Source organism: Leptidea sinapis, chromosome 9 (assembly GCF_905404315.1).
Source record: "Leptidea sinapis chromosome 9, ilLepSina1.1, whole genome shotgun sequence".
NCBI classification, from domain to species: domain Eukaryota; kingdom Metazoa; phylum Arthropoda; class Insecta; order Lepidoptera; family Pieridae; genus Leptidea; species Leptidea sinapis.
In genome coordinates, this window is record NC_066273.1 from 2050290 (window position 1) to 2119483 (window position 69194).

At 35.0% G+C, this 69194-nt stretch overlaps 7 protein-coding genes across 14 annotated transcripts; 4 read left to right on the plus strand and 3 right to left on the minus strand.

The window, feature by feature from the left end:
- Positions 1 to 7269: 7269 nt before the first annotated feature.
- LOC126965845 (protein HBS1) lies at positions 7270 to 9726 on the minus strand. The gene has a single exon (XM_050809607.1). It carries the CDS (start codon positions 9566 to 9568, stop codon positions 7514 to 7516), a length of 2055 nt encoding a protein of 684 aa, XP_050665564.1. The 5' UTR covers positions 9569 to 9726; the 3' UTR covers positions 7270 to 7513.
- A 972-nt stretch (positions 9727 to 10698) lies between these two features.
- Positions 10699 to 22757, plus strand: LOC126965865 (ras-related GTP-binding protein A). Of its 3 annotated transcripts, none has more exons than XM_050809636.1 (8): positions 10699 to 10882; positions 10956 to 11055; positions 11747 to 11964; positions 14206 to 14372; positions 16570 to 16663; positions 18757 to 18909; positions 19683 to 19905; positions 21932 to 22757. In XM_050809636.1, the coding sequence occupies exons 1-7, from the start codon at positions 10871 to 10873 to the stop codon at positions 19860 to 19862; spliced, it is 924 nt and encodes a 307-aa protein (XP_050665593.1). In that variant the 5' UTR covers positions 10699 to 10870; the 3' UTR covers positions 19863 to 19905; positions 21932 to 22757. The 3 variants fall into 3 exon arrangements, with proteins under 3 accessions (XP_050665593.1, XP_050665592.1, XP_050665591.1); XM_050809635.1 differs by lacking the exon at positions 21932 to 22757 and adding an exon at positions 20566 to 21103; XM_050809634.1 differs by lacking the exon at positions 21932 to 22757 and having other exon boundaries at positions 19683 to 21103.
- A 4135-nt stretch (positions 22758 to 26892) lies between these two features.
- LOC126965887 (HIG1 domain family member 1A, mitochondrial-like) lies at positions 26893 to 31544 on the plus strand. 2 transcript variants are annotated; one of them, XM_050809663.1, is made up of 4 exons: positions 26893 to 27066; positions 27524 to 27549; positions 29200 to 29299; positions 30672 to 31544. In XM_050809663.1, the coding sequence occupies exons 3-4, from the start codon at positions 29206 to 29208 to the stop codon at positions 30890 to 30892; spliced, it is 315 nt and encodes a 104-aa protein (XP_050665620.1). In that variant the 5' UTR covers positions 26893 to 27066; positions 27524 to 27549; positions 29200 to 29205; the 3' UTR covers positions 30893 to 31544. The 2 variants fall into 2 exon arrangements, with proteins under 2 accessions (XP_050665620.1, XP_050665618.1); XM_050809661.1 differs by lacking the exon at positions 27524 to 27549.
- Positions 31545 to 38853: 7309 nt separating this feature from the next.
- On the minus strand, positions 38854 to 40776 carry LOC126965864 (serine/threonine-protein phosphatase 2A activator-like). Its single transcript, XM_050809633.1, has 2 exons — positions 40609 to 40776; positions 38854 to 40092 (listed from the first exon to the last, which is right to left on the minus strand). Exon 2 carries the CDS (start codon positions 40090 to 40092, stop codon positions 39103 to 39105), a length of 990 nt encoding a protein of 329 aa, XP_050665590.1. The 5' UTR covers positions 40609 to 40776; the 3' UTR covers positions 38854 to 39102.
- Positions 40383 to 45700, plus strand: LOC126965871 (beta carbonic anhydrase 1). The gene is made up of 5 exons (XM_050809641.1): positions 40383 to 40595; positions 42559 to 42643; positions 42801 to 42988; positions 43922 to 44110; positions 44192 to 45700. Exons 1-5 carry the CDS (start codon positions 40503 to 40505, stop codon positions 44399 to 44401), a joined length of 765 nt encoding a protein of 254 aa, XP_050665598.1. The 5' UTR covers positions 40383 to 40502; the 3' UTR covers positions 44402 to 45700.
- A 3163-nt stretch (positions 45701 to 48863) lies between these two features.
- LOC126965888 (HIG1 domain family member 1C-like) lies at positions 48864 to 51427 on the plus strand. Its single transcript, XM_050809664.1, has 3 exons — positions 48864 to 49024; positions 49127 to 49236; positions 50915 to 51427. The coding sequence occupies exons 2-3, from the start codon at positions 49146 to 49148 to the stop codon at positions 51106 to 51108; spliced, it is 285 nt and encodes a 94-aa protein (XP_050665621.1). The 5' UTR covers positions 48864 to 49024; positions 49127 to 49145; the 3' UTR covers positions 51109 to 51427.
- Positions 51428 to 53545: 2118 nt separating this feature from the next.
- LOC126965837 (centrosomal protein of 295 kDa-like) lies at positions 53546 to 67933 on the minus strand. 5 transcript variants are annotated; one of them, XM_050809593.1, is made up of 13 exons: positions 67859 to 67933; positions 67350 to 67434; positions 66265 to 66475; positions 65562 to 65685; positions 64705 to 65477; positions 62252 to 62568; positions 60910 to 61023; positions 59855 to 60410; positions 59754 to 59778; positions 59446 to 59523; positions 57644 to 57753; positions 57499 to 57535; positions 53546 to 57328 (listed from the first exon to the last, which is right to left on the minus strand). In XM_050809593.1, the coding sequence occupies exons 2-13, from the start codon at positions 67416 to 67418 to the stop codon at positions 53680 to 53682; spliced, it is 6063 nt and encodes a 2020-aa protein (XP_050665550.1). In that variant the 5' UTR covers positions 67419 to 67434; positions 67859 to 67933; the 3' UTR covers positions 53546 to 53679. The 5 variants fall into 5 exon arrangements, with proteins under 5 accessions (XP_050665550.1, XP_050665549.1, XP_050665552.1 ...); XM_050809592.1 differs by lacking the exon at positions 67859 to 67933 and adding an exon at positions 67521 to 67652; XM_050809595.1 differs by lacking the exon at positions 67859 to 67933 and adding an exon at positions 67521 to 67651 and having other exon boundaries at positions 64939 to 65477.
- Positions 67934 to 69194: the final 1261 nt, after the last annotated feature.

Here is a 69194-nt window from a genome sequence, read left to right on the forward strand (position 1 = left end):
TAAATAATTAATGAAATAAGGAGTGCCAAATAAGATTACTATTGTATCTATTAAGAAAACCACAAATAGGAATCAATAATATATTGTGGTACCTAACCTTAAAAACCGTGCAAAACCGGACCACTTCAAATTATTATGTGGATTTACCCAAAAGATAAAAAATTCTAATTTTACAAACGCATGCCATTATTGAAAGGCACGCCTTACCAATTCATTATATTTAGTAATGAACTACTGCATTCCTGACTTCGTTATTTTAATAAAATTATATTCTTTTTGTTTTTATTGACACTAATTTTTCGACAGTTCCCTACTCTATGTTCTCGAGATACAAGGAATTGTTTAAAAATAATAGAAATCCATTTAATAGTATTAAATAGATTTCTACTTTCTGTTGACAAACGTTGCTCTGTACATAATAATTAAAATACTGTTATTTTATGAATTTATCAATACAATTCATAACATCAAGAATTATTTCGTAAAATATTATGCTCCCTGTTGTTATAATAAAATTGTTTCACAGCCGTGCGTCAATAAATTCTCTTATAGAACATATGTCCATACAAAACAGATAAGTCAATACTTATAATTATTTTTAATTCCAATGAATTAAAAAAAATGGGTCCCAAATCGAAATAAAAACTATCTCTCAAGTTGGACTAAACTGCACTCCATGAAGTAGGTAATCCTCATTAAAATCCGTTCATTAGTTTAGGAATTCACTGGAAACAAACATTATTACAAGAAGTTATAGTAGAATCAACATTAAGAACATTTTTTTTTAAATAAACATGTTAACTGTTGCCTCTCAATATATCATTCTTGATAATATTATATATATAAGTGAATTTGTTAGAAACTGTCATTACCATAATGTTACCACTAGGAACAAACATAAAATTATGACTACTAAACTCAGGTTAGTCGATTTAGTAAGTTTTTTGTGGGGGGATAAGATTTTACAACAAGATCTCAAAAATGTATAAAACAAATCTATTACGAAATTCAAAAGAATTTTGAATGTTCAAAGCCACAAATTTGGAATGGAGCGACCGCCCTCAGGCTTTTAAATAATAAAATTTATTATACGATACTACATTGTAACCGTATTGTTATGAAAAAAAAAGCATACTTTTTTGAATGGGTGGTAGATTTAAACTTCCAATAAGTCAATAATATTATATCCAATTTCAAATAAAAATATTTAGATTTGAAAAGAATTAGGTAATAGCATATCTGGTCAGCTACCATACATTGTATCTTTTATGCAAAGAGAGTAGCGAGAGATGTCCCCCATAAACCATTTTTTGTTTACTCATATGAATCCTATTAATACTAAATCACGGTTCATGGTCGGTCTGTCCAGTACCTTATAATTAGATTTCTATGCTTAAAATAATGCCAATTTCACATTGATACATGACATTTGAAGCAAACATAATTGTGTTTACTCATTTGTAATGGACTAGTCAACCATTAGGTACCCTGCTCATTATTGTATATAGTCGTGGTTAGCCACATTCGTAGAGCTAGTAGGTAATTCAGGATATACCAGGCAACCTGGGAATACATAAGGGTTAGTTAGATCTTCCTATAATAAAACAAAAGTATTACGTTATTCAAAAGAATTGTTAAAAAACGTTTGTGTGGTAAAGGTTACTACAACATAAATGACTTTCTTAATGATACCACAGATTGGGAATGGAGCAACCGCCCTCAGGCTATTAAATAATAAGTTTAGTTGTACAATGTTACTTTGTAAATGTTACTTTAATTATTGTAAAACATACAAATGATTTAAGTTTTCTTTAGTGTTAATTCCGCCAATATTTGTTTTTAAAAAACAACAAACGAAAATTTAAATCATTTGTATAATTATGGATTTCCGCAAAGTAACGCCTGATTCAATAAATTGGAAAACATATTTTTGATGGAAAAAAGCCCGCTGAGTTTGTTGCGCCCATTCTTCTCAGGCCTGAGGCATTCCATTTTGGAATGGGTGGTAGTTTTTTGACTTTCTATAAGTGATGTCACATCCTATTTTGAATAAAAATATTTGAATTTGAATTTGAACGTGCCAACAATGGAAGGAGATACGTCACTAGTAAATGATGGAATATGTTTGAGCTCCGAAACGGAAGTAGAGTTACTTATTGTCAAATTCAAACAAACTTTATTAAATTAGGCCCAAACTAAGCGCTTTTGAATCGTCACTACAAATATTACTTTTGAATTACAGACTCCACTTTATTATGTTCGGAAAAAGTAGAGCTCTTGAGAAACACATCCAAAAATTCAACGGCTACTATATTTTACAATGGCTGTAATATACATAACAAACTAGTTTTTAAGGTATCCAATATATATCGATCGTGTTCAAAGAATACCAAATATTTCATAAAAAGTAATAAAGAATAAACTGTGCCATCATCATCATCATATCAGCTGGAAGACGTCCACTGCTGGACAAAGGCCTCCCCCAAAGATCTCCACGACGATCGGTCCTGCGCTGCCCTCATCTAACCTATTCCGGCGATCTTGACCAGATCGTCGATCCATCTAAATAAATAATAATAATCCACCAATAAACTGTATAAATATAAAATATCGTAAATCTTAAGAGCTTGAATTCATTGTTTATGTAAGTACCTATGCTTCGTGAACATGATGGTCGTGATTACTGTCATAATTAGAATCGCAACAAACAAATACAATGATTTATAACAGGACAACCTGACACCACAAGCAGCTCCCGTTCACGAGATGACGCATAGAGAAATAAAAACAGCTAAAAGCTTTACAATTTAATTCAAATTTTAAATTTCTTTCGCGCCAACGCGGGCGAGACAGAGTTCATTGCGAGTACTTAACAACTGCAACGCCGCCCACATTCTCTTGCAACACCAGAGGAATCACAGGAGCGTTGCTGGTCTTTAATGTAGGTTTACGCGCTTTTTTTGTCCTGGAAACACCGCAAAATAAAGCTCATTCCATAGCTTTGTTGTATGTGGAAGAACATCGCACTGTGTGATATTCTAATTTGTGGCGTGTCGTGCGAAGGTGGAATTCGGCCGCAGGAATCAGGTAAAACAGCTCATCGGAACACTACCCGTGATAACTGCGATAGAAGACACAAAATGCAACGAAGTCTCTTAGCAACGCCAAGTGATCATTCATAGAGAACATGTACACAGTACCTTTACGTACATACGTGTATGCGAGTATATATCACTTAGTTGAGTTTACAAGTAATTTGAAGCCATAATAATTCAATTCAATTTGTTGTAGATCTGTTCACACCTTAGATAATTAATTCGTCTAGAATCTAGGATAGAGCCTCGTGCTGGTAGACAACCGATGAAAAAAGACCAGGTTTATTAGTATCTATAGTGTGCGTGACAATCTACTTCTTACACTCGCGATTTGTATGTCACTAAGTATTAGTGTGCGTACATTGCTTAAAATAGAGGTTAACTGCCAACCTCAATTTTTTTCGATGTTTTCACAGCTGTCACAGTTTATCTAGATGTATAGGTGATCTTAGGACTAAATTTCACCGGAACACCATGGTGGCGTAACCAGTCGCCGCTACCAACAAAATGTATACAGCTCTATAGAGAGTTACTCACCTGGTGTCCATTTGGTTGCGCAACCAATTTGGTGGCGTGACCAGCTCGGACGCGATGATTCTGGTGTCTGTATGGTTTCACACCACGGAAGCGCGACTGGTTGCGCCACCGTGAAATATAGCCCTTAGTTTCACACATTATGTGTTCACACGATTCAAATTGAGATAATCGACTACTAAATCGCTATTCTATAGATATGTGTTAAATACCAGATGGACGGGTATTGTTAACGACTCCTCCTCAATTCCTGTGTGAACGGAATCACATTTGAAACAACACGGATATGCGGGTTGAACACACATTGGTTTGGTATGTTTGCCACTACCGTCCGGTCCGGTACAATTAATGTTGAGTATTGCAGAAGTGCTTCAAAAATTTTGAATTAATGCTTGTTTACAAACAGCTTTTTATTATGAACTAATTGCTGGGAAGATGAGACTTAACATGTTATGTCTCAAAGTGATGAGCGCAAATGTAGTGCCGCTCAGAATTTTTAGCTTTTTCATGCATCCTGAGTAAGGTGATGGGCAAGGCGTATCAATTACCATCAGCTGAACGTCCTACTCGTCTTGTCCCTTATTTAAAAAAAAGGAGAATCGATAAGTTATCAGTTCCCGTCGTACCTTCTTGTACTCTGTCACCGCTCCCACTGAATTAGGTCTGCTGTGACTCTTGCTTTGACTCTCTTCTCACTCTAAAGCATTCGTTACGGATGGCACGGATGTCATTGTTCCCACATCGGGCGTTTTTTGAAAGTCGCACGCGCCTATGGACAGACGTAGGTACGGTCAGCGTATTACATTTATGTAAAACTGTTTATTATAATAATTTGAAAAGTATTTATTTATGTGTTTATTGAGTGCGAAAATAATCGTGAGCAACGATGTCGAATTAAACGGCCCTATTTTTTTATGTTAAGTTAGAAGTTAGATTTTTTACAGCGACTGTAGACTTGAGTATGTCGTTTTGATTTCAGCTGGATACCTCCACGCGTTCCCGATGTAAGCGGTCTTGACAGACAGATAGGTGGATGGACAGTCGAACGTACTGACAAGAGATCCTTTAAGGGTTCCGTTTTATGTTATCATTTTATGTAGGTTCAATTATTAATGTTTCTTCCATTTTGTTTTGTAAGCTTTGTTCAATAACGGTTCATTTTTTATTTTGTGGCAGACAGACTTGCATTCATGGTTATATGATAAATAAAAAAGTGAAAGGAAATATTTGTCTCGTGCATCAAACACAGTCCTAGTAATAATAATATATCAAAAAGTCCTGAGTAAACTTAGGTCAACACAATTTTCTTGGCAAACATTGAGTAGCGTGTAACGTCTGTTGGGAAATGAGAAGGAAATTAAATTTCTCACTGTAACAGCAAGGAACTTCGCATTTGATCATAAAAATAATAGATTTAATAGAAATCTTTCTGAAAATAATTTTTATTATAGTATTGTCTTTGATTAACGCGAGTGTTACACATTTACTACAGTCCCCCTGAAAACGAGATCTGGAAAGGTCTTGAAACGTCGGGTTAACTAAAATAAAAATGTAACTTTTACGCAAACATCTAATGTAAAACCGTTACAATTACACGCGTTTTAATCCTTTAAAAGTGTTTTATTTAAATTTTTACTATAGCAAAATAAATCTTTATCTACCATGTTGTGCCCATAACTCGTCTGCGTGGACTTGGAACTATAAAATGTTTAGATGACAGTGTCACCACTTATATAAAATATTGCATTACTTTATATTCGCGACTCGCCGCCACGTCTGTGTTCTTAAGTTTGATGGAGCTTAGTGTGAGAGGAAGGATTTGTCATCAGATGACAATAACTGTATCAGCTCGATCCATTTGACCGAGTGCAACGCAGTGCAGCTCGAATTCTCGGGGACCCAGTGCTCTGTGAACGGCTGGATCACTTGGCGTTGCGTAGAGACGTCCGCGTCACTTCATTGTGTGTCTTCTGCCACATTTACCGCGGGGAGTGTTCCGAAGAGCTGTTTCACTTGATTCCTGCCGCCGGATTCCACTTTCGCACGACACGCCACAAGTAAGGATATCATCCCCACCATCTGGATGTGTGGCGGTCCTCCACAGTGCGGTTTTCAAGGAGCTTTACAACTACTACAAAGCTGTGGAATGCTTGGAGCTTCCTTGTGCGGTGTTTCTTGGAGGATACGACATGGGTACCTTCAAAAAAAGCGCGTACACCATCCTTAAAGGCCAGCAACGCTCTTGTTTTTTTATGAAAATAAGGGACAAGACGAGCAGGACGTTCAGCTGATGGTAACTGATACGCCCTACCATATAAAATGCAGTGCCACTCAGGATTCTATAAAACCCAAAAATTCTGAACGGCACTACAGTTGCGCTCGTCACCTTGAGACATAAGATGTTAAGTCTCATTTGCCCAGTAATTCACTAGCTACAGCGCCCTTCAGACCGAAACACAGTAATGTTTACACATTACTGCTTCACGGTGCTTGTGATTCCTCTGGTGTTGCAAGAGAATGAGGGCGGCGGTGATCACTTAACACCAGGTACAGACCCGTACGCCCGTTTGTCCCCCTTTTCCATATTTCTTTTTTTTTTATAGTTGGCCTTCAAAGGAGCATGGCCCTCCATGGTGCACCCACCTTAGTAGTTTTAGGTAGTACGTAGAAGTCCTTTGGAATCCTTTGTGAAAAAACGCAACACATCAAGCCTTAAGTTTGTAGCGATAATGGAACTCGGAGACCTGAACATTTCGGTTTTCTGTATAGGTTCTTCCAAAGATAAATGTGGTAGAAAGCACACAATGAGACGAGCTCCCTGCGCAACTTCACATTGAATACTACAAATTAGATTCTCGATGATTCGAGCAGCTCTGCTTTATACGCGGATATATAGAACTGATACTGGAGTGCACCAGATCAGAGATGAGAGCAATACTACAATTGGCCGGACCTGCACCTTTTAGAGCGCTGGAATGTAGCTTTGGACCGGATTGGAGTAATGTGGCACTTTCTCCGAAGCCAAGCTGAATTTGCCTTTCAAATGACCACTGAATTGTCTTTCACTCAGGAACCAATATTTTGATACCTAAGCTAGGTACTAAGCGAGGCGTTAAGATGATTCTTGATAAAAGAACTTCTTAAGCAATCGCAAGTCAATAAAAATGTTATTTTCTTACAATCCACCAACCTTTTAACAATCACAGTGGCCGCATTCTCAAAGATTTAAAGTAGCATCTCATTTAGTCATCATGCAGAGTATAACATGGACATAATACAACTTCGAAGGTTTATGGTAGGTACCTAAATCTGTAGACCTGAAGTTAAATGTCTTGTTTCTTGCAAAAACAAGATCTAACAGCTAACCTACATAACATACCGATAACCTAACAGGGGTTAATCTTGTAATTGAGTATATTGAAAAATGATTAAAATATTCTTCTTTTAATGTATTTTAGTTTGAGCTGATGGTATTGTTACCAGTGCTCTAAATAAATAAAACAAACAACAGTAAAATCTGTAAAAGTTTATCTTACCTACATGCAAAGCACATGAAATTTTTTTATTATAAACACATCAACACACCTTTTGTTATTTCCACCAAATCCATCAAACCAGAAATCATAAATAAAATACCAACTATGGCCATATTTGTTTATTAACATCTTCATATTCATATTTTCACAATAAAAATAAATATTTTAATAACATTTAGTATCATAATAAAATATTTAACATGTTCAATTTATTATTATCATCATGATTCTCTATATTTAACAAAAATGTACACAATTTTTTGTCTCAAAACGTCTAAGTCTTAATTGGCTTTATCGTGAAGGTAAAGGACTGCTAAGCTAGCGTCTTATTAGTTAGTGTGAAAGTAATTATGTATAATAAATATCTGTGATCAGTCCTGCAGCTATTGTTACTCCAGATACACGCAACATTACTCGACCAAGTTCTTTTACATCCTTGTAACGTTCAATGCAAATTGGGCGGCTAACTTCAATATTAACTACAGCAACTGAATTGTTACCTAAGCACCGTGGGTTCTTTTTAATTAATTCCCCTGTGCTTTTATTTAGAAGCGCCTTTAATTTAATGATGTGAGCATACTCAACTAAAGATTGGTGATGTAATAGCACAGGAAACCCTTTTGTTATGGGCACCTTTACGTTAAAAACAACAAGTCTTGCTTCAAACCGAGAACTGATGGGTATCTGTTGTACCGGATCACTTAATATATAACCAATAGCAACATTCTGTATATCTACACCCGATAAAGTAACAGCAACTTGGTCACCAGCAAAAGCAATATTATTTGATAAATCATTGATGGCAATACTTCGTACTTCAGCTATTTCTTTTGTTGGACACACCATAACCTTATCACCTTTATTAATAACACCATTCTCTATTCTCCCAGCGACACAAAAGCCTGAGCCTGTTGCCTTAAATACATCATTGATAGACATACGTAGAGGTTTAGATACTGGTCTTTGTGGTACATTAAATTTGTCTATCACATCAAGTAAACATGGTCCGTTATACCACTGCAACAATTTAGGTTCTTCTGGTGCTTTTATAAGATTCTCCCCAGTTAGACCAGAGCATGGTACAAAAGTAACATCAGAATCTTTATATCCAGCTTGTTTTAGAAAAATCTTAAGTTTTTTGGAAATTTCATTAAATCTCTCCTCAGACCAGTTTGTAGTATCTAATTTATTAATGGCTACTGCAAGCTGACTAACCCCCAGAGATCTCACAAGTAAAGCATGTTCTCGAGTTTGTCCCCCAAAGTCAAACCCGGACTCAAACTCTCCTCTGGTTGCATCTACCACTAACAGAGCTACATCTGCTTGTCCAGCACCGGTTATCATATTAGGGATAAAATCTGCATGCCCTGGTGCATCTAATATTATTACTTTCTTTGTCTTAGTTTCAAACTGTGCTCTACCAACATCCATTGTGATACCTCTAACTCGCTCCTCTCCTGTTTCATCCAAAACCCAGGCATACATAAAACTCTGTTTACCAATCTTCTTACTTTCTTGTTCATACTTATGTAATGTTCTTTGACTCACCTCACCAAGTTTACATAATAGATGCCCCATTAGAGTAGATTTGCCAGCATCAACATGTCCCACAACAACAATGTACAAATGTTCTTTTTCAGATCCCCTCTCATTTGAATACTGACTTTCGGGATCTAATTTGTTTTCTTTAATTTTGTTTATCTTATCCTCTATGATATTACAATCACTTTTAAATGGTCTTTCTGTGGCTGGGGACTGATCACGGGGTGTACTTGAACAGCTATTACCAGCACTAGCTTGATTGAGCTTAAAACCTTTGATAATCTCTACATCACTACCTTCAAATTTTGGTGCAATAACTTTAGGAATATTACTTCTTGTTGTGATAATTGGTGCTTTATCAACAAGTGGAATTGCTGAAACCTGGTCAATTACCAACTTGGGTTTAGTATTTTTACTATTCTCTTGTGCAGGTTTAACATCTTTACTGTTGTTATTAAGAATTTCATCTAGAGCCTTGTTATAATCAAAATTATGATTAAGTATAGCTTGTACAAGGTTATTTTCTGGAATAGTATCACCTAATATATTTCGTAGCTCATCTAGGCACGACATAAGCTTTGCTTCATTTTCTTCATTCAAGTTTAAGGATCGTATATCAATAGACTCACGACGTTCTAAACCAGGTCGTGTGTTGACTACCTCTTCTTCAGTCTCTTCTTGGATGTCATCAGACTCCAAAAATTGTGATATAGCTTGCTGGTTTTTTGAACGATCATACAGCCATTGGCTTGCATCACTTGGTGATAAACAGGAATCTTCTTCGACTGAATGTCCGTACACATCATCGTAGTCATAATCGTCCGAGTAACTTCTATTCCTAATGTTCCGGTGACGAGCCATCAGAAATTTAATTTTAAATATTATTATATTAACCAAAACATCTCATATCTGGACGTTCTAAGCACCATCTTATTTTGCTTTGAGCATTTGTCATAATTTTAAGTTTTGACTTGAGTTTAAGTTTGAACAATTTTGCTTTTTTCAAACAATCATGACAAATGAGTAATGACAATTGACAAACACGAGGCACGATAGTCGATAAGACCACAGACCTTTTTTTTTTTGGTTCTGTTCGTCCATCTGGACAGGCAAAGGGGTCAAAAGCCCATACAGCCAAAGAACACAGTCCACAAATCGTTAGGTGCTTAGGTTAGTTGTTAATGGCTAAGCACGCACTGCGATTAAAAGGCGAGCGGTTTAGAAAAAGCTGAAAACGCAAAACCGCATACAACCTCGTACTGCGGTTGGCGTTTTGCTTAATTTTATTCCAGCATCACAATGGATTTCTGGCGATAAGCATGTGTTGCGGCTTTGGTTATCAAAATAGAAAAAAGAAAACGAAAACAGCGCCGCCATACGTACTGGGTACCATATGTATATTTGAAAGGATAGTTTTGCAACGACGTGCGGCAGCATCCTGATAAGTTTATTAATTACTACAGAAGGTCCATTGGTACTATTGACAAATTATTACAATCTGTGAGCCAGTATCTACAATATAAAGCCACTGCACTTTGTAAGGCAATATCCCCTAAAGATCTATCCTCTGCGCTCGCCCAGTCGAGCGAGACTGAATAGACCACCACCACGAGAATTAACCGCCATGCATGCGCCACCATACTAATACTATGGGGCACAAAAACAACGCGCTTTTCAATTTGCCATCAAAATGTAGCAAGTTGCGTTTTTAGAATCACGTCACTGAAAAAACTCATGTTATTTTTTTTCGTTTTTAGACTTACGTTTAATCGCAGTGCGTGCTAAGCCATAAGGCTCACTATCTAGAACTTGAACGGCTAAGTTTTTTATCAGTTTAAATCTTACTAAAATCTAATTTGGCTTATACCGGTATTATCTTACCGACTCTCTTTGTATTCTGATTTCTGTGCCCTCTGTGGTGTGGACGCTAACAGCTGAGTCTGACAGTGACAGCTGACTTGGACTAAATTATCAATCAATTTCAAGAAAGAAAAAAAGTGTTAACTTTTACAAAACATACTCCAATCTCTCAATTAAATTTCATAAATAAGTTAAATCTATTCCAACAAGCCAAGCTGGATAAATTTTAAGATCCTCCAATAAGAATAAATAAAAAGTAATTAATTTTTGTAACAGCGCAATTTATAAGGCCAACTTAGCATCATGAAGAAGAAGGTAATATTCAAATTTACACATTTTAGCGACATTTTTTCAAGGAGAAGATATTAAATAATATACATGTTAACAGGTATTGTTGATGGGGAAAAGTGGGTCTGGAAAAACAAGTATGAGATCCATTATATTTGCTAATTACATCGCAAGGGATACAAGACGTTTAGGAGCTACAAGTATGTTTTGACTTATATAAATAATAACATTTTAATAAATAAATACTTAAGTTCTATTTGATTTAATTAATAGAATCATAATGTGTCTAGTGTAATTGTAATGTAATAAAAAGTGTAAAATAAAGGTACCTGGTGTGACATCACTTACTCACATCACATTACTTTATTTAATTATAGTGGAGACACTAAAATATAATGGATAATGAAAACTGGTGTTATACCAGCCACACAAACATTGGCTATGTGTAATTTGTTTTTTATATTTTGAGAATGAGAATCTTATTTTAAGTGTGTTTTTTTTTGTGAAAAACTTACAAAACAATCAAGATTTGCATCTGCTGGTAAGTGATACACCCCACCAAATTGAGTGGCACTGTGATTGCCCTTGTCACTTTTAGATAAAATATATTAACCCCCTTATTCATAATAGTCTGCTGTTCTCACTCTGTCTTCTTCTATTGACCTAAGTCAGAATGTAAAATAACACTCTGTAGCAGCTGTTTTAAGTTAGCAGACCATTATGAATAAGGGGGTAAGTCTTTGATGGCACCCAAATCCAAAAAAGCATGCACACTTTTGCTTAACAGCAGAGAAAGACATAGTTGTGGTATCCATCGAGTAGGTATCTTAAGATGAGAAGCCTCCCATTTGTAGCAGTAGATAAATAATTATCATTATTGATGAATTTCAGTTGATGTTGAACATTCACATGTTAGATTTCTTGGGAACCTCGTTCTCAATCTTTGGGACTGTGGGGGCCAGGAGGCCTTTATGGAGAATTACTTTGCATCACAAAGAGATAACATATTCCGGAATGTAGAAGTCTTAATATATGTGTTTGATGTTGAAAGTAGAGAAAGAGAAAAGGACATCCACTACTACCAGTCATGCCTAGAAGCTATTCTGCAGGTGCTAAAAATAAATTTTATCTGTTCAATATATTTTTTTTTAAGGAATGGGAGGACAAACGAGCGTACGGGTCACCTGTTGTTAGGTGATCACCGCCACCCACAATTTCTTGCAACACCAGAGGAATCATAGGAGTGTTGCTGGCCTTTAAGGAAGTTGTACACGCTTTTTTTGAAGGTACCCATGTTGTATCGTCCCGGAAACACTGCACAAGGAAGTTCATTCCATAGCTTTGTAGTAGTTGGAAGAAAGCTCCTTGAAAACCGCACTGTGGAGGAACACCACACATCCAGATGATGGGGATGATATCCTAACTTGTGGCATGTCGTGCGAAGGAGGAATCATCTGATCAGGTTAAACAGCTCTTCGGAACACTCCCTGTGATAAATGCGGTAGAAGACACACAATGAAGTGACTTCTCTACGCAATGCCATGTGATCCAGCCGTTCACAGAGCACTGGGTCGAGCTAGATCAAGCTGATACTGGGGTGCGCCAGACCAGAGATGATAGCAATACTCCATATGTGGCCGGACCTGCGCTTTGTAGAGCGCTAGAATGTGGGCCGGATTAAATTATTGCCGTGCTCTATTAATGACGACCAGTTTCTTTGAAGCCAATTTGGCTTTGCCCTCCAGATTTTTTTTTTTTTATGAAAATAAGGGACAAGACGAGCAGGACGTTCAGCTGATGGCAATTGATACGCCCTGCCCATTACAATACAGTGCCGCTCAGGATTCTTGAAACCCCCAAAAATTCTGAGCGGCACTACAACTGCGCTCGTCACCTTGAGACAAGATGTTAAGTCTCATTTGCCCAGTAATTTCACTAGCTACGGCGCCCTTCAGACCGTAACACAGTAATGCTTACACATTACTGCTTCACGGCAGAAATAGGCGCCGTTGTGGTACCCATAATCTAGCCGGCATCCTGTGCAAAGGAGCCTCCCACTGATGACCACCAAATTGGCAATCTCTCGAGATTTCGAGACCCAGTATTCTGATACTAGGCGAGGCTTTAAGGGTAGTGTTGTTGAACAGTGGTGATACTACAAATGGGGTTTTTTTTAGTGGTAAACGCGCAATTTTATATAAGATATATAAGACTGGATCTTAATACAATATAAAGATCTTTACACAAACATTAATAAGTCTAATCTGCATTAAAATGATCAATATTGACATTTATTATATAATAGGTGAGATCCATCTACCAAAATTAAATTATGAGAGTATGTTTATTATATTATTATGTAATTTGTTTTTTAATAAATGAAAATTATACATATTTTCATATTTATTTATTTAATAAATTCTGCCAAGGTATACACTAATATAAGCTCAGTATAATACAAAGACAATAACATTCATACGGTCAGTGATGCCTCAATTATAGGCGAAAATGACATGCTATTCAATCAATTAAGCCACAAAATAAATGAAGAACTATAATATATATTACATATCTAAGAATATAATCTTAATATAAATTAACACAAAAATTGATCAAGGTCATCACCCTTGAAAGATCTTTTTTTATATTTTTTTTCAATAACTTATAATCAGATTAGAACATCAAAAAACCACATCAAAATCGGTTGATTAGTGAGTTATCGTTGACGAAAGAAAACCAAAAATATAATTTTTTCGGATATACTTCGAAATTCCGAGTTTGGTCAGTATTGAAACTCAAAAATAAAGAATTTATGAGGCTCAAAAAATCGCATCGAATGCCGCCGCGTGAAAATCGGTTCATTCATTCAAAAATAATTTTGGTTTAAAAATTGATAAAATAGAGTTTAATTTAACTTTTATCAGACTTTTGAGCTTGAAGAGCTCAAAATCATCATAAGTACGATTTGAAGTGGTGAATTGGGTATGGAATTAGTGGGAAGTTGCAGGGATGGCCCTTAGGGTCAACAGTATTCCTAAATTCTTAAAAACTTTAGCTTACAACCTAAAATTAGTCATTATTTTATATTATCTTTAAGGTGACATCACCAAATGGCCCAACGGAAGACCAGTGCTGGTTTTCAAACCAGCAAACATGCTGAGTTGGGACCACTTTGTGACATATAGAAAATAATATTCATATTCATAAAATATATATAAATAATATTCCTCAAATTTGTGTATGTTTATTTTTTTATGTCTTGTATTTAAATGTAGGGATATAATCACAAATAAACATTTTTCTTTCAATAATTGGCCTATAATATAAAATTTTATCCAATACCATTTTAGAACTCTCCAGAAGCAAGAATATTTTGCTTGGTTCACAAAATGGATCTGCTGAGTGAGGAAAGAAGGGATGAGGTGTATCAAGACCTAGAAGAAGATTTGAAACGACTCTCTAAACCGCTTGAATGTACCTGCTTTAGAACTAGTATATGGGATGAAACACTATACAAGTATGTTTTACATTTATGTGTCATAAATTTTTTAATTGTCTGAGGTTCCAATCGAAATAATGTTCTTTATTTTTTACAAAATTTTAAAAATTTTGTTGTTTTTCAGATTTTATTTGTGTAATCCTGCTTAATGTTTAATCCTAGAAGTGAGGGTTATCACTTTAAAAACATAACAAATTGTTTAGATTTACAAGAGCGACATCTCATGTCAAATTCCTAATATGCAAATATTGGGGTTGAGCAGGCTATCAATTGTAAAGTAGATCCTGTAGATGAAGCCACAACCTGAGAGTTGAACAAAGCATACACGATTTTATAACGAGACATCACTCGAACGGTTAGCTCGGTTGGTTAGAGCACTGGCACGGAACGCTGGAGGTCGTGGGTTCGAGTCCCGAATCGTTCATAAAATTTTGTTCTTTTTCAAATTTTATTTGTGTATTAATCCTAGAAGTGAGGGTTATCACTTTAAAAACATAACAAATTGTTTTGACTTAATCAAGAGTATGTTTCCTCACCATGTTAATTTGAATAACAATCAACAAAGTTGACCTACACAAAATGCAAAATGCATATTATATTCTGATAAAACAACAATTACTAAGAAACATAAACTTGCTAATCCTACTTCTTCGTCAATTTGAGCTAGTATCTAAGTATTTTGTTTGGTGTTGTATAATATGCTTTTACAACATGATCCCAGAAAATTTACAAAACAAATATGTTACAAAAAACATGGACATTGGGAACCGAAGCGGAGACGTCAAACTACAAAGTAGGTACAGCAAACCGCGAAGCGAAGCGAAAGCGAAGCGTTGTGGGACGCTATTCGTGTCACAGTTTTGTTAAAAAAACACAACCGTCGCGCTTCGCTCTTACTTGCGTCTGGGATTCGCTCTGTTTGGCGTGATGCATACAAAGCCAGCTAATACAATCTCGCTTCGCGCGGTTGCGTTTGATTCGCCACGTATTCGGTTTGCTTTCGCTTCTCTATGTGACTAGATTCAAACGATACTATGTAACAAAATTAATTCGCTTCGCCACGCTTTCGGTTCGCTGTCTGTTTGACAATAGCTTTACGGCCGTTCCCAATATTCAGTCTATCTTACTTGAGATAAAAATCGTATTTATCGCTGACTTTTCTGTCCCAATAAACTTATCGACAGTAACCTTATCCCTGATAGCTGTCTGTCAATGGGACGTACGTATAGCTTACCAGCGATATAAAGTTTGTATGGTAATTGCAATTCACGCGTCCCAATATCACGCGATAAGAATTACCTATCGGGTATATTGGGACAGCTGCAGATTATTGACAGCTAATTACTGACAGTAGAAGGTAGTAATTTATCTCTACCTGTAGATAGTATATTGGAAACGGCCGTATGTCACATTACGAAATTTAAACGGACTTTCCATATAAGATTGACTTGTTTGCTTGCTCACTGATGAGTTCAAAATTGGGGTAGTTGGTATATGTTCTGAAAATATTATTAACTAGTAAAGTAGGTACAGTTCATAGTTATTCTAAGATTTATGTTTATATAAGATAATTTCAATTTAAATCAAACCTGTGTATAGGTTTCTCTGTAAGGATAGGGGCTTTTTTAGTTAACAGCGTAATTTTCAATAACGTATCTTATCTATCTCTAGTTATGTTCAATATAGTTTAGTCCAATGCTTTATGTCGATAGGTTATTGAAATGTAAGTAAACGTAAAAGGATAGATTTGTATTACCTCTAGTAAGTTAAACTATGGCTATCCTTAGTTTACCTATATAGATAGGTTATTGAAAACGGCCGTAAATAAATAAATAAAACCTTAGGTATAATTTATTTATTAAATTATTACTTATTTATAAAAAAATGGCTCTGTCGTAAATCCTATTACTCCACCTATCTAAATGATCGGACAGCCTGGGACTAGATTGTGATTATTTTATAGCGATAGAAATTACTGTACAATATTGTATATTTTTATGGAAAAGAGCGCAAAAAAAAAGAATGCTGGGAGAGTTTCTTGCGCCGCTTCTTCTCTCTCAGAGCGCCATTTGTTTCCGAAGCGGTAGTAGTATCTAGTATTTATCAGAAATGACATCAAAAAGAATTCTAAAGGGATCAATTTTGAGAATGTAAATGCTTTTTATGCCTTTTAATAGATGTCGTTATAATAAAAAAAATGAATGTATACTTTCAGGGCATGGTCGAGCATAGTGTACAAGTTAATACCAAATGTAAAGGCTTTAGAATCTTCATTGAAACAGTTCGCAGCTATCGTGGATGCTGATGAGGTATGTCTGTTTATAAGTGTATCATTAACAGTCTGTCTGTGTGTACAAACACATAATATCAATACAAAAGCTTAGATTGTGTAGGTATGTATTCAATACTTTATAAGTACCTGCACTCATAGTCAAAGTCAAATAAACGCGCCTATTTCTGCCGTGAAGCAGTAATGTGTAAGCATTACTGTGTTTCGGTCGGAAGGGCGCCGTACCTAGTGAAATTACTGGGCAAATGAGGCTTAACATCTTATGACTCAAGGTGACGAGCGCAATTGTAGTGCCGCTCAGAATTTTTGAGTTTTTTGAGAATCCTGAGCGGCACTGCATTGTAATGAGCATGGCGTATCAATTACCATCAGCTGAACGTCCAGCTCGTCTCGTCCCTTATTATTATTAAAAAAAAAACTTTATTAAATTAGGCTTAAACTAAGCGCTTTTGAAACGTCACTACAAATGTTTCTTTTAAATTACTAACTCTACCATATGTTCGTAAAAAGTTGAGCTCGTGAGAAGAACATACAAGAAACTCAACGGCCACTCTTTTCAATCAAATAGAGTGTTTTACAATGGCTGTAATATACATGACAAATTAGTTTGTAAGGTGCTATATGGTCGTGTTTAAATAATCAAATTTTTAAATCAAAAATTCTGAGAATCGGCCAACATCTATTTTTCATACCCCATGAATGTTAAGGGTGGTCCACACGATTTTTTTTTTTATTTTTTTTTACATTTTTTTTAAATTTGTTTGATTATGAGTCAGCATTAAATAATACATACAACTTCAAATTTTCACCTATCTACGATCAACAGTTACTTTTGTATCGCGATTTTAATATCGGCAATACAACGTTTGCTGGGTCAGCTAGTAATATATAAATAACACCTAATCAAAAACTCATAATATTATATTTTAAATTAAAATAATATAATTTTCTACAGACTATCAACAAAAAATGTGTTTGTAGGACAATAGGAAATGGGTACCTCCTAAAATTGTCCTGTGATTCCGCCTGGTGTTGTAAAAGAATGTGTGCGACGGTGATAACTTATTATCACAGATGACCCGTACATCAGTTTGTCCTCACTACATTCACTATATGTACGGACTCGCAAATTATGCTATTTTAAATTTCCTACCCATTGTTACTTTCCTATAACCAAAGAGTATAATAATATGTAGGGAAAAGAGAGCCCTATCTACGCATTATGAGCTATTTGAAAGCTGGCGCCATCTGGAGATTGGCCCCGAAAATAACTATATATAAGCTCGAAATTATAAAATTAATTTTTAATGTTCTGACGCAATTAAATAACTAACTCTTACTTTTTAATGTAGGTATTGCAATTTTTTAACATGTTGAAATTGCGCGTAGAGTTAGTTATCTAATTTTGTCACAACATAGAACATAAAGGATAGATTTAGAAGTGTAAATATGCAAAATGGAACACGAGAGCTACATACATGCGCAAACGCTAGGCGTAGCCGCCATTTTATGACCAGTGACACAAATAAAGAAAAGTTGAAAGGTTTCAAAGCGAGTGACAGCTGCCAAAACTTTCATTTTCGGGCCAACTAACAGATGGCACTACAGTCTTCTGAAAACGTTACTTTAAGGTGTCTGTCCCACCCCTGCCTATAACCTACGGGTGGCGCTGCCTGGTGAAAGATGCTTCTACTACTCGAAACTGTGATGTCGGTACATTAGAAGGCCCGGTTGGAGTTAAAACTAATAAAGAACTACACTGTGAACCATGTTAACTATCTGTGAGTGTGGTGAATTTCTTACCAAGTGTTTGCAAGTCAAGACTTTTCCCCTTTTCCTTTTGAGTTTCGATTAGTTTTGGCTATAATCCTAGCTTCAATAAGAAATCAATTCATCCCACATCAGGATTAGTATCAGTATCTGTGCCAGCACAACTCGCATTTATTCGCTTTTTCTGCATCTAAGCTAGTAGCCCCCGTAGGTTAGAGAAGGACCTTTTTGTCCACGTAACATCGTCAATTTGCAAACGGTACTTTTATTAGTGTTTGCCTGAAGATGACGTCACTACGATGGCGGCCTCGCCCTCTCTCAACTTGCTTGTATATTTCCCAGGTGCTGTTGTTCGAGCGCGCCACATTCCTCGTGGTGTCCCACTGCCAGCGACGGCCGCACCGGGATGCGCACAGATTTGAGAAGGTCTCCAACATTGTGAAACAGTTTAAACTCTCCTGCTCGAAGCTAGCCGCGCAGTTCCAGAGTATGGAGGTGAGTTTGGCGTCTTACAAAGCTTCTTATAATAAATTGCCTTAATTTCTGTGATAAACACGAGTATAATGCTGTTACGAAGGTCTCGTCGAATGATGAAATTTCGCGAGAGTTACAGAAGTAGGAGAGTTACGCTGGCGTCCTATGACGTCAGCATAAACAGGCTAGACTCGTCCTGATTAAGTATTGCACTCGCACGGAACATCGGCGTAAAGTAAGCGGCCTAGTGCCATAATGTTTCGCGTAGATTAGTGTCGATGACCAGAGAACAAGATTTTACCCCGGGTAGCGGCTCTACCATAGTCGGAGAACCTGGGGAGGGCACAGAACAGCACATATAGCATACCACGGGTAATAGTTAAACTCATTAGATATAAGTTTCGATTTTCGTTTGTTATTCACATACCCAAGTGGATTTTTGCCGGGGTATGTGTGTTCGTAAATAGGGTTAAATCTACTGTCACCGTCTCGGCCATTTTGGGGACCTATTCTGGCAGCGGGTAGATTTAGAGTACAGGATTGGTTTGTAGAGGAACGAGTCCGCTTCTACGCGTGTGTCTACAGGTTCCATGGTGGTAACGTAAAAGGTATCAAAAAAACTGTTTAACTCGATTTCCGGCAAAACTACAAGACCCATGGAAAAAAGCTAAATGGCAAAGTTTTTGGCAATAAAAGGATTTTGGTTTTCTCATAACCTCAAAATTTATGTGAGAAATTCAAGAAACTGCGTTGCATACATAAGTATACACACTTTTTTAATATAAATTTTTCAGGTGAGAAACAGCGTGTTTGCAGCGTTCATAGACGGCTTCACGAGCAACACATACGTAATGGTGGAAATGTCTGACCCCAAGATCCCGTCAGAGGCGACTCTTATCAACATCAGGAACGCCAGGAAGCACTTCGAGAAGCTGGAGAAGGTTTCCTCTAGTGCGCCGGGCCAATACCAATGAGATAGGGCTGAACTAGTTAGGAATGTTAAAACACGGACTAAAAGTAAGTGATAATGTTATTGATAGTGGGAGGCTCCTTTACAGAGGATGCCGGCTAGATTACGGGTTCCACAACGGAGTCTTTTACTGCTGTGAGGCAGTAATGTAAGTCATTATTGTGCTTCGGTCTGAAAGGCGCCGTAGCTAGTGAAATTACTGGGCAAATGAGACTATCTTATGTTTCATGGTGACGAGCGCAATTGTATCGCTGGATCTACACTATAACTGTGCAAAGTACATTAGCCGGTAATAAATTATCTATTTTTTGTTACTTGAAATTTGTAATTCAATAAACATCTCTATCATCCAAGAAATGTATGCATTCATAGTACTAGGTCATAATACAAATGATTTGAGTTTTGTTTAGTATTAATTCCGCCAATATTTGTCTTTAAACAATTCGACACGTGTTTCGCCTCTACACGAGGCATCCTCAGGGCGTGTTGTCTCGCCAAAATCTGGCACGAGACTGAATCAAATGAGCCGGAAGCCAGATCTCAGTCTATTTGTATATTCGAATTGTTTAAAGACAAATATTGGCGGAATTAACACTAAACAAAACTCAAATCAATTGTATAATTATGGATTTCCGCAAAGTAACGCCTACTTCAATAAATTTACTAGGTGAAATAGATTAATTTTATTTGATATTTTGTATTTTAAGGCCTCATTCGAAAGAGAGTTAAAGAACATGGCCTTATAACTGCCATAAGGTATTTTGAAACCAAGTTTTACATCCATCGCCTAATTTTGAACAAACATCAAATTGCCGATATGTTTCATTTCAACGTTTCTGACAGACATTGATGAAGGTCTCGTTCAAGCGAGGCCCAAATCTTTTGTTAAAACCTTTCACTCAAAATTAGTCACGCATAAAAATTTGGGTGTTAGTAATAAAAGATCATTTTTATCATTTATATACAATTTAAGGAGGAAAGTACTCAAATGATAAAAAAAACACGTTTGGAATACAATAATAGGTACATTTACCTATTTAGAACATGCATGAGTACCTAATATTTTCATATATTTTGTGTAAAAATTAAAAATTTATGGGCACCAGTTTTGCCAGTTTCATATCATTGGTGTACAGTTGATAAAAATAATTTTAAGTGATTGTTGTATGCCGCCTGTTATTTCTCATGTTGTTTAATATGTTTGCACGTCTTTATTTGTGTATAAGAAATGTCTATAAAGTTTTTTAATAAACGTTGCATGAGAGACGGCCTTAGTTTAATTTATTTCGGTCCGAACAAAGCTTAAAGCTTCATGACTTGAAAATCAACATATTGTTAATATTCACAAATTATGAAACTAATGCAATGTACAAAAACGTTTAAGGAGAATAGGCCGACAGTACAAACTATTACTGTGAAGTCCGCGTCAGAAATTTTTGTGGGTATATGGGCGTGGCGTCCATGACGCGATGATAATTAACCAATCACTTCGCTTCCCGCCAAAAGCGGATGACAGACCTGTATATTGTAAAACTGCTCTATGATAATTGTGTTGTTTAAATGCGATGCCACATGATGTTGTAGCATTATACATAAAAACATACGTTTTAATTTTTTTTTTTTAATTAAACTAATTTAACATTAACGATTGTACTCAGCGGTGATAGGTTACGTTACAACGAGCTTTGATTTGAACTAGTGTTCGATTTTCACACCACAATATGGATGAACTCTGCATTAATGTCGCTTTCCTGCGCGTGTTGCATGTTCTGTGTGTCTGAAAGCCGACTGAATGCGCATCAAACGTCATTTTGTTAGTAGAGGTCACTCGACCGCTGCACAGTTCAAGGGGACAATTTAGCGGCCGAGTTCTAGTTGGTCTATTCTCTTTAAATGTCTTTGGTATTGTACATAATTTATATTTTATAACAAATTTGGAATTCATGTATATATCTTTAAAAGGTTTTTTCGTTTAAATATTATGTTATTTAATAATATTATAGGATTATTTAGGTGTTATTTGAAAAAAAAATACAGATAATCAGTGTTTTTAACAAAATAATCGATTGGCAGCTATCACCATTTAATGCTGCGACCCACTGGCCTTCAGAAGACACCCATGGGATGCTGTTTGATTATTGAAACAAAAATGTTAAAAGAATTTACAATTAGTAAATAACCCTTTGTTGGTATTTCGTTTGTTAGTCCGGTTTCAACCAGACCATTTTTCTTTGTAGAGTTACTTTAATTTTATTACCATACCAAGGATTTTATAACAAAATTGAAATATTATCCTTAAAAAAATAATTAAACTCGAAAATGCTTACCTGATATCCTGGCGGACTATTTACGAAATAACAGAATTATACGTGTTAATACAATCAATTTTCAAGTTTATTGATAAACGATGTCGCACTAAATGTATGTTCTGTCGCGATACAGAACTAGACGATTTATTCATCGCATTACTAGTTCTGTATAGTCGCTCGCGTATCTCTCTCGCTCACAGCCCCGTGTGTAACCCCCCCCCCCCCCCCCGCAGGCTATCAGTGGATTTTCATTGTTTTTATAATACAATTTAAAATAATATCTTGGCATTTTAACTAACATCTACCATGATCACGAATTTTCATGACCGAAAATGTAATTTGTTATTTAATCAGAAATTTAAGTAAATAAAAAGGCTTAGACTATTTATGCGTCTAGATAGACTATGTCGGCTGTGAAAATGTGGATAAAATTGAGTTTAGAGCTCACCTCTTTTTTGAGCAATTCACGTACACTAACACAAAGCGTCATAGATACAAATCGCGAGTGTAAGACGTAGCTTGTCACGCACACTAATCTAACATTCCTGGCCTGTTTTTATCGGTTGTCTAACAGCAAGAGACTTTGTCTAGATAGACTATGTCGGCTGTGAAAATGTGGATAAAATTGAGTTTAGAGCTCACCTCTTTTTTGAGCAATTCACGTACACTAACACAAAGCGTCATAGATACAAATCGCGAGTGTAAGACGTAGCTTGTCACGCACACTAATCTAACATTCCTGGCCTGTTTTTATCGGTTGTCTAACAGCAAGAGACTTTGTCTAGACGTATAAGTTATCAAAGTAAAAAGTCTATATTTTGATAAGTTAGATATGTTTCAATTTTTTTCTTATTTATTGACTTACTTTTATTCTACCACCAGAAGATGCGATTTGAATGTATTTTTATATGCGTTGAATTTGTCATTTGCCTTGGTTTTTTTTTTTCATGTATTAAATATTTTTACCACAGCAGTGGCTGTTAGTTGACCACTTGTCTTCCAGATCTTAATAAAAACGTATCTCACGTAAGTGGATTGATAATGCTTTGAGGGTTCCGGTGTCACGATGACTCGGCAAGATTGTTAAATGTTTAAAAAAGATAACATTGATGCATGACCTTCCAAGATTATCACCGAAGCAGGCAAATTGATTATTATAAAATTATTTAATACTCTAAATATATATTTATGTTCTATTTGCGTTCTTATTTATTCCTACATCCTAAAATGATTTCAGTTCTGATTATTTTTAGAGGTTTATATCTATAATGGTGTGGCGGAGTTATCTGTTTTTAACCGACTTCAAAAAGGAGGTTATTAATTCGATTGGTATTTTTTATGTATGTGCACCGATTACCCTGAGATTTATGTAATTTTTCTTAAGTTCAATGCGGAATAGATGCCATTTGGTCCCATAAAAATTTTACATAGTTTGGCCCCGTAGTTTTCATTTTATGAACATTTTTTCGGGAAATTTTTGGTTACCTCGATATATATAAAACAAACGACTTCAAAAACTGAAAAGTATCAAATAACTAAAAATTTAATTTTAGTAATTTTTTTTTAAGCCGAGAGATCCAACATACCTTGTGTTGCTGTGCCGAGTAAACTTTAAATTCGATAGTGAATGGTGTTGCCAAAATCAAAATGGAAATATTTTTGAATAGTTTCTTTATTATTTCAATTCACTACTGACTTTTAATAAAAAATATATTATACAGCTGTACTCGGAACATCTTTTAAATCATATCAAAGAGTTGGTTAGCCTACTTATATACCATTCAATAATGAATATTAGCCGGCGTACACCGTAGACACTGGAATAGGCAATTTCTGCTTTCTGGCAGCCACGTCGCACCCAAGACCCAGTCGTGCATCGGCAAAATATGGTGTTGAGAATGGAATCAATTTCCACTGGATCGTTGGTTGTCACCGGCCTTAGGATGCCATCGTCTCCTCTTTCCCGGCCCATTCAGTTGATGGTAGGGGGTGCCGAGCCATTGTTGAATCTGAAAAAGAAGTAATAAGATCAGCGTAAGTATTAAGATTATCTATATCACAGTATTTGACAACTTCCGTGGTTAATGATACCTGAAGGTTACCAGGTTTTACCAGTGGGAGACTCCTTTGCACATGTATGCCGGCTAGATTATGGGTACCACAACGGCGCCTATTTCTGCCGTGAAGCAGTAATGTGTAAGCATTACTGTGTTTCGGTCTGAAGGGCGCCGTAGCTAGTGAAATTATTGGGCAAATGAGACAACATCTTTTGTTTCAAGATGACGAGCTCAGTTGTAGTGCCGCTCTGAATGTTTGGGGTTTTTCAAAAATCCTGATCGGCACTGCATTGTTATGGGCAGGGCGCATCAATAACCATCAGCTGAACGTCCTGCTCGTCTCGTCCCTTATTTTTATTTAAAAAACGGTACACTCTTAACGAGTGCTGCTTGTAAGCTCCTCTGGTCGGAGAAAGAGAGGCTGCTGGACCCAGGGCTGGATTTAAGCTTAATGCCGCCCCTGGGCACCGGAAAAAAAACTGCCCCAATATAATATAAGTAAAATTTACTTAAACTTATAGTTTATATATTTTATTTTTCAAAATTAAAATACCTAATTTGTTGCAGAAACTTTATCAAAACAAATACTTATTAATGTTTTTTGTAATTCCAGAAATTAAAAATATCGATTATTATTTTAAATCTCCAAGGAAATAAATTGATTAAATTTTTTTATTATTAATTTTTACTAAACGTGCCGAAATTATAATTTACAAATAATTGAATTTCTTGAATTATCAATTAAACTAAAAATTATTAACTAACAGAATTAATTCATTATATTGAGCAACAAGACTAAAAAAAATTATTTTACTTTCAAAATTTTGCCGCCCTGGGCACTTGCCCCAACTGCCCCTAGTGTAAATCCACCGCTGGCTGGACCAATTGGTGCGAGGTGCGGATGGTCCGGCCTCAGGTACTAAATCCGACCTAGTGTTTAGGCTATTAGAATAAACAGTGCGAACTAGATGGAACGTGATCACTGATCTCTCTCTCAGCTCTGCTCAGCATTAATTCTCACTTCCAGCATTATTCAATTAAAAAACGAGAGTTAGAAAAAGCTTTTTTTGAGATTACGAACTTTTCTGAATAGGTAAACCGTGGTGGACTTTAAATGGCTATCTTTATTATATAAACAAAAGTATAATTGATTTTCTCCATGGTCGCTCAGAGGGCTAGGCTCGGAGGTTTCCTGTGAGATCGGATCAGAAATAATAAGAACCAAAGTCACCAACATTGCCCAAATCACAAATGATTGCGAAACTGAAGTGGCAGTGGGCAGGGCACATAGTTCTGCAGACAGGCGGGTGAGGCAGAAAATTCCTTGAATGGCGACCACGTATCGGACGACGCAGTGTTGGTAGGGAGGACAAGATGGACCGACGATCTGGTCAAGATCGCCGGAATACGTTGGATGAAGGTAACGCAGGACTGATCGTCATGGCGATCTTTGGGGGAGCCCTGTGTCCAGCTGTGGACGTCTACCGGCTGATGATCTCCCTTATTTTTTTTTATAAATGTTTTTGCATCTTGCTATAATATTTTGAGCTAACTGATTGTGGCTGTTTTAAAAACGCCTGACTTAACGGTTTTGGGTAACAAGTAGATAGGTAGGTATATGTTATGTTAAAAAAATGCAGTTTTTGTAAAGAGTCTTTTAGTGTACTCCAATAGTGTTATAGATTATATATAAACGAGAATGTACCTATATGTGTATGTGTGTTCATATAATAGTCTTAAGAGCCCGTGAACCTAGACCTACGTTATGTTATAAAAGCTGAAATTTTGTTAGCGCATGCTCCCAACACAGGAAAGAACGATGGACCATTATGGAGTTTGGGTTAAAGTGGCTTTGGCAGGTAAACGGTACTAAAGGTATGTAAAATACCGATCTAAATAAATCAAATAATAAAGTGCGATTTTTCGTTATTACCTTCAGAATATTATTAAAAATCTATTGTCTGTTATGGTCCATCGTTCTTACCTGTGTTGGGAGCCTGCGCTGACAAACTTCATCTTTTATAAATAACGTAGGTCTGGGGTTCACGTGCTTAAACTTTGCATACTCACACATATGTATAAAAGACGACATAATCTTATTGACCACTCCGACGAACATAGTGCCGTATCGGATCGGTGGCACTGGTGGCAGATATACAGTAACTATAATACTCTATTTTAGAGTATGGTTGGCAACCCTAGTTTAGCTACAATTGATAGGAAATTGAGTATAAATGCATCTGGCAGCATTGGAACACATTACCTATAGATTTTTAGGTGAAGCAATGCACCATGCAATAGCTAATAGATATAAAGTACACCCGCATGAAATACAATACTCTAGTTTATATACATCATCCTACAAAACCTAAATTATTAATTAACCTAGCAATAAACATACCTACAACTAAAACCGAACCCGTGACTATAGGTAGGTACGAATGACGAAACCACGTCCAATTCAGTTGCAATAACATCAGCTGTTTGTTTCAAGTTCATACACCGTTATCGTTGATGACGTAAGTATACCAAGTTGTGACTCAGAGTCTCAAACTGTTGCAACTTGCAAGACCAGTTGTTTTCCTCAATACGTATTGTATATTAATTAGCAAGAGGATTCCCCAGTGGAGACTGTGTTCGTTTCTTGGAATTGGATATAATAATTAATTCGTGACGCTTGAGGCCGGTCGCGTCAGGGTCGAACTCAATCGGCACTCGGCAGTCCTCCGTAAGAAACCTTTCGATGTGGTTGTGTGCTAGCAAATATAATCAATTTACGATAGTGAATACTGATAAGTTATCTTTTGCGGATATCAGCCGTTATAGTTGATTATTAGAAAAGGTAAGTTTATTATCTGTAATATATTGAATGTTTTTGCAGGACAATTATCTAATGTAAGGTTGTTAATATTTTATTACGTAATGGAGTGATGAGAAAATATTATTATCTCCTTCAGTTTTCGCATGTTTAAAAAATCTGTTTGTAAATATATTCTTGATAGGCAGTTATAGGTTTACGTTTACTTTCTTCGTACACGTTGTATTTAAGTATTCTAGCCAAAAGAATACTTATTAGATAATTTGTGTTTCTTAGTACTCGCAATTTTAACAATATGTAATTACCTAACTAGTGAATAACGTTAACTGTCGTAAGTTATCCTCGTTGCTTTTATTGCACGCCTTTTAACCAAAGCGTTTGAGGTAGTGCTGTATTCTCCAAACGTCAAAAAAGGCAGTTTTCTGGAAACTGAAATTGTTTTTTTTATTTATACCGCACTCACAGGTTAATATCATTGCAGGTATATCAAGTCAAATATTCTGTGAGGTAAATAAAATATATTTAAATAACAATTATTCTGTAAACCATAGGTAGTAGACAATACCCTCAAAAATAGTATTTTCTGGTTCTCCGTGTATGGATAGGTGTATGTGGCATTGAAATAGTTAAACGTGACAGCTATTTAATGATGATCGACTTTGCATTTTCATTTTAGATATGTTTTTTAACCGACTTCAAAAAAGGAGAAGGTTCTCAATTCATCGGTATTTTTTTTATGTTTGTTACCTCAAAACTTTCAACTGGGTGAATCGTTTTAGTTAATTCTTTTTTTTTATTTGAAACTTGGTGCTTCCCGTGTGGTCCCATTGTTTTGGTCCAGATCTGATAATGGCATCCATAAGAAAACTATAAAAGTCTTACATTTGCTATGCGTATGTGGACGACAAATTTACGAATAACTCAATATCGCGCCAACGGATTTCGATAATTCTTTTTTTATTAGAAAGGATATACTTGAAAGGTAGTTTGGTGAGAGTTTGTTTGGGTTCTGATTATGGAATCCATGACAAAGTAACGGAACTCTCAATTCTTAGGAGCAAATTAAAGATACTCGACCGAATCTTTTTAACCGACTTCGAAAAAGGAGGAGGTTCTCAATTCGTCGGTAATTTTTTTGTTTGTTACCTCAATTCTTTCGACTGGGTGAACCCATTTTGATAATTCTTTTTTTATTTGAAAGCTCGTGCTTCCCGTGTGGTAATTGTAATTTGGTCCAGATCCGACAGTGGCATCCATGAGAAAACCATAAAAGTCTTAAATTTGCTATACGTATTTATTTATTTTTTTATTGGAAAGGATATACTTCAAAGGTACTTAGTGTGGTGAGAGTTTGCTAAAACAAACTAAAAATCAAAAAATAAAATATAAATTAACAAAAATAAACGACTTCAAAAGATAGTTAATGTCTGTTGTATTCCCTGAAGGTTTTAGAAGGTGTCTTTACCGTCGAAGTGGGTGGTTTTTTTTATAGTTTATAGAGTTGAGGAGACCGAGTACAAAGTAGTGTAATAAAAAAAAATTTAACAAAAGAACAACCGACTTCAAAAACACATTCCAAAACAATAGATATATAATATGCACTAAAAAGTATAAAAATAATTGCGTATTTATATAATCTAATTAATTATTAATTGTCTTCTTTTGTTTCTTTTTTTGTCAATGAGTGCGTACTCAATATACTAAGGAGCTAACGCCAAGCGTGGCTGATGCTTTACGACTTGTCATTTAAAATTTACAGGTTACAGGAACATCCTCACGCTTACCTTTTCTATCTTGCGATATCTACGTTAGAGATGATCTTGATTCTCAAGCATTGTATTCTATAGTTCCTATGCAGAGTGCGGTTTTCAAGAAGCTTCCTCCCTCGTACTACAAAGCTGTGGAATGAGCTTCCTTGTGCGGTGTTTCCGGGACAATACGCAATGGGTACCTTCAAAAAAAGCGCGTACACCTTCCTTAAAGGCCGGCAACGCTCTTGTGATTCCTCTGGTGTTGCAAGAGAATGTGGGCGGCGGTGATCACTTAACACCAGGTGACCCGTACGGTCGTTTGTCCTCCTATTCCATAAAAAAAGAGTATTTCGTCCAAGTTTTTGCCAAGATTAATATCAACAGTATTGTATCCTCTATTTTTCAGTTTGAGATGGCGTTAGAAAGACCACATTTTGACTACCAGGAAGAATCGCACAGCGAGCGGTTGGCGCGCAAGTCTAAGGAGTCACCTTTTATGGTCATAGGTAAAAATTACAGCTTTTTTATTATAATTAAACATAGCTACATACACGTAATTAAAAATCTAATATTTTATTAACATTAATATGATTTATACCAAATTAAGTTATTCATGGATTAATTTAAGGTTTATAAGATATTTAAAAAATAATAATCAATAATTTTTAATTTTTCCAAATAATTAATTTGAAATTTACCCACAAGTTTATAATGTTCGAAACTAGGTATATAAGTAATCACGGAAAGTGTTCTGAAGGGCTGTGTGACCTGATTCCTGCCGCCACATTTCACCTTCGACCGATACGCCTGAAAATGTTAGTATGGCGTTCCTCCACAGTACGGTTTTCAAGGAAATGTGTTCCAAGTACAACCAAGCTGTGGAATCGGTTTCCTTGTGCGGTGTTTTCAGGACGATACGACATGGGTATCTTCAGAAAAGCACGTACACCCTTCTAAACGGCCTGCCGACCTACGCTCCTATGATTCCTCTGGTGTTGCAAGATAATGTGGGCGGCGGTGATCACTTAACATCAGGTAACCCGTACCGTTGGGCCTCCTCTTCCATGAAAAAACTTATTCATAAGAAAAAATATATTGTAATAAAAAAAAACTAGTTGTTAAATGTGGGTTCGAACCAATGCTCCCTCAGTATCCGGAGCTTAAATCTGGCGTCTTGTACTAAGGCCAACCTAACTTGATAGCAGTATAAATAACAGCCTTTTATTTCCGAAACGAGGATAAATTAATCTAAAATATAATGCAAAGTAAATTACAAAGAACTGATGAAATAAAACTTATTTTTTTATAGAATGACCCTAAGATCGTTGTGCCGTTTGGCACAGGCCTCTCCCAACTGTCTCATTCACAATCCTTGTCCAATATAACCCTCAAGTCAGGTGTATTCCGTCCTCCCATCTCATCTTGTTCTTGCCTGCCTTCTCCATTTCTGGTGGTCAATGCAAGTTATTGTGTCGGTGACTTTACTTTTATCCTGCCCCGAAGTTTTAATCTCAACATACTTCTCTCCATTGCACGACCGCCTGACTAAACTTGTGACATCGCGGGCCTAGGCCGCTCCTTCACGCCAGTATTCTGTACGAGTGTGGTAATTAACCCGAACGAGTCTTGCCCGATTGTACTGACGTCATAAGACGGCAGCGGGACTCACCAACTTCTAAAAAGCCCTTAGTCGCCTGCACCTCTTACGACACCCTTAGGCCTGAGAAGAATAGGGGAGTATTCTTTTGACGCTTCGGGGAAGCACAAGTTAATTTTGATAGCAGTAGTTGATATTGCGGTTGTAATGCGACATGCGATGGATGGACGAAAAGTTTTTGAAATAATGCAAAGTTTAACTTTAATATGGCATTTTTACAGGCATAGCTGGTCTGGCGGCCGCAGTTGGCTATGGTGCGTATGCATACAAGAGACGTGGCGCTATGAGTACCAGCGTATTCCTGATGCAGTTCCGAGTGATCGCCCAGGGGACGGCGGTGGGCGCACTCACCGTCGGAATGATATACACGCTTTACAAGAACCATTTTAATAAACAGCCACAACTTACCGATACTATCATACCAAAATCCAACGGACACTAGTTGTAATTTGTAGACTAATGTTGAATTGTTAGATCATTTAAACTGTATCTAGATAGACTGTGGCAGCTGTGAAAACGTTGACATTAAACCTCTATTTTAAGCAATGCACACTAACAAAAAATTACATACAAATTGCGAGTGTAAGACGCAGCTTGTCACGCACATTAAATAAAGTAATAAATCTGGCCTGTTATCATCGGTTGTCTAGCAGCAAGAGGCTCTATCTAGATGTATTAATTATCTAAAGTTAAATTAAAAGTATGTTAGGATGAAGCTTCACATTCTTGAAAAGAATATGAAAGCTTCTTAAAGTATTAATGAATGAAGCATTTACCTGTAAATATATTAGATATGTCTAACGGTGTATTTTATTACTTACCGACAATAAATAGTGTAAATTTTATTGGTTCTTATGTAAGTATTAGGTAAATATTTCACCTGTGTCATGGAACGTTTTATTTAGACATCAATTAATAATTTATTTTTGCTAACATTAATTTGTTTACTTTAAAAATCAGATTGAAAATCAATAATGTTATCTACGAGTGCTTTGAACACAGTTTAATGATTAATTTATTATTAGTCGTGAGGTAATTTATTTACTAAATAGGTATTTATTTTGTGATATCTCGAAATAAATGATTTAATATAAGATTATGTTTTCTTTCTGAAACCACAGAGAATAGATGGAAACTTACGCTGAAATTAAACTTAATACAATATGCACCAGTAAAAATGTATTATGTAGGTAATCTCTAAGCATATCATTAGTATTTTTTTTTGTATTCTGCGTCTTGGCAATCTGTCTTTCAACAATGATCCATTAAGCTGTCTGAAAATTATTGTATTTTGGCGTTGTGTTTAGGAGAGGCTTTTCCGGTGAGAAGTCTCTCAATTCTTGTCCACAAATCTTGCTGCTAGTCCCTGAATACAGTTGCGCTTCAGCCTAGTGAATTTAAGGCTGCCAGGACCCTGAAGTTGAAAAGCAAGTTTGTTTCTATGACTGTTAATTCTAAACTTGTAGCTCCTACTGTACTTTTCTATTTCTTGCCTAATGGTTTCCAGTTTTATGTCTGCGTACATCAGTTTGTTGTTAACATGCCAAGGAATATCATTAGTATTAAAAATTTCGTTATTTTCATGTGATCCTCCTCACGTCCTTATTTATTAATAATAATAGTGTAATTTGTACCTTAAAATATGGACGATGCGGGACTAAGCCCGCACCTCTAAATACGCCGCAGCGCTCTTACTTCTTATGACGAGCAAGACATTGAAAGAAGAGAATTAAGCTAGAGGTCCCGGGTTCGAATCCCGGTAGGTTCAAGCATTTATATGATGAATATAGATGTTTGTTTCCGAGTCATGGATGTTTAAATTTAATATTATTATATTTAGGCTTAAAAATAATTTTAATTTAATAAATTAATTTAGTATAATTAATAGAATATTTAAATTCTTTCTTAAGGACACGTTTACGAATCCGACAAAAATAAGATATTTTTCGGTAGAGTTTGTGATGAAATTATACTAAGTCTAACGAAACTAAAAATTGCCACAAATAGATTACTTCTTTATCTCCAATTAGCGGGAAATGTTTGCTTTGAAATTTTGATATTTTATGTCGTAAAAACGATTATCCGTTACATTCAGGTTCAGTTTTCTGCTACCACTTACACAATTTTGGCTCTTAAAAATTATGTAAGGAAAGCAGATATAATATTTTCAAAAACACGGGAAATAAATTAATGAATATCTAATAAATAATCTCAGAAAAAAATAAAAATGAATCGTCTAAAATTCATATATATACATTAACCTCAGTCCGCGCTCGGCCGCGTTGTGGGTAGACACTGTGTCGGTTGTAAGCAGCAGCTCATACTCGGAAAGATCGCTGTACGAACATGAATATTTTTTATAAGCTATACAATACTGTCTTTGATACTTTACATATTTTGTACGCAGTCAGATTTTCAATAAATTATTTTTCTGTAATTTTTTGAAGAATTAGTGATTTATAAGTTCATCTCTCAATTTTTTTCAATTATATACATAACTTTGGCCTTTTAAACAAAATAAAATATATCCATAAGACATCAATAAATCAGCTATAAAACCCAATGATGTTCTATACACATGTATATAAATAAATTTTAATGTTTTATAAAAAAAATGACTCTGTTGTAAGTCCTATTACTCCACTGCTGAATATCTAAATGATCGGACAGCCTGGGACTAGATTGTGATTATTTTATAGCGATAGAAATGACTGTACAATATTCTATATTTTTATTGAAAAGAGCGCAAAAAAGAATGCTGGGAGAGTTTCTTGCGCCGCTTCTTCTCTCTCAGAGCGCCATTTGTTTCCGAAACGGTAGTACTATCCAGTAGTTATTAGAAATGGTATCAAAAAGAATTGTAAAGGAATCAATTTTGAGAAAATAATTAATGCCTTTTACATAAAAGCCTATGAAACTTACCAACTTCTTTACATGGGTGTCATTTTCATGGTTTTTGGGGTCAACTATATCGAATATCGGGTCAAAATCGAAATTCAAGATGGCGACTATAAAATTTATCAACTTCTTATCATGGGTGTCATTTTCATGGATTTTGGGGTCAACAATAACGAATAGCGGGCCTTAATCGAAATCCATGATGGCGCCTATGAAATCTACAAAATTTTCTTCATGGGTATCATTTACATCGTCATAATTAGAATTCATTCATAAATTTAAATTATCTTATAAAAGGCCTGTCTAACAATATCCCACATGCTAAATTACGTCTTCATGCCCTAAATATAGATATATTTACGTTTCGACTTTTCACTCACAATATGTACAAAACAAATTCCGTTACCAATCTAATTAAAAAATCTCAAAATTTGATTTTGAAAGACCTATCTAATTATTCTCTGCACCCTCGATAACCTCGGATACGATACCCATATTGTTGAAATCATAATTTTTCGCGGCGGCCATCTTGGATTAAAAAAAAATTGCGTTTACTGCACACGACGTTATGCGACAGAATTACCATCTAAAATTCTAATATTTAACTACTAAACGAATTCATCAACCAATTATCAAAAATACAAAGGTATTAAAAAAATAAAATTCAAACTTGCTAAAGTATCAAATTCATTTGATTCCCGCAATTTACTTTAAGTACGTGTATGTGTTTGAGCGGTGTCAGTGTAGTAGTGCGATTCAATACCTCTCTGTTTTGAGAACGCGTCGTTAAGTTTTTAAAACAAATGCTTTGTCAAGCTCATTAATTAATTATAAATTAAATTATCTCAATATATCTTTGTCTTGTAACCCATAACTCAGGCTATAGGTATATGCTTAACTTGGGGCAACATAATTTGTGTAAAGTGTCAATATTATTATTATTATCTACTCAAATTGAAATTCAAAAACTCATTATTCATGTAGGTCACGGAAATGACACTTATGTCAAAAAAAAATAAAAATATTGTTTCTTATTGAATTTACCGCTACTTCGTAAAGGGTTGAGCTAATGAGAAGAAGTATCAAGAAACTCATTGCCACTCTTTTAAGTCAAGATTTATATTTTAATTGTTTTACAAATCATTTCAATTACAATATATGCAAAGTGACGCAACAAAATACCCAAATGTCAAAAACTGAAACGCTTACACGAGTAAGTCAAAAAAAGGAAAAAAAGTAAATTAAAACTTATAAACATAAGAGTTATTGAGTATAGTAGATGAATCAATCCACACATACCGTAAATAAATAGAGGCATTATGTGAGCATTTTATAAAATAAAATATGTAATAACTTTAACTTCAAAGGAAATAATAATAATAAAAAGCACATCAAGCAGACCTCCCGGTAACAAAATCATCCAGCCACCACGAGTAGCACCCGTTCACGAGCATGAAGCATGGACCAGCCATCGCCTCCCTCGACCATATTTTAGGGAAGGGAACGACCCACCCCACGTCGCCGCCATATTAACCTGATGGTTAGTGTTACGCTCAGCCCGCCGTTCAGTTTATTGCAAAAGCCATCGAAATGCGACATTGAGACTTAATATCAATTCTCATGTTAACACCGGTCATGTCACTAGCTTCAAAAAGAAACACAATAGTACGGAGTTGTTCGGGTTGATACTAGCAGCCGAATCCCACCGCCGGACATTACGTAAAATACCACCCGCATCACGTTGACGTATGGCATTTCACAACCACACGTCTTGCAACAAATTTCTTTCCTCGCACAGCCAGGTTGTGGAATCAATTACCGGCTGCTGTTTTCCCGCACCGATACGACTTAGGGTCCTTCAGGAATAGAGCATACTGCAAGAGGCCGGCAACGCATCTTTAAATTCTTGGTTTTACTGATGTCCATGGGCGGTCGCCTCACCATTCTCCATCATGTGAGCCTATTGCCCGTTGGCCCCTTCTTGTATAAAAAAAACATTCGCTTCTACAATGACCGCTAGTCGCCGGACCTAACCCAGGACCTTGGAGAAGACGTGAGTACCGGCTTTCCCTTTCATTCCCAACAACGTGAATGCAGAAATTAAGTGAAGCGTTCATGAACGCTGAAGCTAAAATTTATCTTCAGTTGAGTATTAAAAAAAAGTGTAATATCGGCGCACCACACATCGGAAAGTAAATACTATACCTACCAGTACAGTAGGGCGGGGACACGCTAGGTGTGTTTTTTCCTCCGCTGCTTGCGATTGATGATTTCGGATTTGCCTCAGCAGCGAGCGGAGTAACACGCCAAGTATGAGATGAGCATGACTTAACAATATTGTATATGATATAAGTGACGTTCAACAACGCAAACGGCTTTATTTGACAAATTTAATAAACATGCTAATAGCACGTCTGGGGCGATTATTTTACTTACTCAGATCTTTCGTTATCTCTTCTTATGTTACTCAACTTAGTTGTTATATTTAAATAAACATATAGTCAAACGTATAAAAAGGTTAAAAATCATAGTAGTTTATAAACTATTTCGGTACTTACATATAAAATTCATGTTTGTTTTTAACACTCATATTATATACATTTTCAATCAATATATAATGCATTAAATAATTAACGCTTACCCGCAACAAGTTCCTTCTTTTTAGACACTGCCGTAACTGGAAAATTCATGAAAAAAGTTAAGCAGTGTTTGAATTTATCCATTACAAATAAACATATAAAAAAGTATTATTGTTATTAATAATTAGACTTTACACAAAAATGAGTGTTTTTGTAAGGTTCTAACTGTACCTACTAACGGGACCTACGGTCACCTTATAAGTGAGGCTTCACTTAGCAAGTGTTACTAAATTATTCAAACTGTATCAACTGGGAGTGCCAGACAGGCTCGTGCGCATCATTCGAGCCTACCTCACCGATCGCTCCTTCCGTTATCGAGTAGAGGGCACCCTATCCTCACCCCGACCCATCAGGTCTGGCGTGCCACAGGATTCGGTCCTCTCTCCCACTCTTTTCTCGCTCTTCACGAGCGACATTCCCAAGTTTCCGAGTGTCCAGCTCGCTCTGTACGCTGACGACACGGCACTCTACTTCGGCTCCAACCGCTCAACCTTGAGCAAGAACATTAAAGTGCTTCAAGCCGCCGTCGATGAACTAGGCAACTGGTTCAGAAAATGGCGGATTGAAGTGAACCCCACCAAGAGTGCAGCGGTACTCTTCGGTAACGCGAATAGCATCCGCGCTAAAAAACAACCGACCGACGTTATTAAACTGTTGAAACACCCATACCGTGGGTGAAGGATTACAAATACTTAGGAGTCACGTTCAACAGCAATATGAACTTCAAGAAACATATTGATACGGTATGCAATAGATCCCGATTTGTCCTCAGTCGCCTTTATCCACTTGTGTGTGGGCGAAGCAAACTTCCGCTCAAACACAAAGTGACGCTGTACAAAACCATCGTACGGCCCATACTGTCATACGCAAGCGTCGTTTTCGCGCACACCCGACCGAGCTACTTACGTCGTTTGCAAGTAGTTCAAAATAAATTCACGCGCATGGCAACCGGAGCCCCGTGGTTCATCCGAAACGTTGACCTTCACCGCGACCTAGAGCTTCCGACGATAGCTCAACACTTTAAAGAGATCTCGCGACGCTTCTTTGACAAGGCGCCTAACCATCCCAACATCTTGGTTAGGAAAGCATGCGGGCACTCGTCACTCTGACGATGGCCAGCGGCCCGCACCCTAGATACACCACACATTGTTTTGATACCCGTCCTCGTCCTGTAATCGCTTCACTACACTCACTCACACACGGACTGACTGACGGACTGACATACACCACTTACACAATCACAAACACACTCCACAAACAGACACAAACACAAACATACATGCACACAAACATTTAAACTACGTACATACATACAAACACATATACATGCAATCATAAACACATACATACACACTTACATACATTACACAAAACATCACCACACTCGCCGGCGAGTGTGCTCTTATCACCTTTTCATCTTTCATCTTCATTACATCTTCATTTTCATTCTCTCTCCTTCCCACAAGGAGAGAGAATGAGAATTGAATGTATATATGAGAATAGAGAATTTTGTGCGGCGGCCATCTTGGAATTCAAAAATGATCCCAAAATCGTTCTCTGCACCCTCGAGAACCTCGGACACGATATCCAAATTGCTGAAATCATAATTATGAGCGGCGGCCATCTTTGAATTCAAAAATGATCACAGAATCGTTCTCTGCACCCTCGAGAACCTCGGACACGATATCCATATTGCTGAAATCATAATTAAGTGTGGCGGCCATCTTAGATTTCAAAAATGATCACACAATCGTTCTCTGCACCCTCGAGAACCTCGGACACGATATCCATATTCCTGAAATCATAATTTTGTGCGGCGGCCATCTTGGATTTCAAAAATGATTCCAAATTCGTTCTCTGCACCCTCGAGAACCTTGGATACGATACCCATATTGTTGAAACTTGAAATCAAATTTTTGCGCAGCGGCCAACTTGGATTTCAAAAATGATCCCAAATTCGTTCTCTGCACCCTCGAGAACCTCGGATACGATACCCATATTGTTTAAATCATAATTTTGCGCGGCGGCCATCTTGGATTTCAAAAATGATCCCAAATTAGTTCTCTGCACCTTCGATAATCTCGGATACGATATCCATAATGTTGAAATCATAATTTTGCCCGTAATATAACATTTCTCTCATACGTCGATAAAAAAGATTTACTTCAAAAATGCATAAAAAATATTATCACAGTAATTCCGTACTCTAGCACAACTGTAAGTTTTAAAAAATATTACGCGGTCCTTCTGTGTCGGCGGTCGTTGACCCGCACCGCTCGGTTCTCGGTGTCCATGCGTACCTATCGAATCTAACGTTCGCGCAATTTTTACCTAAAGTGTTGGGAAAACCTCGCCTTAAAGATGATATTATGACAGTTGTGAAAACGCCGAAAAATTTAGTTTAGAACCAACCTCTATTTTGAACAATTCACACACACCAATACAAAGTGACATACAAATTGTTAGTGTAATACAAAGCTTGTCACTCACATTAAACTCATATTCCTGGCCTGTTTTTATCGGTTTTCTAACAGCAAGAGACTATCTAGATGTATAAATTATCTAAGATTCATTCATTAGTGTAATTTATTCACCTAAGTATTTTTTTTTTAAATTTTAATCCATAATAAACATATTTCAGCAGCTTTATGTAAATCATTGTAATATAAATAATTCATAATATCTATACATATATATACTATAAATATTCATAATATATAAATCATTATAGTAACTAAATGACAGTTACCATAGTATGTATGATTCAACACAGTTGTTTTTAACAAGACTGCTTGTCAGTCATCAATCACCATACCTATTTCATTCATATAACGCAATATGATATCTTTGACTAAAAAAACACAAGCAGTATGTATGTTTTTATTTTATTAAAATGTAACAATGCTACATATTACTTAAATATTATAATATCTTTAAATCATGCCATCAAAGCATCAAGTTTAAAATAATTAAACTAAATAAAGAAGAATCACACATAATCATTATGTTCATAAAATATAATATCACATTTTCTTTTGCATCTTCAAATCAAATCAACACAATAAATTAATACTGACACATAAGGAACAAAGATAATCAAAATTTTTGCTGCATTTTAGTGTTGTATAGGGAATCTACGAATAGGTAAGAGAGATCCAAATAGGACATGTTGTATAACAGGAAACTTTGCGAGGACTTCCTTCTTGTACATTTTTATCAAGCCTTGGTTTATTTTATACCAAGAGGCGACAGCACTTATGCTCCACAACTGATTAGAATGTTCGGCAAATGGGCCCTTCTTAACCTCTTTTATGTACTTAATACAAGACAAAAACATGTATTCATTTGAGAACTTCTCTATTATATCATCATCTAAGAACTTGCCAGGAGGATGAACTTTTGCTTGGTCAATGAACTGAGAACTACCCCAGATGAATGGCACAAACTGATAATCATCAAGGCTCCAAACTCCATGACTGCCCGCAGGTTCCATTCTGTATGTTTGCTGCAACCTTCTTGCAATAGATAAGTATTTATTAAATATTAAGAAAACTGTAGCTACATTATCATCAGTGTTCAGACATCCTATTTTATATATGCAGCACAAAAACATAATAAATGACATCTCATGACCCGTCCCATAGTCAATTCTTGTTGCATTTCCAAAACTCTCTTCTAAATATATCTTGATCTCAGGTATTGCCAAATGTAGTTTTTGGTCTAATGCATCTTGAAGGTATTGTGTTGCATTCAACTTGAGTTTTGCCAACCAATCCTTAAATGCTGTGTTACCAAATCTCTGTGGTTGGTCTATAGGTGGGAATTCATCAATTAACTTATCAATTTTTTCTAGCATTTCCACAAGTTTGGTAACACTTGGTGATATCTTACAGTCAACTGAGAGTGGTTTACCTTTAATAGCTTCATTGAGAGTTGCAATGAAACCAGTATACTCCATGTAAGCTTCAGATTTTTCCCATATTGCCATATCAGTGATTGTTTTAACAGCTCTTTGTGGTTCTAAGAAACGGTGATTTAAGGGCAGGGGTGATATCTCTTTTTCAGATTTGGCTCCATCACCAATAACATTTTCGCTTTGAATCATCTATAAAAATCATTAAAAATGGAAATATATTCTATAAAACATATTATCTTAAAATAAATAATAAGTATTAGAAAAGAATGAACATTTTGTTTAATATAAAATATTGTGCTCATTAATCAAATGTAAGGTCATTGTAATGTGAATAATTATTATTTTTGTTCCATTTATCTTTTTATCTATAGTTTTTTCTAAGGTTGAATGATAACAGAAGTAGTGTGTAGTTCCTTGGTGAATTCAAGTTGATCTCAATCATAAAGCTAAAGGGATCGTGATAAGCTATATTTGAAGGTCATTAATGTCAAAACTTTACATTACCGATGTAAAGTGAAACTATAAAACTAGCCAATACATGTGTTAAGTGTAGCCATGAATAAATAAGATAGTTAAATAATTATATCAAATATCGTGAAATGGATAGAATATTACGTGGTATTATGAGATATCGTGTTTTAGATCGTGCCAGTATGGTAAAACAGTTTCAAGAAGTAAAGGATAATCCTGTGGTATGTAACTGACCTTTGGGCCTCCTAGTTGATATTTTCTTGCCTTTTGAATAATATATTGCACATATTATGATATTGAATTATAAAGAGTACTTTATATGACCTATAAGATACACAATTCTATAACAAAATCAATTTCGTCGTTCGTTCGATTCATTGATTTATCAATGTAAATATTTTTTTTAGTGTCAGCTCTCAAGTTCTCAACTGTCAATTGTCATATTATGTAAGACTAGAGTTGCTAGAGTATTCATTATCTGTCTCAACTGTCAGTTGGTACTTTGTTTTTTGTATGGAGGGTAGAGGTAAGAAGCATCATCTATTTAAAAGTGTGCGTCAAAGTGCATTAAATTAGGGTGGCGCCATAGTAGCATCAGGGTAAATCTTAAAAGCGCAAATTTAAAATAATAGTAATCACTCTAGGCGCACTTTTTCTCATAATAAGTCGTAACGTTATATCAACTACAATATTTTGTATAACGTAAGTAGTTAAAATTTTCACTATTTCGTTTACAATTGCTACAATCACCATACTTCATACCATAACAGCACCATTGTGGAAGATTTTTTAACTGTTATTTACTACCACTGACCTCTACTATATACCATTGGACTGGCGGCTGTCGATGTGCTTTTGTGCCTGTTTGATATTCGCCATTTTGACGCTTTGACAAAAAAAATTGTGAACTTTATTACGTTGCTTCTTGAAATATAACACGGAAAACAAAATTAGTTCTCCTCGCGAGTGGCGCTTCAAATAGGCACAAAAATTTGTTGTAAACCATATGGAACAGCCTGTCCAGTTGTATTTATACAGGTCAGTGCTTACTACATATAAGCTGACACATTTTCAACTTTTCTCCCTTAAGAGATAATACTCCGTGCCTCTACCCTCCATAGTTTTTTTCTGAAAATACAGAAAACAAAACACCGAATCCATCTAGTTGCACTTGCCAGCTTTTAATAATACGCCGTTTTGTGTAACTTGCTTAAACATAATCCCGGGGAGGGTGAGACGCGGGCAGGGAAAATTTTGGACACAATGTTCTGCGTAGAAATGTTGTTAAACACTCCATCTGGCTTGTTCTTTGTGGCGTGTTGTTACAGTCTACGGCCTTCGTACTAACGATATGAGAATAGCATCATTTTTATCCATCCATTATTATATTTTATATTTCTATAATATAATATTTTATTATTATTATTTTATTATTATTTATATTTTATATTTATATAATATGGATATCCATTTTATATTTCTATAAATAATTTATTTCATGACCAGTGACAGTCTTCAGTCGAATAGCTTATAAAAATTATTAAAGCATCCAGTTCTCAATATTCTGTCACAGAATAAAGACAAAAACTTGTTTGTGATCCTGAACAGATCTCTAATCTTTTGATAGTTTTTACACGTGCAGTCTGTGGGCCAGGTTCACGCAAAGATCCGCGCCAGCGCCCTCTGCGTCCAATATAACAATGTCTTCAGGGGTTGTTTTGGGGTTGCCTTGTTTCTGTAGTGCATCGGGGATGTTCGTGACGGCGCTAGCAGATTGTTTTTACGCAACTATGCGCAAAAGATGTGGTGCGTACCCTGGTGCGCAGAATGAGGGGCAGCACCAACGGTATCCTGAAGATGAGTGGTAGCAGGATTGACTGCAAATACGAGTATATGAGTCACTGCTGCTCTATGTCTAATGGAATGGAGAAATAGTGACTCAAATAATATTAATAAGTAGTGATTAGGTTTTTTAGGTAATCAAACAGACGGAGTTACAATTATTTTTATGTTATTTTTTATTAGGTTTGTAGTTTAATTTAGTGATGTTATAAACCCCCCCTCCCCTCTCCCTTAGGGTGTAATGTAATTTATGGCGAAATTAAATTAAATATTTGTGATAAAAGGTTTGTCTTTTAAACTAAGAATATTGTAAATATTTACATACTTTTATGTTTAATATAGCCAAAAGCAATATTCTATACATGTATGGACAGTAGAATGATACCAACAAGATTCACGGAGACATCCGTTGGTGATATGTTCGTAGGTATGTCACATATATACAATTTTTTGTGGAATATCTTTTATTATATGCTTTTCGTGAATAAAAGCTGTTGAATGTTCACGCCTAAAATAAAATCGGATATTTTATATTATATACTAAAATTTTATATCAAGTAACTTAACCCATTTTTTTTTCGTAGTTAGAAATGCCGGTAATCTCGTACCACACTCACAAAGTTTTGTGGATGAAATGACAAGTTGTGAACCAGCTGGATTAGAATTGGGCTGCATTATTAACGATATCAGACATGTTATTGTTTGTGGACACAGCGATTGTAAAGCGATGAATCTTTTATATAAACTGAAAAGCAAAGAAGAATCTAGCACCGTAAGTCTTACCAAACTACACTCATTTGCGAAAAAAAGTCGGTACCTAAGCAGGAAACTAATTATTTGTTTGTAAATTTGACCACAGGATGTGTTTTATTCAAAGCGTTCTCCTCGCCTTAGTAGCACCCGGCAATTTCGGTCTTCACCATGCAGACATATCCTGGCTTCATCAGAGAACAATACCTTATCCTAGCCCTCTCGAGTCCATAACACAATATTTTGAACAAAGCTAATCCTTACAACTCGATGCTCACGGAGTAACCTAAGACCACGGCGATGACTACATTTATTGAGCAGCTAGTAACCTCCTTCTGACCGTCCAAATAGGTCCACTATTAATTATTTATATTTTTACGATGTCACATTTTTTATATTTATAAAATACATCCTTTTTCTCCCAGAACCAGGCTTTCTCTGATCTGATGTCGTGTCTGTACTTTGTCGAACGAGTTTTATTATGCCTCTGCCACGATGTATTGACTGCAATTCTCCAATCAACAACAATGGTCTAAAAGTTATTTAGAATCGATAATAACCCTCAGAAATTCGCGCTATGGAATTCTTCCCGTTAATGGGAAAGGCAAAGCTCATCGTCTCTAAAACAAGCCTGAGTCTTCAATTTTTGAGTCTTTGATTTAAATGATTTTTAAACACCGTGATACCACAGTAGACATGATTATGTTGTCTACTGTGGCGATATTTTTATAACCTGTCATTTACATTTCAAACGAACAAAAACTTTTCCTATTCTATTTTTTTCACATTGGAAAAAATCAAAACAACCCGTTTTTTGGGCTTATAATAGTTTTTTAAGTTAAATATTGGCAAATCCTTAATTTCAGTCAATCTCGAATATTAAGGCAAATAATTCTAACCCCTTTAAAACAACGTTTTAAAATATATTTTATGATTCTAACACTATTACTTTTAGGAACAAAGGAGAATATCGCCGCTTAAGTCCTGGCTGTGTACCCATGGGAACTCAAGCTTAGAAAAGTTTTTAGCAATGGGTGGTGATTTCAAAAAGCCTATGCTCTTCACGGCTGAAACACCACAAAGGAAGTTTGTGGCGTATATAGACCCTGATAACCAATTTTGCATTGAGGACAAATTGTCCCAAGTAAATAAAACTATTATTTATACATTATATTTAATCGCAACTACAAATAGTCGCGTTTGTAATAAAAAAATATGTTTTCAGGTAAATACACTTCAACAGCTCCAAAATGTTGCATCATACGGAATGCTAAAAAAACGTTTGGAAAAACATGACTTACATATTCATGCACTTTGGTTTGATATATATACTGGTGATATATACTACTTTAGCAGGAGAGCAAAAAGATTTGTAATAATTGACGAATCTACATATGAGAATATCCTATCTGAAGTTAAAAGATACTACTCCTAGACACGTAGTCATAATAATTTTATTTTTTAGGTTTAAATAAAATCAAGATATAATATTATTGTGAATGCCATAACGATCAAAGATTTTATCGAAATCATGTATGAGTTCATAACTTAAATAGGTATTCAATATTTTTATATTATCATCAAATAATCACTAACAATAGATCTAATAGCATAGATTTTTAAATATTCATAATAAAAAGCATGTAAGTAGTTAAGTTTTGTATATTGTGGGGCCAATTTCTTGTAATTTCTAAGTTTTATATTTCTAAAAATAAAATTTAATTATTCCGTTTTTTAACTTTCGCACTTAATAATTTGATATTTAATATTCTAATCTAATTTTTTGGCAATCCTACAATGACGAATATTGCCAGATTCTAGTTCTCTTTCGGTATGGACATTATTCACTTATTTCACTATAAATTGATTATACCTACAACGTTGGCAATATTGTCCAAATGACGTTGTAAAAACTAAGTTCTTCTTGGTTGTTAATGCTTATTTACCTCTTTGTATTTAAGTATCAATATTTTAATAATTCGTAACCGGTTACATTTTTCTACGAAACCTGTTACGTTAACAGGTTTTTTCTGAAACAGGTTTCTAAGCTACACACTAATATTCTAATATCTATAATACTCGAGTCGTTTTTAAAATAACCTGTTTTTCTGAATATACAGTTATTATTAATTATTTCGTTGCATTTTGGGTATTTTACAAATATATTATAGTTTACATAACACTTTATAGTTTGAAACGCTCACTTCAATAAGAGCAATTAAATATACCTATCATAATATTATACATTCAAAATTCAAATTATTACGTTTTTACTCCAATCATTAACAATTACTGCCAAAGCGTCAACAAAACAAATTTACTAATTGGCTAGGTAGAGACTAATTATTATTCAAAATTTGAATTTTGGCAGTTTAAACGGACGCGCTAACCTAGATAGAAACATGTAACATCGTTCCTTGTTCAAAGTTTTAAAAAGAAATGAAATCGGTAGCTTTTCCAAGGCAACATAGCAATAGCAGTAGCAACAGTAGGTACACAATTGTCAGCTGTTTTAACAGCTTACTTACTGTAATTGTTAAGGTTGTCTGGCCACGCGTGTCTGTCCGCTTGGGTTGTTTTGTTCTAGACGAAGCTATCCCGCTCAAAGTCACGCGTGGCGAGTGTAGGTAGTTACCGTTACATTTGGATTGGCACCGACTTCAAAGCAATCAATATGTAACACATACATATAATGGTATATTTTTATTAATATTAAAGGTAAAGGTTTGCATAAGAGGTGTATTTAATTAAATTTTTAGTTATTTGATACGTTTCTGTTTTTAGAGTCAGTTTTTTAAACGCAGTTTTTTATTTTTTACATTTTAGTGTCAGTTAATAATAATAAAACTATATATATAAATAATCAGCCTGAATGAAAACTCCTGAATAAGCCGTACAAAAAACAATTATATCATCCACGTAGACAAAAATTTTCATAAAAAATGTTTTTAAAATGAAAACAACTGCGCGGAACTATGTAAAAATTTTATGGGACTAAATGGCATCTATTCCGCAACGAACTAAGGAAGAATTACGTAAATCGGATCATAAATCTCACAGTGATTTGTGTACATGTCGGTTAAAAAAAGAATTGTATATTTCACTATAATACTAGACAGTATGTTCTATAATTATTTGAATGGTAAAATGTTAAATAAAACCCAATTTTTTAGATCAAACTATTTTATGTTAATACAAACTTATGAAATTTTTGATTGATGAAATTTCGTATTTAATCTTCTCCACATCCTGTATTCTAATCAGGATCTATGTTCATTGTCCTTGTCAGTCTTTATGTTTTTAAAAAAATCATAAAAAACCGGATCTACTAATCGTAATAAATTCGTCAATTCCTTCTTTTTTTTCTTTACTATATTGTTTTTGTCCCTTTCTTTTTAAATTGATTTAAAGGACTTTCACTTTCAAGATCCGTCTTGAAACTTATTTCTCCAATCTTTTTGGGCTTTTGATATTGCAGCCATTTGGCAGGCTGCCATAATAAAATATGTTTTAGTATTTTTTAAAATTGTTAATGGCCCTTATTTTGAATATAATTCTGTTAAATTCAAAAAAAATCTAGCTTCATTGGTACAACGTCGTATGCATTTTAAATCTTGCAAGATCATACTGGTTCCATCCAGGTATTAAGATGGTTAATTTTAGGTTGCGTCCTTGTTTTGTTTCTCTCGATCAAGGCATGATCCGAGTCACGCTCCATGTATTTATGGCCGCTAGTAAGAAACTTGTGATTAATATTTTGTAGCGTCGGATGTACATGAAGTACTTAATTAAGTACATGAACATCGTTGGAACCATATTATTTTAGTTTTGGCCACCACATGTATTGGAATAAAAAATGACCTGTTTTACTTCTGTAGGGAAAATTTAGAGAAAAAACCATAAATATTGATTAGCTCCACGAGCACTGATGGTCTCTTCCCACAAGTACCAGGTAACGTTATCAGTTGCTAAATCATGAATCGTGAGATGAAAAGACCATTGCTGTCTCTTACAAAAAGAAACAAATGTTTTGATATAGGGGAAGGGTAAGCACTGCTGAAATCAAATGTATGTTCTCGAATGGATCTTGTCCTTCCTTTTTTTTCTGAATATGATTGTTCAGCTAATGATTGATGTTCTGCAAGCGCGACTTCCAAATTGAAGATATCCTGAGATTTTTGCGTTTATAAGGTCAAACGTGTGACATGTATCTTTAGCTGGTTATTTGAAAGACAAGTCGAAATCATGGAGACAGTAACTGTATAATTTCAGAGACACAGGATTTGCGCAACTATCTTTAAACAACGATACATGGCTGCTAAGGAATGTTGAATGAGTGTACTTTTTTACCCAAATTATATTTTTGAACAAGTTATCTTATGACGCCATTAATAAGCATTAAAAGATATTTGTGTTGTTTAATAAGAATATTTAAAATAATATTACAAAAACTGCACAACGTTTTAAAACAAAACAAGCTAAATTGGTAAAGGACATCGAATATAATGACGCGGAAGCTTGTAGAAAAATTATTTGATTGCTTAGAAGAAGATAGTGCCAAAGTTATCATAAGTATCGCTTTGTCTCTTAGACACACAACGGCCGATTTCGCAAATGATTGATACATTTACTTAACACATATTGTACCGCACTTTCGTGCCGTTAATAGCTTGACATCTCGATATGTATATTTGGGAACGCAGTTATGGCTAATCTGAATAATTACTGACCATCTCAAGCTGTACTGTTAGTTTATTAGACTATGTGGCGTAAATAACTTAGAATGTGGAGTTGTTTTAATAAATAATGTGTGTACATTAAAGACATCTCTATTTGTCATATTTATCTCCTATCCAACAGATTGTTTAATATTTCACAAGAGCACACACCAAAAATGAGTGAGTTTATCGACTTACTCATTTATTCCGCAAAGCTAAACATCCAGAACTCGAATTTGCTATTACTTAAATTTGTATATAAGTCGACTTGTCAATTGTATTCACGTCATGTACGTTAAAAAAAGTAAAAATTACTGAGGTTTCCTTAAAATAAAACACCACAAAATAGTTGGTATCCTCGTAACAAAAACAAAAAGCAGTTTAACATGCCTTATAGTGTCAGCAAATGAAAGAAGACGTGACAGAAATACATGTACTGATGGTGGTTATAGTAGGGCATCCTAGCTTCCAGTAAAATTGGGTAAAATGTTAAAGACAGGTAACCCTATTATATATGTGTCGGTAAATGGAGTCTAAGACTGTAGCGTTTATTCCTTAGGCACTGTCTCCACGAGCGAGAGAGTCGCAAGGAGTCCGCGCTTCTATGATCGGATACCTCCACGAATGAACGATTATTCCGCCAGCCTATCGTCACGACTCGTGACGGAACCACAACGCTGTGGTTCCGTCACGAGACACGCGTCTGCGACGACTCGTAACGGAATCGCCGCATTTCCTTGATGATACGTTGTTCTCGCTGCAAGAGTACCAAATTCTGTGGTGGCGCGTCACCAGTAGCGACGATACTATTACTGGGGCGATAATATGACATAGTTACGCGCGAACATTACCACTCGTCGTATCGCTGTGTGGAGACGCGTTCATAGAGAGTACTATATAGAAATAGTTGTCACGACGTTATTGCCGTGATTCTCTAGCTCCTGGAGATAACGCCCTATCAATGTGAGCCAGTGATACAGCAGCAAATTTTTTTGAAATTGCCGTCGTTTCGTAGTGACAGTTTTCAACCAAACTCTACAACTGAAAAGAAAACTATAATGCTATTTGCATATAATGTTTACTCTAACGAATATAAGGCGGACATCTGTACTTTGACTAGTACTAGTAGGTAACTACTTACAATATTAGCTATGACTGCAGACTGCTGACACTTGGACTTGACACTTAGGGGAAAATGAGTAATGACAAATGACCAAGGTTTGACTTTTGAAGGTTACGATTATTACAAAATAATGTGATGCAATATTGAAGATTTGGTGTCTAAATTTTAAATTTATTATATAAGAGAATTTATTATTTCTACATTTTAATTCTTAAGGGTGGGTAGAGTATTCTTTGTAGCAAAATATATTATGTATTTATCTTTGACTGATAAATTATTAATTGTGAAAATGTGATAAAATCAATTGTATTATTTTCAGCTTTATTAGCAATCTCAAAATGGATCGTCAACCTATATTCGAATATAAAGATGAATCTCAAGCAGAAAGATTAGCACGAAAATCCAAAGATTCTCCATTTATGATACTTGGTATGTTAACTAATATTATATGTCTTGTCATCAAAAAGAAAATAAAATACTCTTGAAGTTTGGTTTTTAATGAGTTTTATGCAATTTTAACTTATTTTTGTTAATTGTTGCATATAAAGATTTTCTTGTATACCTGATTTAAGCTCGCCAAGTGTCCCCGGCTGAGGATCTCACAAACTGACTTTTCTCTTCAACTTATCCAATAAGTGTTAATAGTGTGATGTGGGATTCATATCAAGGTGTCTTGCTGGTTAACCCATTACAATAATACTGACTTGACTACTATTGCTAGCAGGGATTCTAAGATGCAATCATACAACCGCAATATGCCATCCATATCTGTTAGGTGAAAATTTCTTTTAAGCTTAGTTAATAATCACACTCCTAGCTTTATTTAAAAAACCGATATTTCAAGGTGAATTAGATACAGAATTTCAAGGGAATAAAAATTGAAACCAATCTCTACATTCATTTATTGGATGAAAACTCGAAAATTTATATTAAAATTTGAAGTAAATTTTATATTTAAAAAATGTAGATGAAACTGCTAGCTAGGGGCATTTTAGTTAGATTAAAAAAATCTCAGAGCACATCTGTTTATAGTCTCTCGACTGATTGCATGATAAAACTATAAAAAAAAAGATTTAAAAAATATATAATTTAATTTATATTACATTTAATTATACAATTGGTATGGTATAAAAAAATACCTAATAGAAAATACATTGAATCCAAAAATAAAATTATGTAATATTACTTATTAACTCAATATGTTATTAATTATTATTTATCGATCATTCATTAAAATTAATTATATGCCATCTGATTGAGTAATATTTTTGGTGAGAAGTTTATAATATCAAAGGAAAGATATTGAAGATAAATCTATCTATATATATATATATATAGATTTATCTTCATATATATATATATATATAGATTTATCTTCATATATATATATAAATATCCAGTCTCCCAATGTTTGTTTCCAGTGAACTCCTAGAGTAAGGAATAGATTTTATTGATTTTTTAGATACTTCATCAAGTGCAGTTTGGGCCACTTTGAGAGATAGGATAGTTTTTATTTCGATTTGGGACCTATAATTATTTTTATTTCCAATATTTGGTTTGTTTGGACAGATTTTCTACAAGAGAATTAATTGATGCACAGTTTGACAGTTCTGCTGTGAAACGATTTCATTATAGCAACAGGGAGCATATTTTACAAAATAACTCTTGATGTTATGAAATATTATTGACAAATTCATAAAAACAGTATTTAATTTATTATGTACAGAACAACATCTGTCCGGTGAGCTAGTAAGTCTATATTATAATTCTATCTATTGGAGGACAAACAAGTGTACAGGTCACCTGATGTTAAGTGATCACTGCCACACACATTCTCTTTCAACACCAGAGGAATCACAGGAGGGATGCCACTATTTTTCAAGGACCCATGCTATATCATTAGGAAACACCACACAAGTAAGATCATTCCACAGCTTTGTTGTATGTCGAAGAAAGTTCCTTTAAATCACAGTGTATAAAATCTCCCATATCCTGTAATTAAATGTAAATACATATAACATGTGACGAAACTGCCCAAACCTTATATGAAATTGTTTAAAATGAGTACATGTTGAGGCAATGCTTAATGTTTATATTTTTATTTTAGGTATAGTGGGGTTAATTGGTGTTTGTGGAATGGGTGTGTATAAGTTCAAAAGCAGAGGAAAAATGAGTACAAGTGTATTCCTAATGCAATTGAGAGTTGCTGCACAAGGAACGGCCGTAGGAGCGCTCACATTGGGACTGGCATATCAATTAGGGCAAAAATATCTATTTAAAAGTGACACTAAGGATAATTAACGACAATAATTATCCAACTAGTAAAATTGTTTCAATGGATTAATTTCTATTGAATTATTTATAATAGTTTTAGTAGGTTTATTAGCATAATCTCACAAAGGATCTAAAAAAACAAGATGTCTGTTAAAAATAACAATGTATTATAGTATTTGTAAGGTTAACACTAACTTTTATTTAGCAAATAATTTGTGTCCTGTGATTCTAGCTTGTATTCTTTATACAATATTAATTGTATTTTTTATTTGCAATGCCTTTGAGGGTTATGTATGTGATAAAATGCTAAGAATTGATATTATTGTTTAATAAATTATTTCTTCAATTTGATGTTTTGTTATATCTTAAGTATATATACATACACTCGCACATTCTGTGCATTCGCCAGCATCAAATATTTTTTTCATAAGTAGTTTATTCCGAGGATTTGATTGGATTCCAATATTATTTACACACAAAATACACCTCCAAGGATGGCCTTGGAGGATGTGGACATAGGTCCACATTCACATTTTGGACATTTTCTACTATAATAAGAAACCTTGCAAGGACACCTTGTTAAAGACTAATTCTGAGTGAGTACGGAGAAGTTGAAAAATGAAACGGGAGTTAAGTTGCGGCTTTCCAGCCGGCCTTCATACACATTAGACACACAACTAGTTGTTCTTTGGGCGCAGCGCGATAGAGAGCAATAGTTTCTTAAAATTAAGCTTGAACGGCGTTTTGGAGGCTTCCGACATATCATTGATATGCAGAAGATACTGTTTGAGATAGCACATGGCCTTTGACCGCATGCAACACAAGAGCTGTTCGTATTACTTGCATGGATTGGAAGTACTGACTGCAGTACCAAATTTAAATTGAAGACAGCTTCATTTCAATAACTGTTATTACATGCACAGACTAGTAAAAAAAATAAGGACTCAATGTCACCTTACATAACAGTGTAGCACCAAAACACACCGATTAACGTGTAAATACATAGCGCCACGCACACACTTACACTACTACAGGCCGATAGGTGGCCATTATGAGAATTGTCATCGTCTGTGACAGATCAGTTTGTGTCTCAATAAAATATTTTAAAAATGCCGTCGTGCGTTGTGAAAAAGCGTAAAAACGATACTATATAATAATTTGTGGCCATATATGATTATTTAAGGGAGAAAAAATTGTGTAACTGGTATCCCCCGTAACCGCACACACACTAGCAAAACGGTGCTTCACTTGCTAATATCACGGCGCGGAGTCCTTCTTTTTTTACTCGTCCGTGATTACATGGTATTACGTTTTACAAAATTTTTAAACATAGCAACATTAAATTTTACCAGTAGGAGGCTCCTTTGCACCGGATGCCGGCTAGATTATGGGGACCACAACGGCGCCTATTTCTGCCGTGAAGCAGTAATGTGTAAGCATTAATGTGTTTCGATCTGAAGGGCGCAGTACCTAGTGAAATTACTGGGCAAGTGAGACTTGACATCTTATGTCTCAAGGTGACGAGCGCAGTTGAGCTGAGAATTTTTGGTTTTTTTAATAATCTTGAGCGGCCCTCCATTGTAAAGGGCAGGGCGTATCAATCACCATCAGCTGAACGTCCTGCTTGTCTCGTCCCTTATTTTCATTAAAAAAAGTTCGGATTGGAAATTACCAGTCCCTAACATGCCCTCATTTCACGATACCTAGCGTCTTAACATGATATTTACGTTTTGATGAAATTGGACCCACTTATGGAGATAGCGTAACTACATATTGGAAATTTAGTTAATAGTTGTAGAACGGGATAAATGTAACAAAAAAGTAAATAGTAAGTATGTAACTTAAATAGTGGGAGAAAAAGATATAAATAAAACCAACTGTAATTATTATATTACCTTTGAGACGGTTGGTAGAGGTTATTGTTACCGATAGACTATAACCCCCTTATTCATAATGGTCCGCTAACTTTAAACAGCCGCTAAGGCTTTTTAAAGTTTAAACTTTTTTACTCATTCTGACTTAGGTCAATAGAAGAAGACAGAGTGAGAATTAGCAATGCTTTAAGTTAGCAGACTATTATGAATAAGGGGGTAAGTGCTTACTGTATCACAATGTATAAACCTAGCTATTCAGGTTTTTAGTCAAAAGTACCTACGATAATTGATAATTACGGATATATCTATGGCGCATAGCGTTACGTTATTGCATGAGAACTTTATTTTGCAACCAATTTTAATATTTTCTTTCTTTTCCTAGACTCCCTTATCCTAGAATCTCAATAATTTTTATATAAACATCGAATAAACATAAAATTTATCAGCTTGTATTGCATTTTTGTAGCGTGTGTAGGACAAATTGCTTCATTAATTTTTCTATTAAGGGTCCATTTCTGCCATGCTCCTTTACTTAGAAGCAGCAACTTAGATGGTTCATTGAATTGTGTTGCCACAACATTAACATGGAGTTTACATTCAAAAATAATATTTATTTTATAATAGATACAAACATATTTCACATTATTCATTAATAAACCTCAAAAACAACTAACAAAATTTGTGACATAATAAATTGTTACGCAAAAACGAAACGATTATAGTATCAGTCACTTTTACTGTTATCAGATAAGCCTTTTCTTCTGAGGCTATAATTTGGAATGGTTAAATCATCCTTGTCGGATATGGAATGGTTGCGAAGAGAATTGGAAGTTACTTTCACGGAAGACAACTCTTCTGCATTGCTAAATAAGCTCTCCGATGTATTAGAGCTTGAAGTAGAATGATAAGTAGCAGATCTATAGATTTGTACCGGGGTTGAAGTCCGGGCCCGAACAATAGGACTTAGCACACCCGAATGTTCTTCTCGTGTCTTAGACGCGTTCTTAATTTCATCAGGCATTTTAGTTTCATATAAAGATACGAATTCATTGTCATTTCTCGTTGAATTATTATTAGTAAATGTAATTTTTTTCGCTAATTCATTAGTCAAAAATTCTTTAACCGTCATTGAATTTGTCAAAGATGTCTGTTGCACAGCATTCTTAGCATTGTCAGTTTCATTTTTAAAATTCAATTTATGATCATACGGGATAAATTCGTTTGTCACAGAGGAACCATCTTTAGCACCACTTTTTGATTTTAATTGATTTAAACTAGAACTGGATGTATTTGAAGACGATGAGAGAGCTAGTCTTTCCTTAGTTTTCTTTAAGGTTGAGGATGCCCATCCCATACCCAATTTTTTAAATGCATGCTCTAGATCTGGATTTGAGGATAAACTTAAAGTTCCTGATGTCTCTCCAAAGTTGTCTCTTTTCAATAGAATTTTGTCTGCGAATTTCTTTTCCTTTTTAATTTTCGACAGAGCTAAAAGCGACATGGAGGACTCTGATGATAAACTTGTGGTATTAGTATTACCATTGGATCCAGTATCTAATTTAAAAGGTTCGCTAATAATTTTTCGTTTTAGTAATTCGGAGATAACGTCAGGTAAACTTCCATCTGAATGCAAAGAGCTTAATTCCTCATGGGCTACGTTGTCCTTTATCAAATCTTCTAAATTTGATCCCTCCTCAATTTTTCCATTGCATTGATTCACATAGTCTTGCAAACTTACAAAAGGTTTTAGCATTATCTCGTTAAATAATTTCATATCCATCATTTGAGCTTTTGATTCTTCTGAAGATCCAAAAGAGGCTTTAGAGTGCTGAAACTTATCCTTCTGTGATATAGAGCCACTGTTGGAATGATCTTCCTTAAATTCATGAGAAGTGCCTTCTTGAGTTTTAGGATGTTCTTCCTGGTTTGACAAAGTGCTCTCTTTGTAGAGCTGCTTTCGAGAAGAATTACTCTTTAAATTTACACTCATGGGCGAGTCTACCTCCATTACCGTCGACAACTCATGGGGAACGGCTGTAATGTCATGAACATTTTTTAAATTTACACGTGATAGTGCCGGGGGAGGTTTACCCCTACTTTTAGATTGATCAGATTTAGCTTTACTCTCGGGACCATTGGGATCGTTATTTATGCTTGAAGTCGATGTTGATGCAAGAACAGCCGAAGGTTTAGGAATATCTGTCAATATTTGCACAAACTGGATTTTTTCTTTGCTCGGTTCCCTAACGTCTGCTTGAATTTTGTTTTCAGGCAAAATCCTAGAACTAGATTGCGTTATTTGTGCACTTATTGTATTCTTTTTAATCTCCGATTCCGAAGCAGAATCCGATGTGGAAACTTGACCATACACTAAAGATTTGTTTTTTCGCACTTCTTCCAGAACTTTCGCCAAGTTTGACAATCTCTTAGTACATCTTTCAGTTAAATCAGCAATTTTTTCCATATTATGAAGTTTGTTTTCAGCTAATTTCATGAAGTTAATATCGCTATCAATTGCACTAGTTTGAGTGGAAATATCTGCTGGGTGGAACTTTGATGTTTTTTTAAATTCTCTATAATTTGATTTCTCCGAATCAGTTGAAAACGATGTTGCTGTTGCGCGATTTGGTGGTAATCTATACGCGTCACGATGACGAGTATCGCATGAGGAGTATTGTACTGAACAACGCCGTCTTGGAGATTTATTATTTCTTCTTACTGTAGTTGTACTAGGCAGAGAACATTTCTTTCTAAGGTTAAAAGTACTTTTACTTCCAAAGTTATGTCTCGCCAGGAAGTTTTCTTTTACATTTTTACTAAAATGATTATGTGATGAGCAGGGTTCGTTCGACGAAGATGATCGTGGTTGAGGCCTGTCAACAACATCATGATCTCGTTTATGCGATTCTCTAGATCTTTTGGTTTTTACAAAATGCTTTGAAATATTTAAGGACTTAACTTTATGAACATGCTTTTTCCTAGCCAGGTTTGAATTGACATTAATTTGCTTTTCTGACCCCAATATGTTGCTGGAATAAGTTTTAGTATTCTCAACTTCCTTCTGGAGCTTTTTCGTAATTTGTTGTTCCACCATAACTTTTATTTGCTCGAGGGAAATTTTGTTTTCAGCATGTTTATAATACTTTCCTATATTGTTTGAATCATTGATAATGGAACTCCCTGGTGTTTCTATAGCACTGCATTCTTGATTAATCACTTGAACAGCCTTTAGAGTTCCTTTGTTGAGTCCAAGGAGTTTGTTTACATATTGTTTAACCACTGGATTAATATTAACATTTTTTGTACAGGCCTTGTGAGATAGACCGGATCTAGTATTTTGATTTGGTTCGAGTGATTTATGTTTTTCCTGTATAACATGCGATGAGTGTGATTTTTTATGTATTTTCTTTAAGCCTTTATGAATTCGTTTGGAATTATTACATTCCAACGAGTTTGTTTGTAAATCTTCTGATATGTCACACTGAAAACTTCGTGCCGTGTTTGGTGGTGTATTGGTGCTAATGCTAAGTCGTTTGCATGTCTTCTTATGATTATAGTGTGATGATCTTGAGCGCGTACATCTACAAACTTTAAAGCAATTTTGGTTTTCTATATTGATTGGAGTGTCTTCGCATTCTCGTTGATTTAAGGGGTCGTAAATATGTCCTAAGAATTTCGGATGTATGAAATCAGGTGGGCTCATGTAAGCAGTAGATGTCGAAGAAGTCATATGCAAAAGAACCGGTCTGGCATTTGGTGAGCTAAATGATGTTTGTGTGTATGTTGATGTTGCTGGTTTCGCAATTGAATCAGTTTTTGGACACTCTACTGGTATTGTGAAGGAATCTTTGAAAGAAGTGTGCACACCAATTTCTTGCACATTGTCAGTTTCATTTTCCATGTTAACAGATTGTATTTTATCTTCATTATTAGTAAGAAGGGGATTATGTTTAATATTTGTTTCACTAGATGCATTCTCTGCATATATATTTTCAATATTAACTGACGTCTGCGCTGCTGTTTCTTTCAAGTTATGATCATTGGAATATTGTACTTCAATATCCACTTTGGATTTATCCTTTGCCTGTACTTGCGCCGATTCGTTGTCAATTTTTTTATTGCTTTTGTCAATTATATCACTCTCCTTTTTCTTAAGTTGTATTACAACTTCATAGTTATTATCTTTCAGAAAACCAGATGCTCCTATATAAAACTTCGCTGCTTCGTGATCTCCATCGAAAGGTTTTAGAAAATCGAAATCCTGCATTGTTTTACTTGGCTTTTGAATATCTGCAGTTTTATATAAATTTGTCGACGAAGTCACCGAAGGTTGGGTTGCTGGTGCTTTAGCTGAGTATGCCTCTTCTCGGGTCCTGAATCATTAAAAAAATAGACTATATTTGCACTTGCTTCTTATAAGTTATGCCTATTACTTATAATAATTTAAACTAGAAAACAAATAACATGTAAATATTTATCAGCAACTTTCTGATTCGGTTCGTTGATGTTTTTAAAATGATAAAATTATGCATGATATCAGTACCTGTTGTCGCCGTTACTAATGTCCCGTCGAATGCAATCTGAAAAAATAAAAAACAATATATTTAAAAAGTGTGATAATCATATTTAAAATGTCAAAACTATTATGAATTAATATTTAATAGTGATATAAAGAAATTTATTTATACCTTTTTCATGGTCGTTGTGTGGTGTTGTGGATCGGTTTCTCTTACAGTTGTCATTCGAGGACACATTTATTTTATCATCTTCAGCGAAATGAATAGCTGCGACATTGTCCCTGAAATAAAAAAAAAATAAAACACTAGCGACATATCATGAACTGTGACCTGAAGTACAATCCTTGCAAGACTAGAAATAGGATTAAAACTTGTAAGGTTTGGATGTCTGAAGAAGGAATTTTAGTTTTGATGTCTGTACTATTGAAAACTCAACTACAATTCACCTTCAGGCTGCATTTAGTGCTCGACCGACGTTAAGCGCTGACGTCGGTCATGCGTAGCTATAAAAATGAAAACAAATAAACGCGCACAGTCCAGCGCTGATGAATCGCTACGCGCTGATAGCCGTCGGTCCGCTGACGCACTATGGCGATAATATAATGCAATTGTTCACGCGCAATCAACTTTGCTGTCAGCTGAGCAATAAAACATGGTCGTAGCGCGTACGGATACGGGCTACGCTCGACCAACGTCAGCGCTGACCGTCGGTCGAGCACTAAATGCAGCCTTAAAGCGTTCAAATACTAATATAGAAATTCAGCTAAACTTTTCCGATTCATTAGTACCTACAAAGGGTAAATAAAGGTATTTTACTTTTTATCTATATATATATATATATATATTATTATAAAAGATTTCCACGTATATAGTCAGTCACTCATCACGATATCTCTGGATCCATTAGAGCTAAAGACTTGAAATTTGGTAGGAATATTCTTTTCACCGAGTAGAGGACAGCTAAGAACGGATTTTACGAAATTCCACCCGCAAGAGTTTTTTTTTTATTATGAACAGAACAACGTCTGTCGGGTCAGCTAGTTATCTATAAAATGACAGCCAAAGGATGGATGGATGCGATGTATGAATCGAGCAACACTGTAATGTGAAATTGTGAATGAGTTGATGAATGAATGACAAGAGTGTTGCCTGTGTTTCCTATGAGACAAAAATACGAGACGAGCAGAACGTGGTACGACCTGCCCATTGTAATGCAGTAAGATTTTGACGTCGGCATCGCAACTACTCTTGTTACTTTGAGCCCTGATTACATCAGTGACACGAACTTTAAACGAGTTCAAATGCTAGTCTTGATCTCCATTAAACACAAAGCGATTTCAGCAATTCCTTTAGAATGTGTTGACTTACATAAAGGATTGGTCTCCACTGCGCTCCAACTAAGAACAATAGCTTTTTTATTACGGCAACTTTATATAGTAGTGTATATTGGCTATTTCTAATCTAGGAATAAAGGATGCTTGTGTGCGTAGCTTCTTGACGGCTAACGGCAACGTTGTTATAATACAGTGAAATTAATAAAACACAAAATACTTTCTTATGATATGTGATCCCAGTGTCTTTCTTATTTCTTGTAGTATTATTTTAACAAAGTTTTACTTCGCAACGGCATTTTAGTTTCAACTGTTAGCGTCACACATTGTTCGAGACTGGCTCGAGTACAACTAATACTACGCCCACTTGGGCGTAGTATTAGTTGCCGCACTTTGCAATTACGCCTGCGGTGTCTAGCTGGAGCGCAGCAGAGACCAATCCTTAATTCAAATATTTTTATTCAAAATAGGATGTGACATCACTTATTGAAAGTCAAAAACTACCACCCATTCCAAAATAAATGCCTCAGACCTAAGAAGAACGGGCGCAACAAATTCAGCGGGCTTGTTGGTGAAAACGAGATGGTTGATGGCGGAGGTAAAATTAACTACCAAATAAAAATGATGATCAATAATGATTACCACCACGGTTTTAGTCCAGCTGAAGTCGTCCAAAAGTTAGTCTTGGTTGAACAGTAGCTAAGAATATTGCACGATTCACTGGGAGAAAGACATAAGGATAAAGTTATTGTGGCCGACTTTAAGAAATAAAATTATACTATTATGGCCATATCAATTGTTACAACTTTAAACATTTTTTGGAACGCGTTTATTAGTTAGAGACTTCAATAATATTCTATTACTATCCATACTCAATTATTATATTAACTTGGAATAAAGAAGCACTTAAATATGCGAATAACCTATTCTGAAATATACAGAAAACTTACCCTGTTTCTTTAGCTTTGTAGATACCTAAAACAAAAAGAAAAATAAGTAATGTGAGACAGAATTGGATACCATAAGAACACACAAAACAATATAGAAATACCTTCACTTAAATTTTCAAATCCTTCATTATCTTGCTCAACTGTACCTTCATTTTTCGTCTTTTCTATAGATTTACTCATATTACTAGAAATCTTACTCGCGTTCCTCGATTTCTTACATTTCTTCGACCTTTTCTCCATTTTCGATTGCACAATTTTATAAATTATAATTTTATCACCGTCGGAGAGTCTATGATCGTTTTTACTTTTATGTTTTTGTATCTCTTGAACAGTATCCTTCAATGAACTAGATTCAGACGAGATAGAATCAGTATCAGTATCACTACTAATGTGTTCTACAAAGACAGTTTCTTCAGTTCTTTTGTTAGTGTTGTCATCCTTTGACGGAGGTGTGTGTTTGTGACGAGATCTGTACTCATGGTAAGTATCAATGTCGCTAAATTTGACTGTATTATTGCATTTAGCATCGTTATCAAGAGGAAGCGTGTGTATAACTAGATTTCCATCACCTTCAGGAACCGGTAGCCAATCATATTTCTTATGCCTGTTAACTGGGCTTCCAGTATTATCAGATTTACTAGGTGTCCTACGTGTGTGCTGTAAATTATAACCAAAACAATAACTTTAACATCCCAAATTAGTATTTTCAGTTTTATTTACGAAAATAAAGGATGCGACGACCAGGACGTTCAACTGATGATAATTGATACGCCCTGGCCATTACAATGCAGTTCCACTCAGGATTCTTAATAAACCCAAAAATTCTGAGCGGCACTACAATTTCACTCGTCACCTTGAGACAAGAAATTAACTCTCAGACCGAAACACAATAATGCGTAGACATTACTGCTTCACCGCAGAAATAAACCCCGTTGTGGTACCCATAATCTAGCTAGCATCCTGTGCAAAGGAGCCTCCTACTGGCAAAACCCCTTAGTCGCCTCTTAAATTACCCTTGGGCTTGAGACTTTCCTATTCTTTTTATGCCCCAGGGAAACACAGGCTGCAGTGTTAAATATAACTTTTCTTGTGGTTAGGACTAGTGAAGTGCACTCAGGATTAAATTGGCACAAAATGAGACACAAAAATTAGTTACCTTACAATTTTTTCTACAATGTTCTCTTTGCAAATTTGTGAATTCCTCATGCAATTTTCTTTGATGCTTCTCTGTGACAATTTTTTGTCTATCATCATCCATAAACGCCTCCCTCTACAAAAATTTTATTCAAATTCAGATATTTTTATTCAAAATAGGATTTAATGTCACTTCTTGAACGTCAAAACCACCCATAGGTAAAAGCATGACTCAGACTTGAGAAGGATGGGCGTAGGGCAACCAGGCCAGTTGGCTTCTTATTTTTTTTTAAATAGAATTTCGTTAAATTATAATATAGTACAAATCTGAGGGTAGTCCTCCATTCCCAATGTATGGTATCATAACATCATGTTATACAACTTCATTTACTTTGACATCAAATCCTACAAAAACTATCCCAAACAAATTGGTGAATTTTTTATGGAAAAGGAAGATAATCCAGCACATACAGGCTGCACCTGATTTGTGATTACTGCAGATCCATACTCTCTTGCGACACGTCAAATAAACGTAGATATGAAGTTCAAAAACAGAAAACATGGGCGAGATTCACCCAGGGACGGATACTTTTAAATATGGATGTAGCGGAAATGATAGAGCAGATGAACTGCTAGTCAGGGATCCAGCAAATTATTAAACAAAGCCCAAGCAGAAACCAGCTAGGATTCTGCTCTAAGTGACATGCATGACCATAGATACAATAACGGCCTCAACTACAGGGCTTGACTGTTATCAAAGCTTTACTCTACTACTTTACTTTACTCTTTGAGAGAATATTGGATGGTGAGAGCATATGCATAATGAGCAAACAAACAAGACAATTCCACCTCAATAAGAGAGAATGTCACTATACTTTAGGTCAGGTTTGGGTTGGCTGGAATAATAGAGCCAACATTTATTATCCGAAGGCCTTCATAGTGTCTAGGACCTGCACCTAGTGCAGATAAAGAATACCATCAAATTTTTATTTATATCATACAGTTTTCTCTATTAAAAACTACAAACCGAAAATTTTAGGGTATTTCGCTAAGGAACGAAGTAGGCGACAGCCGAGATATGTGATGTAAACAAACCTTATTGAAACTTTGAAACTACTTTCTTGGTTTTATTGAAACAAAAAGTAATATATGTCTTATATATTGTAAGCTCATTAAATTTTTGCTCAGTGATATTCTTCATTGACTAACCTATTTGCATTGAACATGCAGTACATGTTCAATGAATATTATTTAGTATGGTAAATTATCATCATCATCAACCGGATGACGTCCACTGCTGGACAAAGGCCTCTCATCCAACATATTCATAAGGTAACTTAACATAAGGTAAAATATTAACTCACAATAGGTTTATCGGATCTTGTTTTTGCCAAAGAATTTAAGAATGCCAAAGTGTCCTTGTACTCCTTATCAATCTTATCTTTAGCAACCGCAACTTTATTTCTCATTTCAACTTTCTTATGGTCAACTTTCTTGGGTTCGGGATCATTTGAGTTTAGTGTTTCTTTTAAGGCTCTGGTATATGCATCGTCATTATTATTTTCTTCACGGACTACAGTAACATTATTCTCTAGGTTATGTCTATTATTCAAAGTTATACAATGTTTTTTAATAGAATCTCCAATTGAGTTTTTAGATCTTTCTGTTTTATTACCTGAAACTAAATAAAGAAGAACACTATAGGGTTACACATAGTAATATGAGTAATATATAATTATTTTTAAAATTCTATTATAAAGATGAAACAATTTGAAGCACACATGTGACTAATGAAATGATCAACATGATACCATCTTGTATAAAACAGTAACTATAATTAAGGGTTCTTATCTTAGATAATTGATATATCTAGACAACCAATGAAATCAGGCCAGGTTTATTACTTTAGTGTGTGTGACAAGCTATGTCTTATACTCGCGCTTTTTGTTAGTGTAGGTGCATTGCTCAAAATAGAGGTTAACAGTCAACCTCAATTTTTTTCGTTTTCACAGCTGTCACAGTCTGACATCTAGACATATAAATGATCTAATGTTCTTAAATCTGAAACATGGCAAAGCTATATTAAGCAAACATGTTATAAATGAAATGATCATCAAAATATCACCTATTCTGAAAAATAATTACGGTTACAGGGATATATCTGCAAGCTCAATACTCTATAGTGAAGACCGAACATTATTAAGCATACATGTGACTAATGAACTGATCATGAACATAATATCATCTATAATGAAACAATTACTATATGTAACATTAAGGGTCCCACATTCAAAAGATGGAGTTTGAAGAAGTTTTAATTTTTGAACACAATTATCTATACTAATATTATAAAGCTGCAGTGTTTGTTTGTTTGTTTGTTTGTTTGAACGCGCTAATCTCTGGTACTACTGCTCCGATTTGAATGATTCTTTCAGTGTTGGGTAGTCCATTTATTGAGGAAGGCTATAGGCTATGTTTTTTTTTCAAAATTAGGGATCCGTAATAAAATTGCTATTTTGTAACACAAGGTGTAAAATCGAAAACCTATTTTTGCGTGCGCTGCAAAAACTCTTTACAATAGAACAAAATGATGTACAGGCTATAATATAGGCAATATTTTATTACTTATAAAACTATCGCGTGAATTATACTTTATATGACAAAACAACGTTGGCCGGGTCAGCTAGTAATAATATATTTTGGAATAATTCTTTCACTGTTTTTCCAAAGTCATCTATATTTTATATACATATTATTTGTATTTTTTAGTGATGACATATAAATTATTATTGTAATTATTTGACATGAAAAAGTGTATTTTGAAATACCTACTTTCAATAAACTGTTTTGATTTGATTTGAGTTTTCTTTAGAGTTAATTCTGCCAATATTTGTCTTTTAAACAATTTGACACATGTTTCGCCTCTACACAAGGCATCCTCAGGACATGCTTAATTATTATTTATTTATTATTAATTATAATTAAATACATTGTTCTTCATGCCTAATAAAAAATTTACAGTCTCAGTCTCAAAATCAGAAACAAATTGGCATCTTTAACTTAAATTCCTCTGGATGGCTCACTAGGAAACCCTGTGCAGAGCCAACCAGCGATTACCTTCTGCTATGTAATTTTATTTAATGTTAATAATTAATGAAATAGAATTAAGACTGACACTTAAACAATATTTATCTAACTTTAAAGCATACCTATCTTATAATAAGAACTGTATAAAATTAAATAATAATACATAAAGCAAAGTTATAAGCAAATATTCATAATTAAATATATAAAGTTATATTAATTTTGAGTTAGTAATTTTCTCGGTTACATCATAGCTGAATTGTAAAAGCCACTCTCGTACTGTAGATCTTACTTTGTAAGAAGAGAGGTCCGCAATTTTTATTTTATTATTTACTGGGTTATATATTGAAGGTCCTAGATAGCTAGCATGATTTCGACACATGACAAGATTGAACTTGTTGACTGCCTAAAACTCAAAACATTTGGATAATTATGGATTTCCGCAAAGTAACGCCTACTTTAATAAATTTTCTTTTAAATTGTAATGCACTTCCGCAAAAAATGCCTAAATCATTAAACTTTCATTTTCAATATTATTATTATAAAAAAAAGTTATGATAATGCTTGTTTATGAATTTGTTTGACTGTAAATAAGTATGTAAGTATTAGGTAAATTTGTAGATGAATACTTGAGATCACAGCTATTGGCAAAATATAGGACCCTTAACAGCACTATACAAGACATTATATGACGCTATACTAGATGATATTTTAATTAATCTACTGTCATCACCTGGTGGGCAAAATTTGGAATCTTTAAAACTTTTGACAGCACACAATTGTTTTTGATAGGATGTCTTATTAATTTGATAATGTTCATGCTGATACATAAATGTGTTAGTCACAGGCTGCTTGAAGTTATTACAATATTTAGTTTGGCAACGACAAGGTACATTATAAGAGTTGCTAGCACGCCAGGCAGGCACCGGTATGACCTGTTCGTCAAGTACATGACATATACTATTACCATCGACTTTTGATGCTCGTGTCCTAAGTATTGTTTGTTTAATACTTTGCAGATCATCACTCGGCTTTTTAATACTTTCAGGTTCAGATTCTCTCAAACGTAATTGTCTACTTTGTAAATATTCAGATATAACTGTGGTTGTAGGTTTATAATGTGTATCTAAAGGAATGTTTGAATAGCTGCCTCTTAAACTAGCCGGCATTTCATCACTCAATGCAAAAAGATTCATTCTTTTACTTTTGTTAGAAATCTCTGTGTCATTTTCTGATATTCTTTGACTCTCTTTGTCATCTTTTGGAATGGATAATGATGGAACATTTGGTTCCCAATCTTTTGGCAACTCTTCTGCCTCCCACTGAGTCGCAATGTCATTCTTTTTTGAATCTGTATCTAATACTTTATTATCATTGTTATTACTATTTTGCACAGAATCAATATTTATGTGACTTTGATTTGACGAGACTTTATCATCTGATTTCGATTTTAATAAGTGAACTGTAGTAACAGATTTCTCTCTACTTAATTCATTTGCTGCTTCTCTGAAATTATAAAAGCAATAAATAAAATTAAAAATTATTAGGTTAAGTAATTTAAAACAATTAAAAACTTCATTTAATACCTACCTAGCTTGTAATTTTCTATCAAGTTGTTTCTTTTTTTCATCCAGTATTTCTTGCTTTTTTTTTCTTAATTCCGCAACAGCTTCTCTCCCCCGTAATTTAGACAAATCAGTCTTCTTTTTCATATCTACCAAAACAAAAAAAAGTAAGAAAACATACAGATAGTAATAAATTGTTTTGCCGAGTATTACTGTCCAGTATAAAAAAAACTGACTACATGTTTGCAATCTCTTATCTGTTCAACATTGTAAACCTTTCTCTCACCCTTGTATTGAATTATATCAAAATTGAGTAGTATTATTTTTGACGACCTGTATAGCCGAGTGGTTAGTGATCCTACCTACTAAGCTAGAGGTCCCGGGTTCGAATCCCGGTAGGTGCAAGCATTTATATGATGAATATGGATGTTTGTTTCCGAATCATGGATGTTTAAATGTATTTATGTATGTTTATATGAATTTATGTATGTTTAAGTAAGTATATTGTATTAAATATATAATTGCCTTGTAACCCATAACACAGGCCATATATGCTTAATTTGGGGCTAGATAATTTGTGTAAAGTGTGTCAATATAAAAAAAAAAATATATCAACATCAATGTTCATTATGATCTCTAAACATTAATTACAATTTAAATTATAAAGGGTGATTCTGGACTACAGAAACAAATATTATGTTAAAATCAAAACAGTAGAAGACCACTACCTTGACTATTTAATTCCAAAGCATCTTTGTGACCAGTCCCAACATTTTGTAAACTCTTTGAATATAATTGTTCTAATCTATCCACAAGTTTTTCTTGTAGCTGAAAATACTGTTTCTCTTTGTTTCCATCAAGATCTACCACATGTTGCAATTGTTCAGTTTTCGCACGCTGCCGAACCTTTTTTGCTATATCTTTTGATTGTTCTCTAACCTGGAATAGTAAGATAATACCATTTTACAAATGGCTTTCCAAGATATACATACAGTCATAATATATGTTATTTGTTACAGTTCTTAAACATGTTCATCATACTCTTAACTTGGCCCCTATTTAATATATTACCAATCTGAGTGCGGAATATACCCCTGGGATGACCTTCCCTAACCTTCCTTTCGAATTCTCTCTGTAAATTTTAGCCAATCTACTTTCATCCATCCACACTACACAACTAAACCACCAACATTTTCTTATCAATAGCTATGACTTCTTTTATTCCAGATCACTCTCTATGTCAATATTTTTTAATCTGTCTTTCATAGCCACTCCACACACTTCTCAGCTCCATAATATTAATACTCATTCTGCCAGAATCAGAACATTTTGATGAAAAGCTAGATGTGGCATGTTGGAAAACTTCTGGCTGTGTTTTCTCAGTTGACTATAATTGGTTTTCACTTACAGATTTAGATATGGAATCTAGTAAACAAACATCTCAAATCCACAAACTCTTTCAGTTGTTCTGTGATAAATTTATCTCTCTCAAACACCATTACTTAACATGTAGTTCATCTATGAATGATGATTAAATTAATTGATACATAACACATATAAAAACACCTACATCACTCAGATCATTAAGTAATTTTTTAACAATAGATTCAACAACCCGCTATGCAATACATCCGTCTTAATCATTTAAGGTGACTGTTAATCCTGCCGCAACTTCTGCAATCACAGTAAACTCACTCGAAGAGCTTGATTTAGTACGTTATTAACTCCACACATTGTCCTTCACAATTCTATGCTAACCACTACAATTAATTCTAGCTAAAACTGTATAAAATATGATATTAAAACTACAAACCTGTTGTAATCGTAGTTTACGACGTCTTAAAATTTCATTTGTTTTCGAAACATCAATTTCAGAAGTCATTTCTTAAGTCTAAACACTGTCAATGAAAACATGAATTAAAGGTAAAATACAATAAGGAATAACTGCATTTACGACTGCTACTATATTAAATTAAAGTAGTACCTAATAAAAATATTATATTGTCAATAACTACATCATTACAATTATCTACCACGAGTTTAGGAACTTTTTACTTGCAAACATAGAAACAAACTAACTCGTGAATTTGCTCGTGAACTTCTAAAAGTTCTAAACAGTTGTAAAGTTTGAAGTTTTGAACACAAAAATGATGGAATTTAATGAAATGAATAACGTACGGAAATGTTATATGTCAACTGTCAACATCGAAATAAGTCTTTTTGACATTTATTGATTTATAGAGGCAGTTTCACATTTTCATAGACGAGAGCCCTTTTTATAATAATAAATAATAAAAAAAATGATAAATATAATGTTTATACCTTCATCAATCAGCACAATTCGGCATTGTGCGGCACTGAGTCGCATTATCCTCTGCAATTGGAAAGCTACCACTTAAACCTCCCCTAGAACATCTCACCACCTCAAGCATCTAACAAGGCATACCAATACGTATGCCGTCAACAACAATAATTTAATTGTAAAAACCATAGACATAATATTCTGACGTATACAAACAGACAATTCGTAAACAGTATCACGGTTGGAAATAGGTTTCTTAGTATTACTATATATTCTAAGGGGCTGTTTCACGATGTCCAAATATTAAGTTCCTGATAGGCTACTCGCTACTTACCTATTGAATAAAGACATCATCACAATGTATAGATAGTGTTATCTAGCAGGTAAGGACGATTTAAAATATAGGTTGGAAGAAGTAGCAGATATTATAGTTATCTGATGGATCGCCCGACGGAGTGACAAGCATTTGACAAAATAATATCGATTTATATAATGGTAGGGGAGCTCAAGATACAAAATAGGGAATTACTCGAGCGTCGTGGGCTTATTGGATTGTGTAGGCTATATACTAAAAAGAAAAAATGTGTATATTTTTATTATGGTACCTGGCAATGGCGGGGGTAGCGTGTACAAGAATGGAATAAAATATTCAAGCGCTTCAGATATTAATAGTGTATTCGGCTGCTCTAGATGTTCAACCCTATAAACCTACAGGGCTAAGGTATGTTTGGAGAAATTCACAAGGTGCAAGTTTGTCTCACTTATGACATTCTGACACACTCGAATAAATTCCAAAATCCTCGCTTGGGCTCCTCTACAAGTATGTTTGACACATGGATTGTTTATGTTATGACTTATTGACAATTATGAAAGTCTAATGACAATTGATTAGTTGACATTCTCAAATTTCTCAAAGCTCTGTAGTACCGAACGGTGGTAGATCACAGCCCTGGTTCGATGCGTCAGTTAAAGCATTGTTGTTGGATGCTGATCCAACTGCAAAATTAGGCATGTCAAACTTGGGTTTCAGCGCTGGGCTCAAAGGATTCGAACTGCAAAGTTCTAAATAGGTAATATAACCGTGCTTTCAGATTCTTTGAGCGGCTAATCGCCCGTGCAAAATCGAAGCACGTTGTCAAAATCGACGAGCAGCTTTCCAGTTACCCGACTGCAAGATGCAAGATACTGGTCGTTGCCGAAAGCTGCTCTTGGTAACTTCAACCAGCCGTCCCCGCTGCCGTTGCACATGAGGGATGACACCCTGGCCCATACGGCAAAAGAGAAAGCCGATCATCTGTGCGCTCTCTTTGCCTTCAACTCGACTCTTGAAGATAACGGAAAAACACCGCCGACCAT

What these genes read in the sequence shown, in the direction of transcription:
- LOC126965845 (XM_050809607.1), bottom strand. Translation starts at nt 9,568, where the DNA reads ATGGCTCGTCACCGGAACATTAGGAATAGAAGTTACTCGGACGATTAT.
- LOC126965865 (XM_050809636.1), top strand. An exon ending in GCCTAGAAGCTATTCTGCAG is followed by an intron (nt 11,965 to 14,205) that starts GTGCTAAAAATA and finishes ATACCATTTTAG; the next exon opens with AACTCTCCAGAAGCAAGAAT. An exon ending in CTATCGTGGATGCTGATGAG is followed by an intron (nt 16,664 to 18,756) that starts GTATGTCTGTTT and finishes TATATTTCCCAG; the next exon opens with GTGCTGTTGTTCGAGCGCGC.
- LOC126965887 (XM_050809663.1), top strand. Translation starts at nt 29,206, where the DNA reads ATGGCGTTAGAAAGACCACATTTTGACTACCAGGAAGAATCGCACAGC. An exon ending in GTCACCTTTTATGGTCATAG is followed by an intron (nt 29,300 to 30,671) that starts GTAAAAATTACA and finishes GCATTTTTACAG; the next exon opens with GCATAGCTGGTCTGGCGGCC.
- LOC126965864 (XM_050809633.1), bottom strand. Translation starts at nt 40,092, where the DNA reads ATGATTCAAAGCGAAAATGTTATTGGTGATGGAGCCAAATCTGAAAAA.
- LOC126965871 (XM_050809641.1), top strand. Translation starts at nt 40,503, where the DNA reads ATGGATAGAATATTACGTGGTATTATGAGATATCGTGTTTTAGATCGT. An exon ending in CGTTGGTGATATGTTCGTAG is followed by an intron (nt 42,644 to 42,800) that starts GTATGTCACATA and finishes TTTTTTTCGTAG; the next exon opens with TTAGAAATGCCGGTAATCTC. An exon ending in TTGAGGACAAATTGTCCCAA is followed by an intron (nt 44,111 to 44,191) that starts GTAAATAAAACT and finishes ATATGTTTTCAG; the next exon opens with GTAAATACACTTCAACAGCT.
- LOC126965888 (XM_050809664.1), top strand. Translation starts at nt 49,146, where the DNA reads ATGGATCGTCAACCTATATTCGAATATAAAGATGAATCTCAAGCAGAA. An exon ending in TTCTCCATTTATGATACTTG is followed by an intron (nt 49,237 to 50,914) that starts GTATGTTAACTA and finishes TTTTTATTTTAG; the next exon opens with GTATAGTGGGGTTAATTGGT.
- LOC126965837 (XM_050809593.1), bottom strand. Translation starts at nt 67,418, where the DNA reads ATGACTTCTGAAATTGATGTTTCGAAAACAAATGAAATTTTAAGACGT. An exon ending in TTTGGAATTAAATAGTCAAG is followed by an intron (nt 65,686 to 66,264) that starts GTAGTGGTCTTC and finishes TTGTTTTGGTAG; the next exon opens with ATATGAAAAAGAAGACTGAT. An exon ending in ATTAGTAACGGCGACAACAG is followed by an intron (nt 57,329 to 57,498) that starts GTACTGATATCA and finishes TTAATGATTCAG; the next exon opens with GACCCGAGAAGAGGCATACT.